Consider the following 72,089-nt stretch of genomic DNA (forward strand, 5'->3'; position numbering starts at 1 on the left):
TGTGTAACTGTCTAATGTGGAAGAGTGAGTAGCTGCTATAGCTTGAATGTCTCCCCACAAAAACATGTATTGGAAACTTAACCCCCAGTGCAACAGTATTGGGAGGCAGGGCCTGATATGAGAGGTGATTAGACCATGAGAGTGAAGTGAATGGATTAGACATTGGAACTCCAAGTTCTTTGGGCTTTGGACTCTGGGACTCACATGAGCAACCTCCCGGGGCTCTCAGGCTTTGGCATTGGACTGAGAGTTACACCATTAGCTTCCTTGGTTCTTGGGCCTTCTGACTTGGACTGAGCTATGCTGCCAGCTTCTCTGGTTCTCCAGCTTGTTGATGGCCTATTGTGGAACTTCTCAACCTCCATAATTATGTGAGCTAATTCTTCTAATAAATCTTTTATCCATCTATCTATCTATCTATCTATCTATCTATCTATCTATCTATCTATCTATCTATCTATCTATCTACCTACCTACCTACCTAATGTCTATCTACCTATCATCTATCTATCTATGCTGTTTGTTGTCTCTCTGACTAATACAGTGGTACACTATTCACCTGAAATAAACAGAATGCATGGGTAAATGATAGTTCCTGGAACTACTTGGTCTCTCTGTTTAAAGCAAAAGTTCCAAAATAATCCATGTAGCTGAGTTATTTAGTCAACAAGCACTGAATCCAGTAAAGGTTCTTTCTGGTGAGCTTTTAAAAGTTTCTAAGTCATCACTGATAGTAATGACTTAGGTAATTGCTAAAAGAAAAGTATGAGTCAATCCATTTCAAGGAAGGTATCTTTATATATAATTTAAGTTACCCTTGGTTTATGGACAGAATATAAATCATTAATTTAGATATAAAACATTTTAATGGTTATTTGTAGGGGACTTTTACTACAATAAGCCAAGCACTTCTTTTTCCTTATTTATTCCTACCTCTCTCTTGCCTGCTTTGGGGACACAAGTAGCATTAATCAGTTTTCAGAAATGTTGTATTCTCTTTTACTATTTAAATTCAGATTATTCCCTAAAAAGAGGAGATGAAAAGGCAACCACTTTTTTTGGATTTAGACTGTAAACTACTTGGCAATACTAGATGTTATAATTTCAAACATATATTTGCAAACTCAGTAAATGTGATAGATAACCTTTTTTAAAACAATAGCTAAGACTTGCTGATTATTTAACTACTCGCCAGGCAATGTGGTAAGTCTTTTATTTGCATAACCTTATTTAATTCTCTCAATACAGCAACATGCTGTAGGTAACATAATTATAACCATTTTATGGAATAGGAAAGCTAGTATCAGGCAGATTAAATGAATTGCCTACCATCACATAGCTAGTAAATGGCAAGATATAAGTATATTTGACTTCAAAGCTGTACACTCAAACTACTCAGCCATTTTCCTGAGTAGTTATATATTTTATATATATACAATATATATTTATATATATAGTATATATTTTATACTGCCTTTTATTGATGCATTAATTTGCTATCTTATTGTTAATTATCATTATAGTATTTCACTTAACAGACAATTACTAAGTGTCAATTATGTGATACTCTGGAGGAAAAAACAACCAAATATTCAAAATCCTTGAAGAAATTTACATAAAATGAGTAAAGGCATAGAGTGAGCACCTTGTAATTTCAAAAGCCAATAGCTAAGTATCACTGCACAAATAGCAGAAGATGCCTCTGATTGCTGATACATTTGTATTGCTGATACATAAATGTTGCTCACAATGTGGGAGAAAGGCAGTACCGTTGTTAAAAGTTGACTCTGGGGTGAGGCTGGCTGGGTACAAACCCTAGTCTTGCCAACTGTAGCTATTGGCTTGGGAAAGTCATGTGCTGCAGTTTCTTCAACTGTAAAGCAGGAATAAAAGTGATACCTAAGTTATGGGGGTTTTGTGAAGATTAAATGTTTCTATAGCTTAGAACAGCTCCTAGCACATAACAAGTGTTAGCCAGTGCTGGTGTTAATGTTGAAACCTTCTCATGTTCTAGCTAGTATTTACGAGGTTTGATTTTTCTTTCCTAAAACCACCATGAGCCATTTGTCTCTTACTAAACTTTATTTACCCTGTTTATTTATTTATTGTTTTTTTTTTTGAGGGGGTGATGCTTTTTGTTTTCTGACACTCTGACCATTTTGATCCTTTCCTAGAGAATCTCACACCCTTTAAATTTGGATAATCTCATTCAATTTAAGAGACTCAATCTTCTTTATGTGCTGCAAGGCTATCGCTCTTTTTACCAGAAAAAAGGGTCTAAATAGAAAATCTATTAGAAGGAATAAAGCTAGAGGGTTGGTTATGAGAGACAGAAACTTTCTGGGCATATCTGCTTAACTGTTTCCTTATATGAGGTCATGCTAAAACACTTTTACTCATCTGTTCCACATCCAGGTAACAGAGGAGATACCCATGGAGTGTCTCACTCCTATTTTTTGACTTGCTACAGAAAATGTTAAAGAACACAAGGTCCAGGAAAGATCTCTGCATAATATAACTTAATAGCGTAATCGAAGTTGACACGGACCATGGTAAATGGATTTAAAATAGCAGCTCGCTGGGCTGAGCCCGTGGCGCACTCGGTAGCGTGCTGCGCTAGCAGCGCGGCGACGCTCCCGCCGCCGCGGGTTCAGATCCTATATAAGGATGAACGGTGCACTCCCTGGCTGAGCGCCGGTCACCGGAAAAAAAAAAAAAAAAAAAAAAATAGCAGCTCGCCCTTCATTTTTAACAACGGTATACAGATTTCTGTAATTAGCTGGACATCAGAATCACCTGGGATGCTTGTTAAATATAGACCAACCCTTGCTCTCCACCTCTGCCACCCTCTAGCTCTCCTTCATCCCCAGTGATCTGATTCATTAAGTCTGAGGTACGCCCTCGGAATCTGTACTTTAAAGCACTGGAAATCACTGGCTAAAATTATTTATGCATGCATTCATGAGACATGGACTTGGTAAGAAGAGTAATAATAAAACTCTCTCTTTTTTTTTCTAAATTGACAATGAAAAGTAGCTTATTTAAAAACAAGATCCAGTTTCACTTAACTAGCCTGCTTTCTTGAGTTCTGATGAAGAGGGACTGGAAAAAAGGGTTGAAAAAACAGCAGTCATCATTAGCTTGATAGATTTGTAGAATCAGAATTTTAAGCTGGAAGCAATACTAAAGATATAGTCATATTTCTTCATTTTGCAGATATAGAAGCAACTCTTTCTGTGTAATGGGAAGTTACAATGAGAATACTGAGATCCACAGATATTGGACTTCCCAAAGTAATACAGGTAGCTGGAAAAAAAATTCTTGATTCCCAGCATATGTCATAGTTTCTTTATTTCTTTAATAACCACCCAAATAGATCAGGTCTGTTTCTCATTTTATGGCATTTATGCGAACTGAACCGAATGTATTTGTTTTTTAAAAAAACAAGACATGGTAACTACATGCAGCATCCTTCTTATCAAATACCTCTTTGAACCACATTTTGAGAATTAAATGGAATCTTACCTTTAAGAGGCACCTTGACATCAAGGCCATAGAATAAAGGCAAGAGAGAAGAACAAGAATAGAAACAGAAACTGCAGAAGAAAAAGAAGAAGATTATGTAAATCTGAATTTCTGTAGTGCCATTCAGGTAGTACAAAACCTCAGCTATTCCACATTGCTCAAGACTGACCACTTCTCGTATACAAGCCAAGTGCATTTTTGTTTTAAAAATCCATACCTCTCATTTATCTACTGCAGAGCAATGCCAGTGTTCAACTAACATTGATTCACACATTTGAGAATCATGAGGGGATTTTTACAGATAATGGTCTAAGCTCCTACTTTTATAGATGAGAAAAATAAGCACAGAGCAGTAAGTCAATAGTTTTATTTCACACAATTTTATGATACAGTGAGGGCTGGAGCTTAGGTATCCAGAGTTTTATTCAATTATATATCATTGTCTCTATCTTTCATGGATAGGAGGGTATTTTAAAAACAAAAAATACGTTTAGAACATATACTTGATCATTCAATGCTATCATTGTTTTGTTGATGTGATAGGTTCTAGGACAAAGGCACAGCAGGGAGAATATTAAGATGTACAGTAAACCTATAATTAATTATTTACAGTGAAACACTTCTGAGAGGGAAATGGGATGCTATTGGTAATTACACTGAAGCAACAAATATAAGCTGGGTCTGTCCTGGGCAGGTGAGGATGTGCGGTCCTCTTATTTGTATGAGATACGCTTCTACATCAGAGAGCGTTTAGATAATGCATGCACAATGTTGTTCCAGCTGTTGCGCCTTTGAGACCACCTCTCCTTATTTGACTGACAGAAGTTAAATGGAGTCCGATTTGTCCCTGTTCACCAAGAACCTTCACTAGACAAGCAGATAATTAGATGGGCAAACATGCTTGAGTAGCATTGGTATATAACCAACTGTATACTAATTATGAAAGGTCACAGGTCAAGTCAGTTTTAAAAAAATATTAATATCCTTTTACAGGTTCAGTAAGTCTTTTGCTTGATTATCACACTCCAGGAACATCCTGTTGGACACAACATCTCTGAATAAGTGTTGTGTACGGCTTCTCATATTGAGCATGTTATTTGCATATTTCTTTTAATGTCGTTGCTTATAAGGCTCTTGCTTCACTTTGGCCAAATTCTATTAACAAGGTATAAATATGGTGCAAAGAGCCATGTCTTTTTTTTTTTTTTCATTCTTACTCTGTTCTTTTTTTTTTTTTTTTTTTTTCCCATTCTTTGAAGATAAACTCATAGCAGGAGAAGCTAGAGAAGGAGAGGAATGGAAAAGTTCCCACTATTGTATGAGATGACTAGCCATCAGAGCTACCTCTCTGGGCATGAGGAGATGCCCATCACTTAGTCTGTACTGAGATTCTTAGTCCCTCCAGTGCAGTGGGCAGACCATGGCTCTTGAACTCAGACACCCTGACTCTGGTCTTGATTTGCTATAGATTGTTTATATAATCTTGGGCAAGTTGTTTCATCTCTTTCAGCCATTGTTTTATTATCTGTATCAAAGGGGATCATTACATCTGCTGTGACTGTCTCATAGAATAATTAAGAGATACAAATGCGATGATGAGAGTGGAAATGCTTTGGACATGGTAAAGTGCTGCGTTCAGTTGAAGTAATTTTGGTAGGTTTCTTGTTATTACCTGATTTGTACTGTGTCATGGAAGTAAGCAACAAAGAAGTGACATTGCATGTGCCCTGAGTGGGTGTTCAAGTACCCCAAGGGAAAGAATGAGAGTATCTCTGCCTTTTTACTAGGCTTGAGAACAAGCAGAACTGAGGTCTGTTGAATAGAAGGTATGTTGTAAACCTCATCTCTCATTCAAATCTCTCATCAGAAATCAACTGGATTGTTTCTGAAGTGGTTTAATTTAATACCATAGGCAGAATATGTGGCTTTGATAACTGCATCCTTATTTTCTGTTAAATACATTACTCCTTTATCACAGATGTTAAGGAAGTTCAGACCTGTAAAGTGTATTGGGCAAAAGAACTGTGAAAAAATTCACATTGAATTCCGATGGTAACCATAATCTTAATGCCCCTCCACCCAAAATTTTTATGGGATTTATTTAGAGAATGGCTAGGGTGGTGACATTAATAGATATTTTAAAAATCCCTACTTTTTTGTCTTTCTAAGCCTTAATTGAATGGAAACTGCATGGTATCATAAAGTTTCTGGGGCAGAATTGCCTTAACCATGACTTGCTCCTTGAGCCAGCCCCAGGACAGCTTAGGAATTAGCAGAGAGAATAGCCAAAAGTTGGTCATTCGAAAACATGGAAAATAGAAGACATTAGGTGTGTCCTTTGATAAGCAGGGAAGCTGGGAGCAATCCCTGCTTTCTGTGGGTCTTCCTGCCAATCACTGAGAATTAGGTTCTGTCCTCAGTTCACTGCACTTTACCTTTGCTTCATTCAATGCAACAGAACCCAATAGCCCACTTCTGAAATGAAGAAAACTCAAATTTAATATTTTGCAGAGGATGATGAGTACTTCAGGGTTGGAAAATTTTTTAATTATACTTACTTTTTAAGTTGACTTACACTCTCTTAGTGTTTCCTAATTTTCATATAAGTGACCTTATTTGTTCCTCGTGGAACCCATGAGAGGAGGTGAGGGCAAGTGTTATCACCCCTACTTTATAGATATGACTTCGACATAGGAGGTGAAGTCACTTACCAAGGTAAAATGAGTACCTGAGAACCCAGGCTGTATAAAAATCTGGGTGCCTGGTGGTCTGGCTACTAGACCCCACCAACTCCCTCTGATAACTTGCTCTGAGTTATCACACATTGAACTGTAGAAGCAATTTGGGATGAATCAAATTCTAACCACTGTCTCAGGAACAGCAGATAGTTTGCTATTTTCTTGTGTGTCCATGGAAGAAACTGCAAAACAGCCATATCCTTTTTTCAAAACAGGAATTTTGGTAGTTACTTCCAGTCAGATTGGAATGGCAGACAAGACCTCTGTCATATTAGTTATGTTCCTCAACAAGGTGCTCCTGGCATCTTGGACAGGATAGTTCATTGTTGTGCTCACTGAGGCTTGCCCAGCATCCATGCCTGAGCCCTGTCCCTTCTCCTACCACAGACATGCACATTTCCAAGTGCCCCCTTTAGGAACCACTATGTTTTATCCCCCCCGGCACCCACATTTTGGCTGATTTGAAAGAAGCAGTTACTCTTTTAGACCAAGTGACAAGAGGTCGTAATTATCATGTGTCAAGTTAAGTTTCTGAATCTATTGTTGAGGTGAAACTGCAGCACAAGGATTTATAGAGCATTTTATGAATAATAATGGAAAAGATTTTAAAAAGGTGTTGGGCTGGCCAGTTACTTCCCTTGGTTAGAACATGTTGCTGATAGCACAAAGGTCCAGCGTTCAATCCCTCTACCGGCCAGCCACCAAAAAAATTTAAAAATAAATAAATAAATAAGGTACTAAAAAGATTTTTAAAAGAAAGAGCAAAGCAGGGTAACAAAACTCAGGAGAAACTCTTGGAAAGGACATAAAGATGAAGAAGGGGAAACTGAAGAAAGGAAACAGAAAAGAATAAGAATCAACACAAAAGGCAAAAATGTCAAGGCTAGATTACTGATAGCAGACCCTTTGCTGGAATCCTTGTGCCTGACTGAAGGTAAAGGCCACGTTTACTGTAACTACACCTGCCTATGCAAGGTACACAATAACTGAGAAGAAAGAAAGAATGCACAGTGAGCAAAATTGATATTACTTTCTGATTAAACAAATACAGAATAAAATAGATACTGAACTTAACACATACCTTTTCTTCTAAGTCCTTTATCTGTCTTTTCTGGATATCTGTTTTATCTTCTAAGTCTCGAATTCTCTGAAGAAAGAAAGAAAAAAAGCATTAGTGGGTGTTAAATTGTACAGATAAATTATTCACCAAACTAAAAAAAAACTTTCTATAAAAAACATTAACATTTGTACTAGCAGCTGGAAATATCACGTATATGTTTTTTCCATACCCAGAAAGTTGTTGTATGTTTCAAAAATTACACATACTTGTGGTGGAAAATCATTGCCATTGATTATATTTTCAAAAAATATTTGCCACCCCTCTCTACTCGGCCTATCCCTGGAGACCCCTTCCCCATGAGAGAGTTATAGATCCCACTCTGCTGACAATGGGCTTAGCCATGAGGCTTGTTTTGGCCAGTGGAATGTGAGTTGGAGTGAGATGTGAGAATACCACATTCTTGTAGAGAAAGCATTATGTCCTAGAACCACTGAGCAAGAAACAAGCTTTGTTGTAAACCATCTGGACTGAGATTTTTGTTTGTTTATTACCACAGTAAAAATGGCTAAAGCTGACTCCTGCAAATGTAGAAAATCCCATTGTTTTTTGTTAACCTTTCTTTTCAACCTTATTTCAACTGTTTCAGGGTGGAATTTCCTCACAAAACAGGACTGGCCAGTTCTCATAAAACAAACTATAGAGTTTACACTTCCATAAAAATTCCCAGGAGGTAGAAAAAAATAGAGCATAACAAAAATAGCACAAGTAATCCTAAAGACAAAAAAAGCTCCAGGACTGTCTTTGAACTTACCTGTCAACTGTGGAACAAAATCCACTAATTTATTTTATTTTATTTTATTTTATTTTATTTTTTTAAAATGCCTAATATATAGTATTTAGTATATAGTAGAGCCTCAATTAACAATCGTGGAGACAAAGATTTTATTTTATTTTATTTTTTTTTGTCGTTTTTTCGTGACCGGCACTCAGCCAGTGAGTGCACCGGTCAGTCCTATATAGGATCCGAACCCGCGGCGGGAGCGTCGCTGCGCTGCCAGCGCAGCACTCTACCAAGTGCGCCACGGGCTCAGCCCCAAAATCCACTAATTTAAATAGCACAGGTTTGAAGTCAACATTACATAGACAATTATTTACAAGTAAAAAAAAAATTTCAGGTATATATCTGTCAATCTAGAGTCTTTTTGTGTTCATGATCTTGGTTATATAGTGAAGGCTCTTATTTAATGCCTCTGTTGGGAATAATTAGAGAAGAGAGAACTGGAGTGTAAGAAGAAAACACTGAAAGCCAAATGAGGTGATAATATAGAAAGACAGGTTTTTATAATGCAATGTGGGAGAAAAAAGGGAAGCTAGAATAAAGGATACTTGAATTTGGAAATCATATCTCCTTCTCTCTAAAACAGTGCTTATCAGCTGGGAGTGATTCCACCCCCGCCCTCCAACCCCGGAGGACATTTGGCAATGTCTGGACATTTAAAAAATATAATTAATATGTTTGTTTAATTCAGTGATTTGTAGAATATTCACAAAGTTGTGAAACCATCATCCCTATTTAATTGTTTGAACATTTTTCATTGATACAACTGGAAGTGTGTGCAACTAGCACCTGATGGGTAGAGGCCAGGGATGCTACTAAACATCCTACAATGCGTAGGACAGGCCCCCCACCATCCCCAAATAAAGAATCAAGAATTTCTGTCCCCAAATATCAGTAGTGCCAAGATTGTGAAACCCTGCTCTAAAGGAAAGGGGCTGAGGCTTGTGCAGGAGGGAATGGTGTATTTTGGTCAGAGTGAAACCATCGAGGTTGACCTTGAAATTTTATGACAATGAATGCTGAAGAAGCGGATGGGACTGGAATGTTACAGGTGTGTGTCTGTGTGTGATGTGTGCATTGGTGTATATTTCCGTAGTGCTGCCCATGGTCTAAAGCTACTCAGTGAAAAAATAAATTTGCTAGATATTTCCACCGTGAGTGTGCAAGTAATTCCTTGGCATGTCTACTGGATGTGGAGGAAAATATCATACTAAGAAAACCATGAATGAGATTACTGCAGTATCTATTCAGCCATCAAGTCTGCTTGTTGGCACCTTCTTACACATTCAGGACTATGCTACATGTAATGAAGAATACAGATAAGGCATTGATTAGTTCCTGATCTCCAAGAACTATCAGATCCAGATGGGGAGACAAAATTTAAAACACAGAGAATAACAAAATTAAGTAGAAAGGATAAACGACGACAAAAGCCATGTCTATAACTTTATCACCAATCTCCAATTCCTAGTTTAGTGTTTGGCATGGAGAAGCTGCCTGCACATATTTGTCACATGAATTCATTATGCTGCATTGCATAATATATGCTTGACTTCTTTTTCCTTCCCATCTTCTTGCCATCCAATCCAACAGGAAGCCCTGTCAGGTCCAAAACAGATCTGTTTTCTGCCTACTTTTTATCTCTATTATTACCAAGTACCAAGTCATTGTCATTCCTCATCAAGACTGGCTCTTCCTGCCTCTAATCTTGTCCACCCTACATCCATCTACAGTAGCCAACATGAACTCTTGTAAGGTAAAAACAATCACAGCAGTGCCCTGAGGTTAAGGGTGTGGGGAAGGGGAGGAAGGAAGAATCAGCTGAGCCACACTCAGGATAAAACCCAAACATTTGCAAGGCCCTACATGATCTGGCCCTTTCTTACCTTGCCAACTTCACCTCTTGTCAACCTTACCATGGCTCTGCGTACTCCTGCCATAATGGCCTTTTCTCTGTTTTTCGAATATTTCAAACTTATTCCCACCACAGGGACTTAGCTCTTGCTGTCCCTAGCTTCTGGGACACTGTGCCAAGATCTTTGTGTGGCTGGTTCCTTAGACATTTTCAGAGGGGCCTTCTCTGACCAGCCAGCCTGAAGGGTTCAACACTAACTCCCAGCCTCACACACACATTCACATCACTGTTATCAGTTTCTTCATAGCACTTATTACTGCTCTCTCAAAATGCCACAGCCATTGTTCATTTGTGTTGTGGCTTTGTCCCTTTCTATCTGTACGACAGATGAGAGTAGTGACAATATGTCTTTTTTCCTCATCAAAGTCTCAGCACCTGGTACACAACAGGTGCTCAATAAGTGTTTTTTTTTTTTGTTTTGTTTTGTTTAAATTGGTTCTTTTTTGTGGCTGGCCAGTATAGGCATCTGAACCCTTGACCTTGGTGTTATAACAACATGCTCTAACCAACTGAGCTAACTGGCCAGCCCTCAAAAAGTAGTTTTGAATGAATGTATATAATAGGGCATGAAATGTAGATTTTTTCCAGCAGTGTGTACTCCATTTTTTTTAACTCAGGGAAAGGAGGTGGATCTTAAACTGGGACTGGAAAAATGAGAATGTTTGGATAAGTGCAGTAGAAACTGAAGGGTGAGCACCATGGAAACAAAGACTTGGAGGTGGGAAATCAGCCCAAGTAGCATCAGGAAGTTCTGCATGAGTGGAGAGTAAAGTATGCTCTGTAGATTATCTTAAATCAGGTTTTGGGGGAGGGGAAGCCAGCTAATGAAGGACCTGGAGAGACCTGAGCAGGACTTGACTCAACTGGAAATTGGGACCATGGAGACTTTTGGGCAAGAATGTACCATGCGGAAAGGTGAGAAGAATCTGTGATGATATGCATGGTGGACTGAAGAGAGGAAAGCTCGAAGTCTTCCCCAGGACTAGGTCTCCATGGCACCAACATATGCTTTTTTATTCCATTTATCAAGATATAATTATTTTTCTTTGTGTTAATCTCCTTTGTCTTCATCTAGAGATGAATTCTCTGGCTAGCACAGTGTATAGCACCTAGGAAATGCATTTAAATGCTTGACTGAATAAATGCACAGATGATGCAGACAGATTACTTTAAAGAACATTTGGCAGCATCTGGAAGCTTTTGCAATGATGAAAGGTCCTGCATATGCCCGGGGTAACAAGTGAGACCAAAACGGATCAGCTTCAAAAACATTTCTGGGGAAATGGCAGTTGGATGTGGTGCTACATTAATTCTTGGAGGTAAATGACGGAGAAGACTCCAGTGTTTTCCGCTTGAGTGATTCGGGATATAATAATTCTACTGACCGAGACAGGCAGAGAGGAGAGAAGTAAGGACAAGAATGCATATTTGAGTTTACTCTGAAACATTCAAACAGAAACGTCTAATAAATGGTTAGTTATATGCTCTAGAAGTTAGTATTACATAATTTTATATGACAAATCTTGACCAATGCCTTCTGGAATAAATCTCTGAAATTAAACTACTCATTAAAAGGCAATAAGAGTTCAGAAACAACTGGATAGGGCACATTCTAATGAACATTTGTGTGGGAGATGGAAAATGTCAATGGATCTCTCTGAGGCTCAGAAATGTAATGTGTCCATTAGCTCAGACTGGATAACTTCAAACGAACTAACAAGCAAAACCAACTCTTTCAGGAGTAAAGTACCTTAGCTAACTGGTTAAAGAGAGACTCAAATGGGATGACAAGGTTTTTATCACACATAAATTTAACAAATATTAGCCCATCTTAGAAATAAACACTTCTGTGGTTTCACAACATAATTCCCAATTTGTCAAAATTAATTAAATTGAAATGCTATTGCAGCTTAAGAATTTTGTGCAGAGGAGACTTTTATCCCCTGACAGAAGGAAAAAATGTGTGAACTAATGCAATGATACCAAAGACTCTATTATTAAAGGTTTAAAAAACTCTTCTCGGGCCGGCCCTGTGGCTCACTTGGGAGAGTGTGTCGCTGGGAGCGCCGAGACCCCCGGGTTCGGATCCTATAAAGGGATGGCCGGTGAGCTCGCTGGCTGAGCGTGGTGCGGACCACACCGTGCCGAAGGTAACGACCCCCTTACCGGTCTTAAAAAAACAACAACAAAAAAACCTCTTTTCATGGGTCAAAACCTAAACCTTTGTGACGGAATCTGCAGGGAATTGATAGAAATGTGCATGTATTTATCATCTCTGGGATGAATGGCTTCAGAGTTCCCTGCTCACCTGGACCATCTGTCAGCCTATAAAGATTCACAGAATTCCTGGCTGCATCTGGAGTGTGCTTTCATGTTCCCCGAGTGGTTCTTACTGGTGTCACCAAGTAACCCCAGTTGCTTTTCCACTCACCTTGATCTCTGATGACCACATGATTCCTACCACCTATGCATCCCATCTGGATTTTGTACCAGTTGCTTGCTACAGCTTCGGGATACTGAATACCATAGCCCGGCACTTTCAATTCTGGAATTCTTATTCAATCTGCTTTTTGACCAGGACCCCAGCCCTCACCTGTCAAAACTATAACATGAATGAAGAGTTGGAATTAAGAATTTTGGTTGGAAATTGCCTCTGTTGGGCCTTGATGGTCTAGATGAATCATGTAAGTCATGGGGGACAGTACAGTGCAGTGGTTAGGCACACTAGCCTTGGAGTCAGGCAGATCCTCCAGGCTGTAATCCGGACTCTGTTGCTTACTATGCGTGTTATCTTGGCAAATCCCTTAAGCATGCTTATCTTCAGTGTTACTGTCTCCAAAATTGCAATAATGGGAATATGTACCACATAGGGCTACTGTGAAGATTAAATGATGTAAGTAGAGCCCTTAGCTTAGTTGCTGACAAATAGCAAATGCCAGCAAGTAACTGACTTCATTGTTGCTGTCTGTTTCGGGAATAAAGAGAAAGGTTCTTATTCTCTTTTACACTGTTCAGATGATTTGATCAGGCTTGGTGATGGGCTAGAATGAGCTATAGGAGGGAAGCACTATTTCTACCCTGGAAAGTGTCCTGCTTCCCTGCACCGGGAGATAATCGGGCTCCAAGATATTTGAAGGGTATTTCATGACAAAGTAGTTCTAAAAATAGTAGCAGTATGCAATGCTCCCCAAATGCCAATTTTCTCAAGACTGAACCATCATGCGACTGTCATTCTGTATCTAAGTGAAGGTGGAAAACAACAGTTATTTATTTTAGACTCTGAAAATAGTTTCTACTTTGTGGGCATCTCCACACCCAAACTCAATACCACGTACTTAGTTCCGAGTCCCATTTGCTTAGTACTACTCCTCCACAGCTGTCGTGACTCAGTCCTCACCTGATGGGCTTGCTGTAAGAGCTCCATTCTCTCCTGAAGGATCTGACAGTCATACTCTCTGCTCTTCCTTAGCATTTGCCGCCGTAACTTTTCTACTGCCGTCCTCAGCTCCTCTTGCTGTTTTTCACTTAATAATTCACCAAACTTGATAACAGTTTCTTGCTGCAGAGCATTGTACAAAGTAGCTTCTAGTTCCTGGATTCTCTGGCAAATAGAATTAGAAAAGTCTAACTTTGGAACTTGGCATTTGTGTGTGGTGTGGGAACGTACACATATGCATGTATATGTTCATGGATATAGTACTTACGTCTTATAGGCTCTTAGCAACAAAAGAAATTTCAAAGCTTCTTCAGCCTGACTACCCTTCTGAAAATCCCACTTTATGAGATTTCATAAGGGTCATCCAGCCAACACGTGAACTTCTCCAGGGAGGGGAAATTTGTTCTCTTTCTGGGGACCCTGTCCATTTTCATACTTTCATTTTTAGAAGCTCTTGTTTTGTTACAATAACTGTACCTCCTCCTATTCTCAAGCATAGTTGAGAATAAGTTTGTTCTCTCTTCCACTTGGCAGCTCTTCAGACATTTAAAGACATCTATTATGGTGACCATACATTTAGATAGAAGAGGTCTAAGTGGGAACAAAATACTTGAAAGTGGTGCTATATTTCATGAGCAAAATGCCACCTCTCTTCTACATGACAAACCTCTGTATCTGAAGATGGCTTTATGATCTCCATATTTTTTCTTAAAGTAAAGATTGGGAAATATGATTCAAAAAATGGCCTAGAATCTTGGAATTGGTCTGTTTTTAATACTCTGAAATTTACAGTTACTGTAGCTATAATATTTCTCTTTGAGTCTTCTCTTTTATAGATGAAAGGTCTATTGCCTCTTAAATGTGTGTGTGTGTGTGTGTGTGTGTGCGTGTGTGTGTGTGTGTGTGTGTGTGTGTGTGTTTACATGCTTCAGATACAGTTGCCAAAATCTATAATCTTGCCCTGTGTAACTTTGACAGAATTGACTGGACATGCCCTGGCGGGAAATATTTTCCTAGCTCTTGTCCTAGAATAAGCAGATCTCATCTTTTTAAAGTTAAATATGGTTTTCTGAATGAGTACTCAGTAGTCTTGGGAGCCACATAAACACACAGCTTGATCTTATTATGCACAGGTAGAAAAGGCAAGGGTGAAAGGGTAGGGAGGGCGAGGAAACTCACCTCCGTGTTCTCTAATTACCGATCAACTCTCACTCTCCCTTCCCCATCAAACAGTGCTCAGAGTCTCTTATTCATCTTAGAGGGGGAAGACTAAATCATCTTTGTGACAGACAGGGGCTAAGTGCTCCACACTTTTCCCGAAAGTGACTCAGCCTGCTTTCAGGAAAGCATTATAAAAACCTCTGCTAGCAACTCCTTGAAATATTCCTCCAGTTTGCCCTTTTTCTTTTGCTTCATTCATGGGGGGCGGGGCATAAGGAGAGAAGAAATTGAGCCCATAGGCCAATATCAGGAATTATGCGATGTGAATTTGGTAGAGAAGAACGGATCCAATGTGCTCCTCAAGAGCATAATCCTTGATAACAAGGCGCAGCCCATTTATCAACACACGGGCTGTGGCTGGATTGCGGTAAAGGCTGCGATGTCTGCAGTCAGATCTACACACCACCTATTTACCAAGTTGGGCAATGTTCTAACACTCTCTAAGCTTTACTTTCCTCATATGTAAGATAGAAATAATAATATTACTTAAACCTACCTCATAGGGTTGTTGTAAGAAATAAATTAATTACAAATACACATAACAGACATGAAATACATTATTATTCTACCATTAGACTCCCAAACAATTAGATTTGATTTAATAAAATTTCTTTAATCTACACTGCCATCCAATCTATCCTTCATCTAAATATTATTTAACAACATACATTTAATTTTTAAAAAATGAACTATAATTACATATCTATTAAATTTTATAAGAATATAACAGCAAAGAGCTAAGGATGTATTTTTTCTAAAATTAAAAGTAAAAATCAACGAATAAATGACCTGCATGTTGTGGTCTATTCAAGTGTATGGCATGGCAAATTAAATCGGATTCTTTACTCCATAGCATATCATTGTAAACACTCTGGGTGTCTCGAATGCTTGTTGTACCTACCATATATGCTTGGTCGAGAGCTTGTTTTCTATAGTCTAGTTCTTCCTCCAGATAGCCTTTTATTTTGCAGAATTGTTCCTATAATAAAGGGCCATAATGATAAATAGAAAGAGTCAGCTTAGTTAACTGGAAAGTGATATATAAATCGTATCGATTAATGTTTTCTCTAATTTTACCACAAGACAGATCACTAGTATCTGTAGAGTCATAGATTTTGTCTGTTAGGGAAACAGTTCAACTTTCACAGTCTCACACAGGGAATGTGAAAATCAATAGAATGAAACATAAAGGAGATAATGGAAAATCCACACGGAATGCTCTGAAAGATCTTTATGCCAATCTGAGAGTATGTGATTAAGTATAGATTTTGACAAGTGTTAAATAATAAGTTTATCCACGTAAATGTATTTGATAGTATTTTTTGTAAGAATTTTATAAAATGTAATATAGCAGGGTTATATAATAAACAAATTTAGTTATGCAAATTCACCTGTATACAATTAGCAAATACAAAGACAAATAATTTAAAGAGTGGGGGTGATTGCACCCACACTGCCACTTAATGAGTGGATGTCTGCCCTTGCCACAAAGCCTGTGTGAGCTGGGAGACAGAAATCTGATGTTCCTTTGCTTGTTCTCAGTTTCTGTGCACCTTTCACCTCATGAGCATCTTGCCATTAGCATTTAAAACTATATCTTTGTATAAAACATAGTCCCAAGCACATGTTTCTTTGGGTGCTTCACTGAAGGAACAAGGACTTCTTCCAATCTTGGAAGAAAACCCAGTTGTGTTGACTTTTGAGAGAGTATGTGTTTGCATGAAGTTTGTTGTTGATTTTCCTGATGACCCAAATTCCAGTGCCTAAAACAGTGCCTGGTACAGGCTGATAACTTAATTAATATTTGTGCATTTAAAGAGCTTTCAAGGGTAATTTTACATACAAACAGTTCCTGTTATATGCTTTGACTTTAGAGTCTAACCTATTGGTAAAACGTGAACCCTGTATGAACTATAAGCAAATGATTTATGAGCCGTAACATGCAAGTTGTTCTTATTACAGGATTCCTTAACCTGATAAGAATCTACTACATGTTTTTTAGTATAATGATAACATTAATGATAGCTTGTTATAAAATTATACACATTACTGTTAGTTAATAATAACCAATTCCTAGACTTGGGGATTTAAAAAAAAATTTAATTGTGGTAAAATACATATAACGTGAAATTTACCACCTTAACCATTTTTAAGTGTATAGTTCAGATGTGCAAAGTATATTCACATTGTTATGCAACCAATGTCAAGGATTTTTTCATCTTGCAAAACTGAAACTCTATCCATTAAACAATAACTCTCTATTTCCTCTTCCTCTCAATGCCTGGCAACCACAGTCTACTTCCCATTTCTCTGAGTTTGACTACGCTAGTACTTCACATGAATGAAATCGTTATAGTATTAGTCTTTTTATCACTAGCTCATTCCACTTAACATAAAGTCCTCAAAGTTCATCCATATTGTAGCTTGTGTCAGAATTTCCTTGCTTTTTAAGGCTGAATAATATTCTATTGTATGTTGCTATAGGTCCAGTGTGTCTTCCAAAAGTTCATGTATTGGAAACTTGAACCACATTATAACAGTGTTAAGAGGATGGGAAATCCAATTGTGGCATTTGAAAGGTGGTGCTTTTAAGAGGTGATTGGATCATAAGGACTGTACTCTCATAAATGGATTAATCCATGTGTGGAGTAATGAGTTATCATGGGTGTGGACTAGTGGCTTTATAAGGAGAGAGAAGAAGGCACTTTTGCCATTCTTGCCATGTGATACCCTGGTCACCACAGAACCCTGTAGAAAGTTCCCACACAGAAGATGGCCCTCACCAAACATGCCCCCTAGACTGTGGACTTCTCAGCCTCAGAAACTGTAAGAAACAAATTTCATTTCTTTATAAATTACTCAGTTTCAGCTATTCTGTTAGAAGCAACAGAAAACAGACTAATACATATGTATACACCACATTTTATCTGTTCATCCACTGATGGACATTTGGGTCAATTCCACCTTTTGGCTATTGTGCAGAATGCTGCTGTGAACATGGGTGTACAAATAGCTCCTCCAGATCCTGCTTTCAATTCTTTTGGATATTTACCCAGAAGTGGTGTTGCTGGATCATTTGGTAATTGTATTTTGAATTTTTTTAGCAGTTGCCACACTGTTTCCCACAGTGGCTACATCATTTTACATTCCTACCAAAAGTGCACAAAAGTTCAAATTTCTGCACATCTTTGCCAACCCTTGTTTTTTTCTATTCTTTTGATAGTAGCCATTCTAATGGATATGAGGTAGCTTGGGGATTTTTAATAATGGGGTTACATTCACTATTTCTGAATTTTTACTTAATAATCATATACAGTAGAAAAATTATTTAGCCTAAGAAAGAAAATGCAATACAATGCCTAACTCAATTTTCTCCAGCATTAGTTTTGGAAATATTATCCCCCAAAATGCTTTTTGGGGGGAATATAACTGAAATTATTGGATACTTCTGAGAATTTTGTTCTATCGTCCGTACACAAAATAATGAGAAGACTACAAACTTTCATCAGAGACAGACAAAACTGGTAGTAGCAACGGTCATTTTCCATTTGCCTGGTAAACTTTTCTTAATTTGCGTGTTACCTCATCTTTGTACTCACCATGTCACTTTCCAATTCCATCATTTTCTGGTGCAGGGCAGCCTCTGCTCCTTCAATCTGCTGGATCCACTAAGGGGTTAACAAGACAAAAGTGTTTGACATGATTGCTTGATATGGTGTATATCCTGTAGCTCCACTGAGGTGCTCAGTCTCCTTCCCTTACATCTCAGGAAGCAAACTGAGAACTGAAGTGAAAACTTAATGCACTTTTATCTCTTAGTCCATGTATTTATTCATGTATTCATTCATTCATTCAACAAATGCATTCATTGATGTCTGCCACGTGTCAGGCACTGTGCTAGGTACTAGGACTGTGATGGTGAAAAAGGCCAACAAGGCTTTTGCCCTCATTGGAAGACACCATGGGAGGCTTCCCTGGAAGTGGCCATTGCACTGGGGTCTGAAGGATGGGTGAGAGATAATTGGGAAAACATGAGGGAGAAATTCAAAGCGGAAGAGACACCACTTCCAATAGCTCCATGGTTGAAGGGAGCATGATAAAACAAAGAAGCCCGGGAGAGAATGGTGAAATGGAAAATTTTCAGTATTTAAAACTGATTACAGCAAAGAGGTAAAGAATTATTTTTGTTAAGTGAACACATTTAAAATCACATATAAATAACTTTTCTTTCCTAATATTCAGAAGACTGTTATATGGTATTCATGCTAGCATTGATAAACACCCTGAATGAATTTAGGCTTTGAATAATATGGTGTGAGCCTATCACATATATAGTTTAATAGAAAAAAATATTGTTATGGGTTCCTATCAAGTTAAATGTCAGCTTATACGTTAGGGAGACAATTGGGCATAATAATCAATTGTGTGGGCTCTGGAGGCAGACCACCTGGGCTCTAGTTTCAGTCCTTCTTTGTCATGACTGTGTGGCCTCAGAAAGTTATCTGAGTTCTGTAAGTGTCAGGTTTCTTATCTGTAAAATGGGGCTCTTAATAATGTGAAGATTAAAGGAACTAATTCATGTGAGCACTATTCATCGTGTATTGCACGTACTAGTGGGACCTCAGTACCAGATATCTCTTTTATTTATCTGTGATAAATTTATTTGTGGAACACCACGTCCAACCATCTCTTGGCTGTAGGGCACATGGTGAAAGAAAAAAGGCACGTTAAGCCTGGAGAGGTGCTAATCACTCAGTTCTTTGTATATATACATGGCTTCACCTTGGAACAAGTTTTAGTCAAAAGTCATGGGTTTTTTGTAAATAGACTCATATTGCAACTGCACACTGTCAAGCTCTACTAAAATTCTTCCTCTTGCTTGCTGCCCATTTGTTATCAAAAAACAAATTCTTTCTTAAGTCATGTTTTTAAAAGTACTGTGAACTGAAGTAGTTAAATCACGTGCTTTAGATATGTATTTGTCTTGGCTCCTGCTTCTTGCTACTTGTGTGACCCAGGACAAGTTACTGAATATCCCAAGCTTCAGTTTCCTCACATGTAAGATGAAAACAGCAGCTCCTATAGAATGGTTGTGAGGAATGACAAGATGATGTACGTACAGTGTTTAGTGTGGTACCTGGCCCAAACAGGTTCTCACTTAAGGTCACTAGTATTATTTTGAATACAAAGCCACAATGGGATTTGCTTGTTGGATTTTTTTCTAGGCTCAAACTCTGGCTGAAGATCATATACCCATTTGGTAGTTAGCTATTTGAATTTGTAGTCTCAGAAAATACAAGGTTGACATTTAGAATTACTTGGAAGCAGAAACTTTTATCTATGAATCCCAAAGGTAGGGGGTGACTTTAATGTGTGAATTGCAAAGGTCTGCACAAAAGGCAGCTGCACAGACCATAAGCACTGCAGGGCAGGCCTGCGTCTCATTCTTCTAGTCCCTTGCTTTCTACCACAGTGCTAAGCACACAGTCATCACCCTGTTTGTTCATCTGAACCTGACACATGTATAGCAAAGGAGATAATCAGAGGCAGGGGATAATTTGTCACAGCTGTAACAGCCCAGCTCCTGTGTGCTCTGCATAGACTATTTCCTGCTTTCAACGGGATACTTGAGGGGAAGTTTGGTGCAATAACTAAGATCATGGACTCTGGAACCAGAGTGCTTGGGTGTAAATCCTGACTCTATTGCCTTCTAGCTGTGTGATCTCAGGCAGTTAGCTACCTTCTCTTTGCTTCAGATTCCTCATATAAAATGCAGATAATAATAGTACCTAGACTTCACAGAACAGTGCATAGCTCAAAAGAAGCACCGTGCAAGTGTTCGTTCTGATTACATGTGCGTTACACTACACCCACACAAGGCAGGGAACAGAAGATTTTCTCCCATCAGTCTGAGTAAATGTGAGGCACACGGGCTACTTTTCCTCTTTCACCTCTTCAGTCCTCACTTTTCATAGAACCAGCCCTAGTTTTCTTTGTCGCTCTAAATCAAGGTAATTTTTTCTTGCAATAAAAAATTGTCGCCCTTCATGACTGCAGCTGAATGGACTTTCCGGCTATCATTGTCCAATAAACGCAGCAGAAGTAATGTTTCAGACTGTTTTTTCATCTTTGTGTTTCCCTTTGTGTCACTGGAACAATGTCTTGTAGACATTCACAAGTTCACTCATTTACTCCTTCAGTGAACATTTATTAACCACGTATTTTGCATGCTGGACTGATGTGAAAAGCTAGAAAAATGAAAGGGGTGGGACAGACACCATATTTGTCCTCATGTGGCTTTGAGTCTAGTGGTAGGTAGATGTGGGAGCATAACCCGAGTAAGTGGCAGTTGCAATACAACTGTTAAAAGCCAGGGGAGGCACTTGTCACTGTGGGAACCTAGAGAAGGACTACTGAACTGGGCTTCAGGGATAGGAAGGCTACCCCGTTTATGGGGAGGTCTAATGATTGAGTGAGATTTAGCCAGGCAAAGGTAGAAAGGGAAGAAGATGGGAATATCTTCTAGGTAAAGACAAGAGTGTAGTATAAAGGACCAAGGGATGAAGATGGGGATGGAGAGGGAGGGAGGGAGGGAGAGAGAAAATGAATGCTGGAGAAGTAATTAGGTAAGGGCCAAATTCCAGGGGGCCCTCTTGACAAATTCTGGTTTCTGGACCTCCTGTTAGGGACAATGAGGCACTATTAATTTGCTGGGAGGTGAGAGGGCAAGTGATCAGGTCTGTAATTGAATTGTGAGGGAAGTAATTTTCTTGAAGAACAAACCCCAGATTGCATGTCATTTCATGTGTAAATACTTCAATATGCATTTCTAACAGTCAAGGCCTTTCTTTTAAAAAAGCATAAATTTTCTTTTTTTAAAAAAGGAACAACAATCACAGTAATACATTGAACTTTTAGAAAACTAGAGGTGCAAAAGGGGAGGGGGATGGGGAGGGAGGGGGCTAATGAGGAACTGGTCAGTGGACACAAAGAACGATTGCATATTGTAATGACAAATAAGCTAACTATACTGATCTAACCACCACATGTTCTACACAATCACTGTAAATCAACACTGTACTGCACATGTATGTACAATAAAAAAAACCAAAAATCCCCACAAGTCCATTTTTACACTTTGCAAAATTAACATTAATTCCTTCTGTCATCCTATGCCTGGTCCCTATTAAAATTTCCCCAGTTGTCAGGAAAAAGTCTTTTTTAAGAAAACACTTGGTTTGCTTAAATCAGGACCCAAAAAAGGATCATTCCAATATTTCTTTAGTATCTTTTTATTTTATAGCAATACCACTTCTTTCTCTCTCCTCCATTTTTTCTTTGTCATTATTATTATTTTTTTAAATAACTGTATCATTTGATTCATAGAATTCCCTCATTTCAGACTGAAGAAAGCTGACTGCTTGCTCACGGTTTCATTTTATTTCCAATAAGCTCTTCGGCATTCAGGAATGAAGAAGGCATCTCAGTGAATGTATAGTTTTCTTTTGTTCAACCACGTGCACATGATTCTCAAATATGTGCTGATTCTTGAGTACCTTGAATACAACCAGTTATTTGGCTTCTCCACTTCATTCTTTCCTTTTCTCTCTGTCTTGCCATTTGCCAGGTTTAGACACAAGAAGCAAGAGCATACTCAGTGTTGCTATGTTTAGTTTAGTTGCTAGCTTTAGTGTTGCTATGTTTAGTCTATGTTGGGCTTTCTGAACGAGACTGCAGTGAGCCACCACCCAGCTCTAGAATCAGCTGGGCACAACTGGTATGCACACACACCTAAGGAAAAGTCTATGACAAAGCAGGGCTCCAGTTTACGCCTCTCACTAAAACCCTTCTTTGCTAGTTTCCCAGCTTGGTAGGGATTGCTTGAAAAATGCAATCCAGAAGGTTTCTCATATTTTAAGAATCATATATTTTTTTAAGGGCCTTCAAAGCAAAAATTATCCTCCTACCCCAAATCAACGTGTAGACTTTTCTTTTGTGTGTGCTCATTCTATTTAGGTTGTAAAAATGAAACATTTATTACATATTCACCCACTCTGCTCTTCTGGTGTTAAGCCAGACACAGAGATGGTGTGAAATGTGAGGATGACTTATTACCTTCTCTGCCAGGGACAGCACAGTGCTGGCTTGAATTATGGCGACTTGTTCTTCATTTCTTAAATTCTGTGAAAAATAGAAAAGAAAGGAAATAAGCTGAAGATACTTACGAAAATACCTTATAGAAAATACTGCCTACCTGTCTGCCACAGATACTACTGCATACCATGCGTGGAAACAAATTCCTATTCTGTTTACTAATAATTCTTAACAAAGAATTAATTCAAAACCTGAAGAAAGTATATTAAATGTGTTTTTTTTTTTCTCCCTAATACTGACTTAATTTTGTGTCACTGTAAGCATACTTCATTAATAGTCATGTTAGGAGAAAAACAGAAACCAAAATGAAATAAAGACCAGTCTCTTCATAGCAGTTTTGATGTAATTTCATTGATTCTGTTCTCTCAGATATTTTTTCATGGGGAAAAAAGGTGACTCCTTCAACCTACCTGCATCAGTCATTTAGTACCACAATGAGTGGTCCTCCCACCGAATTAATATGCCTTGACCCTGTCTGGAAGGTGTTTTGAGAAAGTAAAGAGATTATAGCTTCCTGGTCTATTTTTATGGGGCTGCCAACAACCCTAGTATTTAGCAGTATTTGCAACTGCATGATTGAATTAATTTCACACTGGATGCCTCTGAGCAACAGTCAGAAGGTAATTAGCTTTAATCACTGCAGATGTGATTGGCATTCAAACCTGAATCCTGCCCACGAAAGGCACTTTACCAGGTCCCATTTATGCTACTACTTTCCAGAGATCCTTACAACTCCTTAGTCATGCTGTTTGATAAATTGTAGATTCTCTTCAGGGAGCTACATCCTTAAGTGAACATGGAGTCTCACTTGCTATTACTTTACACATGATGCACTGGCAAGTATTTCTTGCCTCTGTTTGGGCAGATTCATTACTGTACTTAACCAATTCATTACTTACCCCATTATCACCCAAGATATCAAGCTGCTTTATGAGATCAGGTATGTTCACATCCTGCAAAATCAAGGAGATGCATTCAAGTCAAAGACACAAATGTGGCCTGCCATTCTACCAGTGCCTTAATAATAAGTTAAAGAAGACATTTTAGGGCCTGTACTTCCTTGAGTTGTTTTCAATCAGGCACACCTGGCTTTAAGTGTCTACTCTACTTTGTACAGGCTGTGTGAACTTGGGCAAACTATTTGACAGTTCATTTTCAATTCTGCCTCTTGCAAAATGGAGATAATGTATACTTCATAGACTCATCTTGAGGATAAAGACGGTGTATGAAAAAGTCTTGCATGTAGTAAGGACTCAGAATATGCTCATTAACATTTTTTCTTATAATTGCCAAACTTTTTCTTTTCAATTATGCTAGATTTCAGGCATAAAGAAAAGTAATAGGTCATAAAATAAAAAATCAACAGTTTCATTCTAATTAATGGAATTCTGAATACCACATAGAAAACTATAGAGCAGTTTCACTTTTTTAGCTGTTTAGCATTAATTTCAAGCTATGGGAAACAGCTCAATTTTACTCTATTCCTTGAGTCAGCTTGCAGCAGCTGAACTTCAATTGAAAGTGTTCTCTTGGATGTAAGTTATGTCCATTGGATTAGGTTGCTTGTGATTAATCTGAGAAAAAAGCATCTAAGGAAAAGACAAAATAAATTGCTTTTCATTTAATTAAAGTTAAATTAAAAGATTGCTTTGGTTTACAAATTTTAATGCAGCACAGGAAGGCCAGAAGTTGAAACACCATAAAAATGGTTTAAAATGGAAGACAAGGAAGCACAATGTTACTACCTAATTTTTTCGTCTAGTTTTTAACCTCATTAGTACCACTTTCTCTTTGTACTTCTGTTCAAACAGCAGCATACCAGGAAAGAGAGAATCTAGTTCAATCTCACAGGTAAAAAGAAGGCAATGGAAGCAGGAATATTTGGCAGCTAGAGTGGGAGCAGGAAGGGCCATGCAGAAGGTAAAAGAGAGACCAGGAGTAGCAGGAGGCATCCCAGCTCTACGTTGGGCATCGAAATTCACAGTATGATTTCATCACATTGAAGGACAGCATATTTTCCAGGAGACAGACCACCTCAATTCAACCTTAATACTTAAAATATGTTTCAGTAGCACTAAAAATAGAATTATATTTTCTCTAATAAGCAACATGTGATAAACTCAAAGCCCTTCCAAAAGAGAAATGCTCCCTAAATTAAGCACATCAAGAGAGATGGTGGGCTAGATGACTTCGAGGTCTCTTCTAACTCTGAAACTCCATGATTTTGAATTCTGCAGTAGCTACAATGGCACAACAAAGGGACTCAACAAATACTTCCTTATCTGGCAGATTTAAAATATGTTTCTTGAAGTATTAAATTTATTTCATATTTCCCCTAGATAATTAAGGCCAATTATCTTAATAAAATTTTGATTCTGCATCATTCTTTACATTACTCTGCTCTAAATAGTCATGGCTGCCTGTATTCTTTGCTGTTACCATTCATACATCTGTTACACATTAGTTTATGACCTACTGATTTTCGAGTAGATGTGACTATGTTCAGTTCCTGCATAGTTTGTTATCAAAATGATGTCCAGTGACTGAAAGACAAAACAGTCGTGAGCAACCTCCCCTTTTCCATTTCCCAGTTTTTCTAATTTCTACAAACATAAAAAATTAAATATCTGCCTACCTTGACACCTTCTTTCATACAGTAGATCTGTAGAGCACTCACACCATCTGAGAATGGGTGAATTTGTAGATTAAATGGAGGGGATCGTCTCTCTCTCTCCTTAAAAAACAGTAAAAAATATATAGGAATTAAAAAAAAATCAACAACTGATTAAAAACTAAACCAGTTGTCTCTTTATGCTATTTCAGCAGTTTATCAATACGTCATGTGGCAAAAAAAAAAAAAGAAAAAATTCAAACTCAAAGATGTTCATGATTAAATTTAATGGTAAAAAACTGACTAGTCAACTAAATGGTATGGGAGAAGAATTCATAGATGATGTTACCCATTCTTGAAAACTTTTTGATCAGGGAAATGCAGAAAGTGGAGTTACAATTTCAACTGTGTGACTATTTAGAGCTTTCAGATATCAAGATTGGTCTTGAGATGAAGTTTTATGACAACTAACAGCCTTTTGTGTATTCAATCCATTCAAGCTCTATGAGTAAGATATGTGAGCTACAAAAGATGACCTACTATTCTTCTCTGAAGCATACCAACTGCTAACTCTCTATCCAGACCTAATTTGAAATAACTCCAGGAAGAAATTGCTGACAAAATAAGAGAGAAATCAAATGGGAATTTTCCTTATATTTTAACATATCAACATACGTTCAACTAGACCCTAAGCCAGATTCTGCATGATACAATTAAAATCTAATTGATTTCTATGTTTTACCAAACAAAAATGAAACAAAACACAAAAATAAACACTTGAAGTTTGGTCAAATTAATCGAGGTATTTCCAAAAACAAATTACCTTGCTTCTTAGCCTTCTTTTGCATAAATGCATTATGGACTAAAACAGTCTACTTATAAATTCAAATTTAACTATTGAATATTTTTATATAAAGCAAATTTTAAAATATAATTCTTGAAGTAACATTTTTAATGAGTCAAAATTCAGTGAATTTTGGACTGATTATTTAAGAGCAATAAAATATTAATGAGGCTTGAAATCTATTATTTAAATTATTTTAAATTTATTCATTAATCTTGTTTATAAAGGCTGCAGTGTTGAAAAGTCTGGTATCTGAGCAGACAGTTCTGAATTGAATCAAGGCTTTGTCATTACTGGTCACAGGACTTGGGCAAGTTATTTAATCTCAGTTGCCTCAGCTATAAAATCTTGAGGGAGATTATGAGGTCCAAATGAAAGTATGAATCTGAAATGGTTAATTCAGCCCCTGGCCCGTAGATGTGCTCAGTGCATGTTAATCGTTATGATTACTTTCATTATTATCATTAGCATTTCCTTACTTCTAGCTCTAAGTTTCGAAACTCCAGCAGCTCATTCTGGTCTCTTGCATCCTGTAGTTCCTGCTGTAACCGGTGATTTTCTGCCTCCTGTTTCTCTATCTAATAAAGTAAATCCTGAAGTTAGGTGAGCATTGTAAAAAGCATCTACAACTTTGCACAGCAAACATGGATAGCATTCGTTTACTCAGTGAATAAATCATCCAGACCATGAAAAAAATTCCCATGTAGATGTGAATAAAATAAATCTTTGGCTTTCCTTCTAGTTATTATACTTCAATTGAGTTTTCTGAGTCATAGGGAAACATGCCAGAAGACATCCCTGTTCCTTGGGACAAAGTCTAGGGATCCTGTGAGCAGCGGATCTGAGAGTACTCATGAGGCCCTTGCAGTGGGTCAGAGACAGTTACTAGAACCAGATTTAATGATACAAATAAGGGGGATTGACACCACTCACTTCTGGAGTTATAAATTGTCAGGGAAATAATTTTTTTAAAAACAGCTCTTATTACATAGAAAACTTTGCTGAATTCCAATTACCTACAAAACATGCCAAACTCCTTAATACAGAATTCGAACACCTTAATAAGCTGATCACCACCTAGCTTCCCAGTTTTAAATATTATCACTGTCATCTCTACACACTGACATATGTGGTCACACACACACTAGAATCTATAAATCTTGACCTACCCTATGAACTGACTACTCTGGGAGCTCTGTATCTACTCATTTCTCTGCCTGAAAAGGGCTCCCCTCTGTAACGTCTCCGAGAGCCTTCTGAGGTGTACCTGTTCAGAAGTGACACCTCTTCCTTGTTTTCCCATAGGACTTTCTTATAGGACCTCTAGTATAACCTGAAGAAACATGGAATTAAGTTAATTGTGTACTAATGTGCCTCCCCTGTGGAGAAGGTCCATGTCTGAGTAATCTTTGGATTTTAAGAGATCAGAAAATTTTTATGAACTGCAATAGCTTTGATATTAGCTGTGTGGATGGGCATTATGCACAGTATTTAAAATCTTGAATTTAGAAATGCAAACCCAGGTTTTTGTTTTTAATTTTTAAATCAGAGGATGAATCTTAATTTCTCAAATATATACATCTGAAGTAAAATGTTTAGGTTTATTGTCATTTCTGTTCTACTTTTATTATTAGAAGTCTGAGATCAAAAATTCCCCTTTTAGCTTGAAAAAATCAAGACTACAGGAAATGAGGTAGTAGGCATAATGGGAATAATTTTTTTGATGATGAAGAAATGTAATAACACTGATTACTGGGCATCTATGAGACTAATAGGAAACTAAAAGTGTGGAGATAGTGAGAAATTATGTGACATAATTTCTTAATTTCACAATTTCAACTCAGGTTTTTACCCTAGATATTTGTGGTCTAGTGGACTCTTGAAAGATTTTAGAAGTTGACTTAGATTACACAGGGGATTCTACCTTCTAGAATCTCATATTGGATCAGTGGTGGGATATTTGGGGAAATGCTGGTGCTGGTGGTTAGTGAAGCAATTAGGTCACTGGTTTACAGATTGCAATTCATAGACCACAGCCGATACCAATGAAGCTTCTTTACAGGGACCCTTAAGAGCACCAGTTCTCAATTTTGGAATACTCATCCACCTACTATTCATCAGCGCTGCCTCACGTCATGCAGAGAGTGAGAAAGGATATCATAACTTCCTGACTAGCCGGGATAGAGGACAAACATCTTTCTTTCCTTCTCACTCCTACCAGGGTGTTGTAGCTAATTTTTATTATTTGTCAAGGGTAGAAAATATTGGTAGATATAATCCTAAAATAATTTCTACATAACTTTGAATTGACCTACAGAATTATTTCCCTTTCTCAAACAGTCTTTCAAATTCTGTTTTTGTCAAGGATAATATAAGATTATTTTGTAATATTTCATTATATTTGTGGAAGATAAATATTGAAGGAACAGCCATCTTTGAACTTAAAATGTTCTCTGTTATGTTTCATTGACTTAAATCAAAACCCTACGTTCAGATAACCCAAATTAACTATATCTATTTGGCCTAAACTCATGCTTTTGTGTCTTGGTTTGTTTACCAATTTCCTGGACGTACTATTTTGTGCTTTGGATATATCTAAAAAAAAAAAAAAAATCTTTCCTTTTAATAAAAAAATAGAAACAGCCACACTCAGCAGAAAGATTAAAAGTGAGAATATAAGTCTATGCTAGGTTGCAGCATGAGTCTTGGAGATGTATTCCGTCACCTCCTTGTACAAAATAACAAGACCTATTCATGGTGGTTTTTGTAGATGGACAAACACATAGGATGTGTGCATATGTGCGTATATATATATATGTACAGCAAATATACAGTGTGTATATATATATATATGGTCAACAAATTAGTAGGTTACAGGGATCACATCCTTTTAAGTCTGCACAATGCCCAGCGCAGAGCCATGCACACGTGCCACTTAACTGATGGCAATGGCGGTGACAGAGATGCGGTTGATCACGCAGCAGAGGACAGAGCAGTGCCAGAAAAGCCTCCCCTTCCCCTGGCCCCTGTGCCACTCCTGAGAGCACCCCCTGCTGCTCCTGGATCTCTCATCATTTTCTCCTCTGCCCCAATAGAGTGTTGTGCCCCACATACCTTTTCTAAAAGCTCCTGGTTTCTCTTAATGAAAAGTTGTTTATCTTCTACCCAGTGTGAATCCTGTTTGACAAAGAATATCGCGCAGTCAGCATTTCAGAGTGGCACGAAAGAGCCTGAGTTGTCAAACCACTTTGCCAGAGCTGTCTTCTTTCCACCCAGTTTGCTCGCCTGCCAAAGACTGGTAAATGACAACCACTCCTGCCAGCTCCTTATTCAAGGACATCAGGGCCAGAGTTGCCAGAAAAATTTTAACCTCATTTTCATCGTCACTCACTACTTCTACCTTTTTCAGTCTGAATAATCCAGGATCAGCCTTCTGGGGACTCAGAAGTGACCACACAGGCAAAAAGTGAACAGGGTCAGAATGCACACAGGCTAGATACATATGGATGGAAAACATTAAAATGCAGAACCATAAATGTAGCATAGAGGCAAAGAATGCAGCTGGAGGGGTGGGTCTTTGTCTCAGCAGTTTATGACAACTCTAGGCTATTTGTACAGGGCTCCTCTTCCTCTGGCATTCTCTCTCTTGCCCAACCTCATTCGCTGTCGTGTCTGGGTCCACCCTCTGGCCAGAAAATTACCAGCGATTTTATATACAGAGTTGAACATTCTGAGGTTTGAGAAGGGTCGCTGTGGAGAGCCAAGCCGTGTCCTGGATGCAGCCCATGCACAGGGTAAGCTAGGGAAGGTCAGATTGAACTGTCTGCATCTGCAGAAGAACTAGCAGCCAAATGCCTACCTGCCCTTTCTGAGCCAGAGTCGCTTCCAGATCTTCGATTTTGGCTTTATACCTTAGCACCTCTGCCTGGAGCTGTTCCTGAGCCTGGAGAAATCAAAATTCCAGAACTCAACAAGTAAAATGTTCATGAAATACTTTTCTTCCTCTCATGTTTCTTGACTAACACTCAACAAGTGAGAGGAAGAAGAGAAGAGTTTTCTGAAACAAAAGAATAATGATCTCAACTCTCATTTAAAACTCCCTGGAGCTCCCCTTTTCATCAGGTTAATATTTAAACTGTTTAGCATGGCATTCAAGAACTATTATTTTAACAGCCTACTCCTACATTGTAAGAATGCTTAGTAAATACTGACCGTGAAAACCAAAAATGTTACGGTACTGGGGCATACATATGAAGGCATACAGGTACCTCACTTTCTAATGCTTGCTTGCCTGTCTATTCCAAATCACAGTGTTTTTAAAAACATATTTACTTACTTACATATGTGTGTGTGCATATGTGCATGCTATCATTTAAAAATAAACAACTGGCGTGTATTTACCATTATAGTATCATAAAGAATAGTTTTGCTTATGCTTTAGGCAAAACCCATAGAACTGTACAATACAAAGAAGAAACCCTAATATAAAATTAATTATAATATGTCAATATTGATTCATAATTGTAATGAATTTTCCACGCTAATGTAACATGTTAATGATAGGAGGGACTGCATATGTAGGTGAGGGGAGGGTATGGGAACGATCTGTCCTTTCTGCTCAATTTCTCTGCAAAACTAAAACTGCTATAAAAATAAAGAAAAAAAATTAAAATAAATAAATGAAGATGGAAAAAGTAAAAAAATAAAAATAAACAGCTGTGGTACCCATCCTTCCTCACTACACTAGAACATGCCCCAGTGCATTGTAGATCCTCCAAGAAGAAAGTGTGATGAAATCACTGGGTGGTCATGCTTTCTTTTGCCTCATGTAAATTAATATATGAGGCAGTTATGGCACGGTGGTTATGATTCTGAAGTCAGAAGGCTAGGTTCATATCCTAGCTCTGTGACCTTAGGTCACTAAACTACATTTAACTTCTACTACTCTATTATTTCCTCTTCTGTAAAAAGGAGGTAATAATATCTAACTCATAGGATTGTTTTAGGATTACATAGATAATGCTCAGCACAATGCCTGGAACACAGCAAGCACTCAGTAAGGATTAGTACTGTGTGTGTTTCTTTTTCTTTCTTTTTTGAAATAGGCTTATGAGAGGCAGTTATGACATAATGGAAAGGACATTTGACCCAGTAAGGTTTGAGTTGGAATCCCACCTTTGCCATTTACTAGCTGCGTGATATGGGGAAATTCAACTAACCTCTCTGAATCTCAGATTCCTCTTTTATGAAATATCTGCCTTAGGGGGCTGTCACAAAGGTTAAATAAGATATTGTCTGTGAAAATTCTGTCACATGCAATGCTGTGCACTTATTAATGAAGATAAGAAATTGGCTAACTATTGCTTTTGAAAGATAAAAGTTCTTTTTCCAAGCAAGAAACTAAAAAAGTTGATTATCAGAATTCAATATTGTCTGGGTTTGAAACTGTAAGTTTTCAAATAGCAAGAATAAGAACTATATACTCAATTATCTTTAAAGGAACAAAAGCATCGATCTAAATTGGTTCTGATGTCTCTGGATCCAAGGTTTGTTGACATAAAACAGTTCAAAAGCTGCAGAGGAGAGAAGGGTGCTGGGAAAGCTATCCTATTGATATTTTCACATCCATGATGCTTTTATGCTGCTACTAATGCAAGCTAACTAGAGCACTTTCTGCAGACATGCACTAACCTTAGCTTCTCGTTCAGCATCAATGATGCCTCCAGTCTGCTCCTGCAGGAGGGCATATGCTCTTTGGAGGGCCTGGTATTCTTTTGTTAATTGTCGAAATCGTAGTTCAGATTCTTCAGCTGCTAAACTCTTGAGGTTAAAAAAAAAGCCAAAAATAATCATGTTATTATGTTCAGATCCTGTGACCAGTGTGAAATACTAACATTTACCCACTTTTTAAGGAGAAGTTAAAGGTTTGTTTGATTTAACGTTCTGTTTAATTTTATTTTTAATTCTAAAGGGTATGTATGGACACATATACTGTAATACTTTCAAGATGGACATTGCAGAAATACGTAATTATTTACTTAAATAAAAGAAGCACTTGCTTATTTATGTATTTCTGATTATTACCCATTTGGGCTTGCGTTTCAGTCAATTTTGGATTCAAATGAGAAGTCATACCTAGATTTTGAATCTAAATTTGAGGAAATGATACTGAAGGTTTTACTTTCATTTTTGTAAAGAATACATTCATACACAACAACTTCTTTCTCAGGTACATTATAAAAACATAGTTTTACAACTTTAGGTCTTAAACTTCAGGGCACAACACAATCGCCAAGGAATTTTGTGAAAGATGCGGATTGGGGAGTTTTCCCCCCAAGATCCTGAGTCAGGAGTTGTATGGCAGGGTCCAGAATCTTCCACTGTAACTGGTCCTCTTAGCTCATTCCAATGAAGGTGGTTCACAGAGCACACTTTGCTAAACAGCGTCTTAGACTGTCTCCCAACACCTCCTACGCTTATTCTATGGTTCATACCTTCCCTAAACGAACAATTTTATAAGTAACATTTATTTTGTAAGAAGTCTTCAAATTATAGAGAAGTTTCTAAAAGGGTTACATGACAGAGGTAAAGCTATTTTTTAAGAGGTAACAAAGTCAAGTGTCATCTCCAAATTGGTCATTATTATAAGATCACTTTGTGCTGTTCATAAAGGAGGTGAAAAGTGAAATGCTTTTCCTTCCCCTTAAAGGAAAGATTTGGTGACACTATCACACAAGATGAGAGGAGCAGAAAAGCTTACTTCGTCTAAATCATCATCAGGAGTAGCTGGCGTTCGGTCTGTTCTAAACGAGGCCATGGACGATGTCTCTGAGTCCATGGAGTCCTCATCATAGCCAATAAATGGGTCCAAAACAGGCCTCTAAATGGAGGGAAAGTACATATTTACTTACACAACTAAAACTGGAAAGAGTGAAATATTCAAATACAGCCAACTGGAATTCGTGTAAATAAACACGGAAGACATGGATCCTTTAATGCTTCTTTGATGAAATAAAAATATTAGGCATAAACACAATAATTCCAATAAATGTTTCTCCCATATTATTTCATTTCTGACATATTCATAAAAGATTCATTAGTATTTGGCTCTCTTCATAAAAACACTGGAGCCACTTTTATATTACATTTTATATCATGAGGGGCTAATGTGATTTACTCTTTCCAGTATTTAAAATATGATCAAAGGACTTTGAAAACCCAGGCATCTATTTGAAGGGATGATCAAATCTTAAGGCTGGTCATCTAATTCCAATCCAAATCAAATGATATAGTTGGTAAAAACAAAAACAGAAATTAAACACATAGACAAACTAAATAACAAAACCTTGTGGATTATAAGAGACTATACAGATATCGATTGATTGGGAGTATCGTGATCAATAATAATTGCAAAGTGAATAATGAAAATATATTAATCATTAAAAAGTGGGCATCAGACTCTAATATTTAGTGGGAGACATCAAATCACATGTGTTTCTTGCAAGTTCTTAGAATGTGACTCTCCAACTTGTCAGATAATATTTCCTACATCAGACCAAGTGGCTTCTCCACTCAGAGGAAGTCATTACAGAAAGCACTTTCAGGTTAAAATTCACAACGCAATCATTTTTGTACTTCTGAGAAATGCCAAAAGAAGAGATTTTCTTCTAGCAAATAAAGCTCATGGTTTGCTGCAGTTCAGGAACATCTGATTTATCACACTTTTGCAGGAAGAGTCTTTGGCAAGCCTCACCTCTCTGGCTGTTTGTGACAAATGCCTGATAACCTACTTTTCTCATTACCTTTATTGGCTTGGAACTTCTTCTATGCTTTCTCCTACGGATAAGCTTTTCTCGATCCTGGAAAACAGATGACAGACTTTTCACATTACATTTTTGTTTCTTTTTTTCTTTTTTTGCAAAGACAGAGTTGTTTTTACCATAAAGCATTACATATTTTTACATACAATAAGAATTTTTTTTTTCAATTCTGGCAACTTTTGGGTTTGATACTTAAATATTTTCAAAGTAAGAGTATTCTATAACTTTTCCTGATAATTTATGTGAGTCTGAGAGCCTCACAATCAGAAAGGCTTACTGTGTCCCTAATCAGAAATCCTTTGTTTTATACTAGAAAATGAAGTAGCGCTGAAAATAGTTATTCACATTCCCCCAAAGCACAGTTCTTCAGTTTTCCCAGACTCAAAATTACTTTAAATTTGTGCTGAAAAAAAAATATCATTTCACAATAAAGTAAAACCTTATTCTTTTCATTTAGCCATTTGAAAAGCCTAGACAGCTGTCTTTGTACTATTTTTAGATCCTCGTTTTCACCTGCAGTCCTGAAAATAGGAAAGGGTACAGAATATCTGTTACTTGTAGTCATCTAGTGCTTTTGTTCTGTTTTGTTGCGCTTTTTTTTTTTTTTTTTTTGAATTCTCTGGGAAACTCAAAGAATACCTAGGTATGATGTAATCATCGATTTCTTGACTCACTCTTGCTGTGAATGGAGATATTCTGGGAATTTAAGGCTTATCCACTAAATACTCCATGTATTTACTGCACAAATTTAAACTAGATGGAATAAGTATCTCACTGAAAGTCTGATCCACATGCCTAACTAGCCTAAAATTCTATAAGAAACTAACAACTTAATCTCAAGATGCTCAAAACCAGGCAAATTCCTGGATTAGTGAATCTGTGAGATTTATGAGTTACTGGATGTGGAAATGAAGTGACGAAAATGGAGCTTCAGACCACATTTGATAAATAATCTAGTTTAAGCCAGTGGTGTTTAGGCTTTTTGATTTTCCACCTTTATAAGGAGAAATATTTTTATTATGCAACCTATATATTTGAGACTTTTGAAATTTATACATTATATACTTAGATTACCTTCGTAATCTAGTGTACATGTTATAACATATACTCAACATAGAAATTTTTAAAAAGAATGAGCCGTAAGTAATTATCAACAGAAGTTACAATATTCTCTTCTCTCAGTGGCAGTGAATCCTCTTGCTCATCCCACTCTGGAGACTATTGCCTAAAACCCCCCATCTCTACTTCTACTAGCCTTAGCATGGTCCTAAAGAGACCCAAAGAAGCCCAAAGATGTCATCCACAGAATAAAGGTAGGATAAGAAGAAAACCCAAAGGCATCTAGAGGTCTTAGTCCATAGTTGCTGGTAATGCAGACCTCTGCCGATGCAAATGAGAGTAACAGCTGCCCTACATATTCAGCAGGTACTGGAGTAATGGTCAGAAAATCTGGACTGGAATTTTAGCTCCATCGCATCATTATGGTGCTGCTGTTCATTTGACAAATATTTATGAAGCTGTAACTAAATGCTAGACACTGAATTTGGTGCTGGGAAATAAGAGGTATACATACTCTTGTTATTGCAGGCAAAATATTAAATCTCTGAACCTCAGGACCCCGATCCTAGAAGGCAATTACAAGACACACTCACCCTACCTACCTACTTACATAACAATGCATTTGAAAGTTCTTTTAATATGCTTTGCAGTTATTATTTGTGTTATCAAATTAGTTAACAAAGGATTATAACTGAAAAGGCATAATGCAGCTTAATAATATAAAATATTTTTGGAATAGAGTCTCTTGAACATAATTACATATTTAATATATGAACTTGGGTCTCTGGGGTTAATCCAAAACTATTAAGTGCTTCCGGTGCATGTTGATTTGTTGGCTACTTGTCCTTGGGAATATCTTAGAGTTTACAGATTGATAAAGACCTACCCTTGTGAGCTCATCAATAATGTTCTGTTGCTCAATGACCTGAAGTTTTAGGAACTCTGTTTCTTGTTCTTCATTAGCTTGGTCAAGGTCATTCAGAGATTTTAATTTCTTCAGTGGTGGATGGGATGTCATTTTTTCTCTCTGGATTGGTAAAGAAGAATGTATAGTTGGAAACTTTAGAAATCTGAAACACTAATTGTTAACATAAAATGTCTGTAGAAAGTTTATAAGGCTCCAACTAAATTTGGAAATTGCCCAGCTTGAATACACACATACCAACTAAAATCCTCAAGTACATCTTATCTGCCATACCAAGTCAAATCATTGGGGATTGTCTGAAGCTCTCTATAGATGTACTGGAAATCTGTTAAGGAGCACATTAGCATATCACTTGTCCATATATAATACAAGTGATGAAGCGATGGCATATCTTTCCCAACTACTGCATTATGCAAGGTCTTAGAAGATAAGGTGTGCCCACTGTACAGGTCTGTGTAGGGCACATTAATGAAATCATAGAAGGAGGTTACTGTGGCTGAGGAGTTATTCTGCAGCTTTGCTTCTCCATTTCTGAGTGTTTGGAGAGCATGCAGATTCCTGGAAGCACTCCTAGAGTTCTCAAATTTAGAAGCCCCATAAAATTCAGAGCCAGCAACCTTCCCTTGCTTTCTTCCTTAAAGCTTCCTTGCTTACATAAGGGAAAATCTAAATAGCACTGATATTTAAAAATAAGCTGAGAGAGAACAATAAGTCAGGTTATTGAGGAATATAAAGGAGGAAGCTGCAGTTCTGCAGAGTCGGTGATACACACCATTTCTAAATTTTCCTTGGTCATGGCTTTCAGTTTCTCTTCCATGCGCTGTAAAGACACCATCAGCTCATCATTTCTCTTGGCAAGGCACTTGTTCCTTTCCAGGAGAGGTTTACATTGTTTTTCAGTTTCCCGCACGCGTTTTAGCTGGGAAAAAATAAGTTAGAATTTGTCTCTTGTGTTGGTGGGGATGTGGGGGCAGAGGGAGTAAATTTGTGGCAGTGAAAGCCCCTTTAGAGCCACTTTTGTCTGCTTCACTGTGTCTCAGGACTGACCACTGACATTTCAATCCTTTATTTAACAGATTGATTGCTTTGTTTGCAGTACCTCTAATGGCTTTTCCTCATAGTCTTCATAACCCTCTATCAATCTGTTATCTTAAAGGAGGTGCTGCAGAGATACTGCTTTTGGAAATGCTCAGGGGGAATAACTGTTCTCCTTGCTAACTTCTGCTTTCCCACTTCAGTTTCCCCACTGTGCTCAGCCTCAATCCCTGGACCCAGGACGACATCTCATTAGCTCAGAGAGATGAAGCAGCTCATCCCAATCACACAATCACTAAGTAATTCAACCTGGATCTGAAGCCAAGGCTGGTGGGCTCCAAAGCTGGTCTTTCTCACAGAGATCTTGTTGAAAGCTCCTGACTCACACTAAGGTTGTATATTTTCAGACTGAAGAAGAAAACCTACATAAATTTCGCACTATATTGATGTTTGTGTTTAAGAATATCTAATTCTCACCAAGTCTAGGAAAAGTGTGATTGTAGTGGTATCCACCTGTAATTAAGAGTGACCATACTCTCATTTGTCTGGTTAGTCTAAGGCAGGGTTTCTCAACCTCAGAACACTTGACATTTTGGGTCAGATATTTTTTGTTGTGAGATGCTGTCCTGTGCATTGTAGGATGTTTAGCAACAAACCTGGCCTTTGCCCATTAGATGGCAGTAACACCTTGCCAGTAGTGACAACCAAAAATGTCTTCAGATATTGCCAAAATCGCCTCTAGTGGAGAACCACTGGTCTAAGTTTCTGTATGTTGTCTTAGGGTAATTGCTTAAAGTCTCCCCTTTTACTCTCCAAACTCTCTTGTTTGGATGATATGTTTCATGGTCATCTTGTACGTAATGAATTTCCACTTTAAAGATCTCATGATCAGTTCATTCTTTCATACTAATGATTCTGGATGTGAATATGTATTGGGGGAGGAGCTACCAAAGCAAGATATCAGAAATATCTGGGAGGATTTCTTTAAAGTACTCACTCCTGTTCCTCGGAGTCTAACATTTTGGGAAGTGCTGAAGTAGAAGACTTAGCTAACTGTGAATATTTTAAAATGCTCCCCTTGTGATTTTTAAATGGTATTCCCTCAGTTCTATCCCAATCTCAATTTGAAAACTCCCATTTTACATCAAAGGCCAAAATTGAGTTTATTTTTCAAAAATAATCTGACTTAATCCTCAATTTTTGAGCTTTAGTACCTGAAGCATTAATATTAAACGTTGAGTACATATAAAGACAAATAAATTATCCCACTAGGTTTAGTTTTAATCTTTGCCTCTTTTCTGGAAGTCAATGACATGAGTATTTAATATTTAAGTTTACTAAGTATATACTGTCCATAGAAAATGCACATAAGGAAATAAGCCAGGCATAGAAAGAGAAATACCACATGTACTCATTCATAAGGGGGAGTTTTAAAAAAACCAAACAAATAAAAAAAGAAAGATACAACAGAAAGGGGGAAGAGGAGAGGAAATTAGTGAGAAATTGGTGAAGGACCACAAAAAATGATTACATTATGCAATGTTGACTACACTAATTATCCTGATTTGAGCATCACATATTGCACACAGATATTGATATTCAGCACTGTACCCCATAGTTATGTACAATCAATTATGTTTCAATAAATAAAAAATAAAATAAAATAACATTTTAGGCCAAAAAAAAAAAAAAGAAAAAGAAAATGCACATAAGCACAAAGAAAAGGAAATAACTATAATTCTACCACACTATCCATCAATAACCACAGTCCCATAGTACCCAACAAAATGTTCCTTTTAAATGACATACCTTAAATATAGCAGAGAAAAGTTGAAAGTAAAAAGAAATATATATATTATGTTTGTGTGTATATATATTTTATATATGTGTGCACATAAAACGTACATATATGTACATACATGTACACGCATATATATGTATATACATATGTGTACATGCATATATGTATAAGAGAATACTTCAAAAAGTCCATGCAAAAATAGAATTAAAAGATAATATGACTCTTCCCGTGAACTTTTTTGAAGACTCCTCATACATACATACCCACACGCACATATTAATGCAAACAGCAAAAGAAAAAAATTTGATATAGTTCAGCGAATAAAAGCAGAATTTAAATAAAGAAGTATTACTAGAGAATAGAAGACATTTCATAATTATAAAAGGGTCGATACACCAAAAACATATAACAAATATTAATTTGTATGCATCTAGTAGCATAACTACAAATACATATAAAGCAAAATTGACAGAACTAAGAAGAGTTATAGACAAATCTTTTGGAAGAACAATGAGATAAAAATATCAGTAAGGATATAGAAAATTTTAAACAAGACTATTAACAAACTTTAATCAAGCTGCAACTAATAATTACACAGTACCCCTTCTTTTCACGGGAACGTGAACATTTCTAAAATTGACCATATGCTGGGGTCATAAAGCAAGTCTCAATTCCAACAGAATGAAATAATAGAAACAACATGTTCTCCGACTATAGTGAAATTAAGGTAGAAATTGATAACAAAAAGATAACACAAATCTCCAAATGTTTGGAAAGTAAGCCACATACATCTAAGTAGCCCATGAATAAAAGAAGAAATGACATGACATTAGATAAGATTTTGAATGAGTTAGCAATACATTATGACACATTAAAACTTGTGGGATGAGGCTAATGCCAGGTGTAGAGGAATAATTATAACTTAAAAATGCACATGTTTGGAAAAAAGAGAGGCTGACAGTAATTCTTTTATATGAACAACTCCATTAAAAATGATAAAGTATAAGCCACAGAGCAGGATATTTTAAATACAAATATCCCACGAATGATGTAAAAAAATCTCAATAGTAATAAGAAAAATAAAGGCAGCACAACAGAAAATGGACAGAAGGCTAAGAGCAAATCATAAAGGATATACAAAAGGCCAAGAGATATTTGAAAAGTTGCCTAACCACATCAGTAATGAGCAGAATAAAAATTAAAATCAAAGTAAGAATATATCTTATGATCACTAAAGTGACTAAAGTAACAATTATGTTTGCATGTTGCCAAGATGTGGAAAACTGGAACTCTCATATGTTATTGGTGAGAATGTAAATTGTTATAACAACTTTAAAAAAACTAGTAATAACCGCTGAATTTGACTTCGTGAATACTCTGTGATCTACTAGTTCTAATCCTGTGTATATTCCTACGAGAAATGGACACATTTTTTCACCAAAGAAATGTAGCAGCACCCCAGCACCATTCTTAACAGCTTAAAAGTGTAAAGAAACAACATAAATGTCCATTTATAACAGAATGTATAAAGACAAATCTACTTCAAAAAATTCGTGGAAGAACAGAATTGAAAGATAATCTTTCCATGAACTTTTAAAAGTACACTTGTATATTGTGATATATTAATTAAATACTATAGAGTAATGAAAATGAAATGAATCTCACAAACATAATGATGAACAAAAGAAACCAGACACAAGAGTCCAAATACTGTATGATTTCATTTACAAAAAATTTTAAAATGGTGATAGACATCTACGGTGGTAGAAGTCACAATAGTGGATAAGTTCAGAAGGATAGTGATCGGGAGGGGTCACAAGAGGGGGAGGCCCTGAGACGCTGGTAATCTTGCACTTATTTATCTGGGTCGTGATTATATGGGTGTGCTGTCTTGTGAATACTTGTGGAACTGTATCTTTATTATTTGTGTACTTTTCTCTGTTATGTTATACTTCTATAACATAATATATACTTTTATAATGAGTCACAAAAACAACAAAAAGATGCTAAGTATGACTCACCAATTCATTTCGTTCATCTCCAAGTAAGGTATTCCTGTCTTCTAATTTTCTTATAGTGGCATTCAATTCAGCTATTCTCTTTTGATTTCTTCGCAAATCCTACACATGAAAATTAAAATGAGTATTTCTTCTATGACACTTTTTGTAAAGTTTTGGTATGCCATTCATAAGAGTAATAGGCTCAGTTCTCTTTATCTGGCTCATGAGGTGAGAGTAAAAGTTTCCTTATTCAGACAAGAGTAAATATTTACCTTTTTTCTAACTCCCCAAAATCACCCTTGGGATGGAGACCAAGCCTGGTCTCCATTGAAACTGCAAATGAATTCCATGTGGCAGATCCTCCCTGGAGCCAGGACTTATGGCAGGGTGAGTGACAGAAGGTTGGATCAGCTTATCAGAGCTGTGTGCTCTGAGACCGCGGTCATGTTGTGATTACATGAGGTTCAAGGAGCATCTCTTATGTCATAGCTGCACATTGCTTCCCACAGCTTAGACAGCTATCTTGCTATTACACTGAACCACAAAGGGGACAGAGTAAGAGATAGGGATGAGCTTTGTAAATTTCCACATGCTCCTTGAGGAAAAGGTCAGAGTGAGAAAAGGTTGGTGCATTACTTACCTTCATGTATAAATGGTAGTACTTTATAGGATAGCCTTTGTTAACATATTTTGCCCAGTGCAACTGGCTTCCCCACTGGCAGAATTACCATGAATCACCTTACATGTAGCAGTCATGGCTTAATTCTATGCTATAAAGTCCATAGGACTCTTATAAGCTTGCAATTCTATTATCATTTTACATTTTGGTAATACTGTACTGCTGACAGTATATCCCTAGATTCACAATATTTTAGAGGATTCAGCAGAACAGGTAAAATTCAAGGAGTCTATAACTCATTCAAGGTCTTGTGGCTAATATCAATAAATCGATAACTAATATGTATTGAATACTAACTATGTGCCAGGCACTGTGCTCAACATTTTATACATCATCTCTTCTAATCCTTAGACCAGCCTATGGGATACTACTATTGCCTCTATATTACAGATGAGGAAACTCTGAGCTATAAAGTGGTTTGCCTAAAGTCACATAGCAAATAGCAAATCTATGATTTGAATCAATGTGTCTGACACCAGAGCCATTTTGTTGACAATGACGCTACATTGCAGGCAAGTGTCAGTGACAGAACGAAAACTTACATCTGCTAAATTCTAGATCAGTACTCTTTCCAGCATCTACTAGGAGATATATTTATATATCTTCTAACTACTAATTCATAAATTATTCATTACTTAATTCTAAGTAGTACCTTGGAACCCATCTCTATTCCTAAATAATAAATTTTCATCTTTGTAGCAGCTAAATAATTTGAAAGGCACAAGATATAATAGCCAACTACATACAAGTTGATCTCTATTTGCCGTACTTCTGAAAATAACTTCTCATATAAAATGTTGAAAATCCAGGGAAATAAGTGGCAAGTTCAGTCAGACTAGAAGCTTTCACGTGATGATTATAAATAATTTAGTCTTTTATTCAGTTTACATTTTGGCCCCTGAAGATGATAACCGCCTTTACCAATTTTCAACCCAACTGTTCACACAAGGGAAAATTACCAGTCTTGGCAAGAAGCAAAATATTTTCATCTAATTTATGATTCTTATAATACATTTAATTTTGTGTAGGTATGGCTTGGCTAGAACAATGCTATGAAGGATTTAAAGAGGTCTGCAATTTTCATGTGATCTGCTAATGCAGTGCAGACCACTTCGTTGTCTATGAATTTAGAAAACCCTTTTCCCAAGATACTAGATGGTTTTATAGAAGGAGGTAGAATTGATTTTTTGTAGTAAACAGGAAAAGAGCTTAAGTGAAAAGTAAAACTTGGGAGCTAAATAAAAGATGACTCTAGAGTTCTCAACTTCAACTTGAATGAACTTACAGGACTGCTGCAGTGTTCGGACCCATCTCCTGCCCTTCCTGGAATTTCTCGTTTTGGACTGCTCATGTTACACTCAGCCTCCTTGACCAGAAAGAGCTGTTCATCCAAAGCCTCCTTCTGCAGTTGGAGTTTCTGTACATAGCCTGTCTGGGTCTCCAGTTCCTTTTCAAGGGAAAAGATGATCCTGTCCTTGGCTTTGATTTCATCCATCTGAATTAAATGAGACCCAGGACATTTTATTTAACAATGCTGTAAAGAAATACATTTTTATGATGGTATGAATTTAACTTCTTTCTTCTGATTGATATAGAAAAAAAATATTAAGTATGACAAGTGTATTGAATTCATAAATAAGATGAGGTAACACTGTGTGATGAAGGTTAATTAGCTGTCAAGGAGAGTAATTTTCTCTCCCTAGTATATCCTGTATAGATGTTTTCATTCAATATATTGTTTGAAATGGTCTGGGTTGGTTAGATATGAAAAGAAAAGTCTAACTTTAAACTGGGTTATTAATGGGGCCGGCCTGTGGCTCACTCCGGAGAGTGCGGTGCTGATAACACCAAGGCTACGGGTTCGGATCCCAATAGGGATGGCCGGTTAGCTCACTGGGTGAGCGTGGTGCTGACAACACCAAGTCAAGGGTTAAGATCCCCTTACCGGTCATCTTTAAAACACACAAACAAACAAACAAACTGGGTTATTAATGTTAATAAAGCAAACACTAAATATTCCATTATAATTTTTCCCAGGACAATTTTTGATGCTACCTTCTCTGGGGGGAACGAGTTTCTGAGTTCAATACAAATAGCAGTTGCCACTATTGGTAGGTCATTTGTAACTGAAGAAACTGCAGACTTCCCAGCGGCCTAGTTAATTCCCAAGACTAACACATTTGCACTGTGGTGGTGAATTTGGAGGGAGGGGCTTCCACGGCTCATGTTATATGGCTGTGCCATTCCTGTCCATATTTCAGAGCAGCCCTTTCTTAGCAACCACTTACCAATACTGTCAGAATACCATGGTTGGGACGAGAACAGTAATATTAGCTAATATTTCTGGTAATATTAGCCACCATTACTCCTCTGACATCTGTGGGATATATTTATTGATCCCAACACTTATTTATGCTAAGCCTGGGTGTGGCCTCAAAAGTATTTCTCAACTAAAGCCACAGGCATTCAATACCAATAGGTCAGGATCCATTGGACTGGTACCTTTCTGCCATCCCTGGATGAGGGCTAATGAAGTGAAAGTCTGTCAACAATTTTTGAAAAGAGCATAGCTATTGGGTCAAACCTTTCTTTTCATTTCATATAGTCTATGTGAATATTCATATTGGAGATGGGGAAAGACAAGATTATGCTGTTTTCCTGTTTTTAAAAGTGTCTCCTTTTGTATAATAAATCACTTTGTATAAACCTTTCTTTGCTGTGCCCCTTAAACCAGAAAAAAAATTTGAGATAGAAATTGTTACATAGTTACATATTTTCCACATACAAATATCTGTGAGCTATTGCTTCCAAGTCACATGATTAAATTTTAAGTCAATTTCTGGAGGGCACTGGGTTAAATTCTTCATGATCCTGTAATATCATCTGATAACTTGGTGAGAAATTAAATATTGTGTTTTTAACTTGGGAATAAAAGTATTATCTTTAGTTTCTACCTCCTTATAGAAGACTTGAGTCCAGTGTAACTGAATAACACATTTGTCAGATCTGTCATCTACAGTGTCATTTACGGTTTAATATAGCTCCAGATCTGCATGGTCCTAGTTGGTTCTGATATACTCTACCTAACTTAACTTGCTGGGAAATCATTCCATCACTGCCCATAAAATCATCCTTACCATCACCATCATCATAACTAAAATTTATCAATCTTTTACTATATTCAAGGCACTATCATCACAACATTACATACCTTCTCTCATTTTACAACAATCCTATTCAGTAGCTTCTGATACCACCATTTGACAGGTGATGACTGAGGACCCTAAAGGTTAAAAACTTCATCATAGTCATATGGCTAGTAAGTAGTGAAGTCTGATTTTTAATTCAGTCTTCTCACTGTGGAGTCCATTCTGTTAGGCACTATGCTATACTGGCTCCAAGATTATCCATATTCTTCCAGCATTTCCCAAAGTGGTTTTCTGTGACATATCTAATAATTAGTATTGATAAGGTTATATTGCATAGTCGTTATGAGCACGGACTCTGATCTCAGAATACTGAAAATCGACCAAAGCTCTAATTCTTAGGTGGGTGCATCTTAGAAGGGGTACATAAGAGAATTCCCTGGGGAAATTCTCTAGACAGAACAGCTCCCATTTCTCTCTCTTTTTGTTCCAAAAATGGAGATGGGGATGGGAGTAGGGACAGGATAAGAAAACGGAAAAAATGAAGACAAGTGTACCTGTATTACTGAAACAGTTTCCATGTTATTCTGTTTGCACCTAATTTTTTTTTTTGTGGGTGAATCTCACAAACATTATATTGAATAACAACAAAAAAAGTTAGACACAAAAGTACATGCTATATGATTTCATCTAGTAGAGGCAAAACTATTTGATGATGTTAGAACTCAGAATAGTGTTTACCTCTTGTGAGGGAAGGGTATGGATTGGGAAGGGACATGGGAGAACTTTCTGGGGGGCTAGAAATAGTCTCTATCTTGATTTTACATATGTAAGAAGTCATTTCATTATAATGACTTTAGTTTTGTTTTTTTAAATTTTGTTAATATTATTTTTTACATTCTATGATGTTGTTGCAGAGCAGTTGGGAAGGAGGGGGAGAGGGGAAAAGGGAAGGAAATAGGATGGAAGAAGGAGGAAGGGCGGGATTGAGGCCTGTGGCAACCCCCTCATTCCCACAGGGGAGACCAGGGGGCTTCCAGCGGTGGCTTGGTCATTGCAGGGCTGGTGCACCCAAGTTTTGAAACACTCTTCAGGTGGCTTAGATTTTACATTGTTATTAGGAGGGATTTCATGTCTACTCAGCAATGTGCTGGTGAAAGAAAAGGTCATGGAAAAAATTTACAGACCAACAAGTGGATATAGTCATAGAAAACCATTAACAAACAAAAATATTAAATGCAAATCTTCCTTTTCATTTACCTACCTGCCGTCTCTGGAGTTCACAGTCCTGATTCTTTCTTCATTAACCATTGTTGTTTCAAAAACCAAAGGCAGGGCAAAGACCAATATTTCTGCCCTGTGTTTGGTCTTTATTGTCAAACAGTGCAATAGAAGGAATTGCAGATAAAGAATTCAGAAAGTGTAGAAGGCAAAATTTTACAGTCACATTGTATTGCAATATAAAGAAAATTACACGTTTACTTTTTTAAAATGTTCCTTGGTAACCATTTCTAACTTAAAATTGAAATCCTAGGGATATCGCTGAAGAACATAACTGGAATTCTTAGAAAATAACTGCTTAAAATTGGAAGATGAAAGAGGAAAAACGTAGTTTTGCCTAAGAAAACATTGTTTTTACAGAAGCATAGAGTACATTTTAACAGGTGATGATTAATTTGATAAGACACATATAACTAATGTTAAACATCTGAGTGCAGATGAACATAATATTTCTTCTGTTAAAATAATTGAACAAGGTCAACCTAGGACATTATAGCTTTCAGACAATAATTATATTTGTTTTATTATTAAGCATCGTGAGAAGTCTATGTGGCCTTTGGTCATGCATGTTAGAAGGAAAGAACCCACTCTGTAGGGGCTAAGGTAAGTCTTGGAAATTGTTAATAGCAAACAAGCTATTTAGGAATGACACCCAATTTAAAAATTACAATGGCCCCTGTTTATTTTTGGGAAAAGATCTATTTTTAAAATGATTAGGTTTCATGGCTCTGTCTCTTGCCTTTGGGCATCATTCCTAGAAAAAAGTCTGGTGAATCACTCAGGCTGTTCCCAGTGGCTGCCATTTTCAGATGTCTTGAATGTCACAGAAACTTCCCCTACCCCCTGTAAAAACCCAGTAGCATTTCATACATGGAAAGGCCACAAAAACGTGCTCACTGTGGAAGAGTTCATAATGCTGAAATATTTTTATAGACATCCAAGAAAAGAGCAGTCATTGAATAGTTATTTTCCATATGTGTGGGGCTGGAAGAACCAGATTTTATGAGAAAGGTGATTCCAAAATCTTTTATATTTTACATTTCCAATTTTGGCCTGGGCATATCTATCTATTGACCTATCTACCTACCTATCTATTGATCTGTATTCTGAATAGAGCATTAGACAAAAGGCGAGCACCGATAATAATCCACTGACAAGGAAACACCTGAAAAAGCAAATCCCACGGAGCTCTGCAACCTGGAAAGAGAATGGTTCTGCCCTGGTCTCATGGGATTACTAACCAGCCTCCGAATATCCCGCTCCGACTCCCACTTGATTTTGGAGATGGCTTCTTGGTGGGACTGATGCTCACTCCTAAGGTCCCCAGCCTTGATTTTGTCCGCTTGGATCATATTGCTCAGAGCCTCGTCCACCTGCTTCTTGGCCGTTTTCAGGTCCGCAATTTCCTGTAAGAGCTTAAGGCGCTCCGCATCGAACAGTTTCCGAGCCTCCTCCCGGGCCTCGATGGTGAGCGCTGTCCTTACTTTGTCACTGCTGCCGTCCCGGAGAGCACAAAGAGCCGACCTGAGCCTCTGGATCTCCCCATCCCGCACCTTCACTGTCCTTGACATTTCTTGCTCGTGCTGCTTGATGAGATTCTCCCTCACGGCCTGAAGCTCCTTCATCTTCTCCTCGTGGAGCTTGGCTTTGAGTTCTGACACCAGAACCGTGTGCTTGCGCTGCTCCAGCTCACGGATCTTCTTTGCTTCTTGAGTCTTCTCTCTTTCAAGCTTTGATACCTAAAGGCAGACAGGTGAAAGGATGAACAGAAATGAGCCTCACAGGAAAGGTATGCTCCTAGGCAGGATGCGCAGCTCAGGGTGCTGGGATCTCTTAATTCCTCATCTCTTTTCAAATTCCAGGGCACGGTGTGCTTAGAGGAAAGGGAACCACAGGCCTTAAAGCTAGGAATACAGCGTGTAAAGGAGGAAATACCTAAGAATGTTTACATTACTTTGTTCAGACAAATATTTGACGTTCTGCGGCCTTACTATTCGATGTGTGGTCTGCAGACAAGCAGCTCTGGAATCACCCAGAAGCTTGTTAGACATGCATAATCTCGGGCTCCATCCCAGACCTCTCAATCAGAATGTGCATTTTAACAAAATGTGAAACACACATTAAAATGAGGAAGTATTTCTGTTATTTTTTTTTTTTACCCCTTGGTGGAAAGGGTGCAATGCAGATCACCTGGAGGGCCTTTTAGACTATGTAACCCTAGCTAGATCCAAACTGATAAATGTGGGTGTCCCAGAATAGCTCATTATTTGATATTGTGCTCAGGGTAATCAATTAGTGCTAAAATGATGTTATAGAATATCCCCTCCCTCCTTTTTTTGAAGAGAAAATGCTGCTGCTAAGGGAGAAGGTGGAGAATAAAGACAGTTGATAACAGCCTCAACCTTACCCTTCTTAGTATGGCAACTTAGTTCCATTCCCAAACTTTATAGGCACACACAATCACACACCAGATAAACAAACAAACAAAACACACAAAAAAACTACAGTTGATTGGGTCATCTCTCTGATAAAGTACTTCAGTGACTGTTATTTCTGCACTATCCGTGGAAGTCTCTTTGCAACCTTCTCCTCTCTCACTCTTATCCTTCCTGCTCCCCAAGCCAACACTCCAAGTAGTTTAATAAAGACTCCTTCTAACCGTCTTACCTTTAAAGAATTTTGGTTAAAAAAAATCCTCTGTTTTCTTACATTTGCAGTCATAAGAGAGGTCTCCTTGTGGATTAGCAGAGGCACTACCTTAATCTTGCTGTGAGTCAGTCTCTGATTTAGTAGGTCAGAGTGGGGCTTTGGCACTTGCAGCTTGAAAGAGCCTCTCAGTGATCCTGTTCTGTTGTCTTCTCCACCACTACAGCTCTGCTGCCTGCCTCTATCTCTGTCTTCTCTCTGTCTTTGTGTCTCTCTTCTTGACACACACACACACACACACACACACACACACACACACACACACACCTGGAAAAGGGAAGAAAATTGGGAGCCCTGGGATTAATATCTAGTTGAGTGATAATTGAGTCTCCACCATTTGAAAAATTGGAAGGTTTCACAAAATAATACTTAAAAGCCTTTCCAGATGAAAATTTTTAAGATTTAAACTACTTGAAACCACTGTAATTATAATGTAAAGTGTCTGAGATTTTACTTACCTTAGTAGCTTACCTACCTTTAGCTAGAACAGTATTTTCTAAGTCCACATAGAAATGAATATTGAACAGTATTTTCTAAGTCCACATAGAAATGAATATTCTACTTTTAAAGGCACAGCAATCATTCCCATGATGGTTATTCTAGAAGAGCTCAGGATATAAGGGGACTTGGTGAAATAAGCAGCCAGGCAACCTCAAACAACCATCCTCTGATCTCACCTCCAGCTTAGGACCCTTCTCGGATGCCTGTTCGCTCATACGCTCTACAATGGTGCTGTCTGACAGGGTGGCCACCAGTCACATTGAGCACTTGGAATATTTCAAGTTCGAATTGAGATTTGCTCTCAGTGTAAAATACGCACTGCGTTTCAAAGACTTAGTGTGAGGTAAAGAGTGTAAAATATCTTGTTAATCGTTTTTATATTGATAACATGTTGAAATTACAATATTTCGCTTAAATCAAGTTAAATAAACTATGTTATTAAAACCATTTTTATTTTCACTTTTAAAATTGTAGCTGCAAGAAATTTTTAAATCACACATATGGCTTTCATTTATGGCTAGCATTGTATTTCTCTTAGACAGCATTGTTCTAGAGTTCTTAGAGGTTCAATTAGTGAACCTAGCTTTCCCCACACTGCTGGTGATATTCTCTTAGTAAAGCTCAGTTCTGATCTTATTCTCAGAAACGACCCAGGGCTTCTTTATGCTGTGGAATAAAATCTGAACACTTCAGCTTCACCTTTCAGGCTCTTGTGGAGGTTTGATTGGACTTCAGCCTCCCATTTCTCCTGCTCACTTTCCCTCTCCTCACCTGCCCTCTGCTCTAGGCACAAGGGATTATGCTATTTTCTGCACACACCCTGCATCTCTACACCTATGTATCTATAGTTACCTCTTCCTGACCTGCTCTTCCCTCAGTTCCTTTTGGGATCTTCTCATTCCTCATAACCCAGCTAGATGTTACTCTCTCCTGACATGCCACTCTGACTGCCCAGGGCAAAGCTGATTTCTCTGCCTTTGTCTTTTCAGTGCACTTTGCTAATACCTCCTTATCGGTCCTTTCCATGTTTTCCTTTATGCCATTTTTTTTTTTTTTTTTTGCATGATTGTCTGTTCTCACCACCTTCTTTCCTACCCTTATCCCAAATTGGAAACTCCTAGAAGGCCGCCAATGAGCCTTGCTCATCATTGTATACTCAGTGGTTCCCAGCAAAACACATAATAAGAAGCCAGAGGCATGTGTGGAATTAAAGGATGGATGCCAGTATGTTTTGCTGGCTAGTCCTCTAAACAGAGGCAAGAATAACATAGACTGTCATACACTGTAGAGAACACAGTTTGTAGGGTTAGAAGAGCAGCCCCTCATTCATCCCTTCCCTGTGTAAAACTACCACAAAACAAAAAACCCTAACATTTATGAATGTCAATTTCTCTTTTGTTCGATGTTTTTCTCATGCTTCAGTTAAGGACAACCTAGATCTTACTCAGTCTTTCTAGAGTGAATGGAAGTGGGTATTTTCTAGACCAGTGATGGTCTAACTATGGCCCAGGGGCCAAATCATTCTGCTCCCTGTTTTTGTGAATGAGGTTATGTTGGAAGACAGCCATGCTCATTCATTTACACATTGCTTAAGGCTGCTTTCATGCTGCAATAGAGATGAGTAGCCCGCTATGCCAGATATTTGCTATCACGCGATTTACAGAAAAAGCTTGCTGATTCTTGTACTAGATAATGCATATTTTGAGAGGAAGGGCCTTACTTTTTACTGATTTAGAAATTCTGATAATTTACCTTTCATATAAGACCTTGGGAAAGTTACTTTAGCTCAAGTGATAGAAACGTAGTCATCTTCAATTTCAGCAGGATGTATTTACATTAGGCATTTGGAACAGTATCATGACCACAAGGACTGTTGAATGACAAGTAACTAAGACAAATTTGAGCAATTCTTCCTAGAACAACAAAAAAACTAAAAATAAACACACAAAAACCCAAAAAATAAACATAAAAATGGACAAAGTATAAGAAAGTCTGGGTTTGCGTTTCTATTTCACCATTTGCTATCCCTGAGAAAATTGCATTAAATATGCCTGTAACCGGGTTATTTTTAGGGTTCAATTAGATAATGCATGGGAAAGTACCTTGAACTGTAAAATACTATGAAATGTAAGATAATATTATTACTGGATATAATAGAAGATACTTGTGGATCTAAAATCATTTGTCAAATTCTTTGTGGGTGTGTTACATTGTATCTTCCATGATTCTGTCATTTTTCCCAAAATATAAACACTAATCTTTTGTGAGCAGACTGGAGGAGAGATGAACAAAAAGAAAAAAAAGTGAAAATACAAGTGCACAGAAAATATATTCCAGCCTGAGGACAAAAACAAATAATAAACAAACACTGGCCTTTTGTCTATCATTTAAAAGAATCCACAGAAACCAAAACATTTTCAAAGAAATTGAGTAATATTTGACATTTCTTATGTCCACTTATTTTGGCTGTCATGGAAACTGGCATTTTTTGCAAGATTTATAGGTATGACTTTTTTTTTTTTTTTAAATAACAAGCCTATTTATTAAAAGACACTATAATCAAAGTTAAAAGAGAAAGAATGGGAGAAAATATTTACTCCATACATAACTAATATAAGGGGGCCGACCTTGTGGCTCACTCGGGAGAGTGCGGCGCTGGGAGCACCGAGGCCGCAGGTTCGGATCCTATATAGGGATGGCCAGTGCGCTCACTGGCTGAGTGTGGTGCAGACCGCACTGTGCCGAGGGTTGCGATCTCCTTACCGGTCAAAAAAACCCCAAAAAACTAATATAAGATTCATTCTCTAAATATACAAAGTAGTCCTACAAATATAAAAGAAAAAGTCAATTCTATAGCTAAACGGCAAGACACAAACAAGCCACTTACAGATGTAGCTAGTGGCTACTATATTGGGCAGTACAGCCCTAGAGGAAATCTACATGCATGAGAAATTTCATCATAGCACCCAAATGTCTATCTGCAGAAGAATGAACAAAAAAAGTGTAATATATTCATAAGTTGGAATACTATGCCCCTGTCAAAATAAATGAACAAGAGTTACCTGCAGCTATAATTATAAATATAAAAACATTTTTTAGTCCAAAAAAGCAAGTTGCAGAATAGTAATACAGTATGATGCAATTTATGTACATGTTGAAAAATACTATAGAGTACTACATATTATTTATGAGCTTTTTATTTTTCATGGAAACTGGCATTTTTTGCATGATTTATAGGTATGATGACTTTTTTTTTTTTAAGCTTGGAAGAAGTGTTTCACTGTGAAGAAGAGCCAAAGGGTGTGACTGAAATTTGGGAGGAAAGAGCCAATAAAAGTTTTATAGTAAATCATTTTCTGAAAATTATTTGCAGCATCAATTGCACCACTAAAAATAGATTTAAATCTCTTAACATAAATCTTAAGGTGAATATACACAAAGATGAAGAACTATTCCTGAGTAACAATAAAAATGTGAAGATGATAATAACTTGAAATGAAGACAATTATATAGTAGATGAAAGAAATCAACTTTGATTCGTGGAGATGCTTTATAAAAAAAAATTTCAGCTCAAACACGTAATAGCATTTATTGAGGGCTTACTATGAGTTAGGCACCTTTCTAAACTGGCTTTACACATATCAGTACGTTAACCTCCAGGGCAGCTCTGTGATGTAGGTAGTATCTGTTTAACCATAATTTGAAATGAGAAAAGTGAGGGACAGTTTTTACATAAGCACAATGTAAAGAAGGCTGACTAAAGTTCAGTGTGGGCCAGAAGCCAGGTCTGGGTCGGATCTCAGATCTCCTCATTGACTCTGAAACCTTGGACAAGCTGTGTCACCTCTGTCAATCTCAGTGTTCTCATTTGTAAACCAGGGTGGGTGATACCACTCTCATATGGTTATTATGAGGATTGAATTAGACAATGTATCAAAAGCCCTCTGGAAAGGTGGGAACACAAGGGAGATGGAAAATCATTAATACATGGTAGATATTATAATATTAATTTTGATGAATACTTTTGTGTATATTAATATTATACCACCAACAGCATAAATATAAGTATCCATAGTATCGTGATACATTATTAAGACCATAACAACTATTTTCCTAACAGAAAGAGATGCTCAAAGATAAAACTGGGGTTCTTCAGTATGTATTAAGTTCCCCCAAAATGGTGGCATCTAATCTTAACTTGGACGACACCTGGAGTACATGTGGGCATAAGGAATGGGGTGTGGGGTGGTTAGGGCAAGGAGAAGAGCACTGAACAGGGCTTTGAAGAATGGAAAAAATAATTATAAAGAAAATTGAATCCTGCTGGGGAAAGGTTACACTATGACAGAAGAAAGAGAACTCATGACTACCTTACATAGATCTCACATTGAATTTTTCTGTCCTAATCTACTTGGAAAATGTAGTGTAAATTCTACCGAGATAAAGATGGTGATGATTTGAGCTTTAATGTGTTCTTAGAAATATAGTATTAAAAATTGAACAGCTTAGTCAAAGGTAAGGAAAGGGTTAAGGGGTTATCAAGGCAAGACAAGCTAATGTAAACTCTGGCTTGGATTGTCTGCAGTGGATGTTCCTGGAGAATTAAACTCACAGTAAGCTGGCAGGGATTTTCATGGGTTCAAAGTAAGTCAAACAGGATATGTGAAGGGGGGAAGGGCTGCAACTATAGGAAGGTTGCTCATAAGGAAAACCTTACACAACCTGGGGAAGTACAAAGGATTCTATTTTTTTTCTTTTTGTTTTGCTTTCTTGCTTTCAGCCACTTATGCATCCTGAAAACAGAAGTAAAGATGCAGATAGCAAGAGGCTCTGGGAATGGTCGCTTGAGGAGAGAGAGGTTGGCTGATTTTCTGAAAGTGCCCTAGAGGCAACAGAGTGCAGTGGGATAAGAATTCATCACCTCAATCATCATCTTATGAAGACAGGAATCCCCACTTTGGCTGCTCCACTTACTGTCTCTGGGAGAAAATGAGTTAAACACTTTGAACCTCATTTTCCTCCTCAGTGAAATGAGACTAGTAATCGCACCTACCTTTGTTCCAGGCTGGATGTGATGACTGTGAAGTTTGGTGTGAAAGTGCTTTGCAGTCTGCGGACTGTTCCAATGGTGGCAACTCCTATATGGAGCTGATTCTCCTGGACCCTGCATCCTGGGCCTGCTGCGTCTACCCCGGGAACCTTGCTCTGTGCTCCTGTCCCTTCATCCCCTCTGTCACTGTGCCTGCCCACATGGTTCACTGACACTGTAGCCTATCTTGGAGGGAGACAACAAAGCCCTGGAGAATCTGGTGGATGAATGTCTCATCTCACAGCAATCCCTGGTGTGATCATGGACTCAGGGTGTCCACAGAAGAGACAAACAGAGGAAATTATCACAACTCAGTGGCTCGGAGTGCTGGTCCAAGAAAATCCTTTCTCCACCTGAGCCTGGGGTTTCTCATCTGTAAGTACTATAACAGTATTTATGCATATGGTTTGTTTCAAAAGTTCTTAAAAAGAATCATGTAAATTCATTCAATGAGTAGTTTTGAGCACCTCTTACATGCCAGGCAGTTTTCTCATCTGTAAAATGGGGATAACAACAATGCCCACCCGGGAGGGTGGCAAAGCAGATAAAATGACAGAACTGCATCAAAACACTGAACACGCTTGACACAAACTGCTCGAAAGGTAGCATGCATGCATGATGCGTTAGGAAGTAGATACTATTATTGTCCTACTTGACAGATGAGGAAGGGGAAACAGAGAGGGTTTTATAACCTGCTTAGGGTCACTCAGGTGCAAAGTGAAAAAGCTGGGATTCTGGCAGGGGAAATGTGCTTATTACAGCATGTGACAGATAGTAAACATTCAATAAGTCATAGCTATTTATATTATTAGCCCAAAGCAGTTATGACTCTGCTCTATACACAATGCATGTTCTGTAAATGTCAGTGAGATCATTTGTCTTGCTGGAAAAATGAGTAATGCCCCATCACCCCAAAGGTTTCCACTCCTTAGTCCATTCCCTAGTAGTAGAATTGAAATTTTATCATTAGAGCCTCAGAGCCAAACTGAGAGTGTAAATTCATATCTTGGCATTGTTCACATTCTTTCTCTGAAAGCCTGGCCCTTTGAAAACACAATCATATTTATTTATAATAAAACTGCTTTATGACTTGTTTGCCCTCTAAATTCCCTTTGCTCTTTGGAGAAGGCTGTTGATAGACAGTGAGGCTTTGCTTTAGCTCCAGAGCTGGGACTGTAATTAACTGTTGCAGAGAGGAGACAGGCAGGGGCAGCCAGCAGAGGGAAGAGTAAGGCCGTGCTCTTGCTCAAGATGCTGCCCGCCAGTCTCTTGTCAAAGGAAGGAGCAATGATGCATGGCTTGCAGGCTTAGACACCAGCACCAGGCCATGGATAAATAGGCAGCCTCATGCAAGCCAATTTAAAAAGGCTTCAATGTGTGGGAAATTTGGCAGTGCTGGAGTCCTTGGGGATTCTGCTTTTTTGAAATCTCATGAGTTTGTTCTCCATAAAGCAGTGGCAGTTTATGGTTACCAGTCTTCAGACTGACAAGCTTTTTCCTATGAGTGTGGTTCATCATCCTGTCATTACTACAATTAAAGGAGTCTGCCTGCCTTGATATGTTGCATTGCCCCAGGGAAAGTTAAAACCAATGAAATGTTCATAGATCGTCAGACCTGGAAGGAATCTCACAGTGGAGCATTTGTCAACATGAAGGCTGGCAGGCCCCTGCATATGAATCGCCTGGACTGCTTTACAGAATTCTGAGTCCTACTCCTTACCACACCTACCAGAATCCTTGGATTGTGGCTCAGGAATCTCAATGTTTGATAAGTTGTTCCAGGTTATTCTATGCTTTAAAAACACAGATATGGAGAAACAGATTCAGTCTATATGAATTAGAGACACCGAGACACTTAAATTTCTCTCCAAGGAGAGATAAAGAAAAAAATCTTCCAGGTCTTCTGACACTCAAACAAATGCTTTTAAAAAATAACACCGTGTTCCTTTTGGCTTCATAGTAACTACAAGATTTCCTTCACAAACCTTACATTGGGGTCTATTTATCTAAGGTCAAGGCTTAGCTGGAACAAGAGGCAATGGGTCTTGGCAGAGCCAAAGCCCATTTGTAATTATTGTTGAAAGTAGGAGAAAGAGATTTTGGAGAAAATAAATTAAAGTTTAATAGTGATGTCAAGAAGAAAGAGGTAAATAAAATGGAGTAAGGATATTCATTGGTTTGTTATCTATTGTTTATCGATCAAGAATGCTTTCCTACTATACAGAGTTATCTAAATAAGGCAACTTTATGCTGACATGGTTATCGCTGGTTTGCAGGGAGAAAAAATGTCTAGTTAGCAACAAACTCAAATCCAAAGAATGTTAGAAGGAATACTAAGACTAACATAATAATTTTTTGAGAGTTTACTATGTGTCAGACAACTCTCTGGGCACATGACATAAATTTTCCCTCCTAATCCTCCTAAGTACTGTCTAATTTACACCTCATCACAGCCCAGGGAGATAGTACAGTATTTTGATGATGAAGAAACTAAAGTATAAGGAATGAATCACCTTTCATTCATTCCTCTATTCACTCAACAAATACATGTTAACGTTTTAAATTCTGGACATTACTGTATTTAGGCTCTTTGCATACTAACTAAGCTAAATCTGTACTTTCATAGAGATTACACTTGACTGGGGAGAGATAAGCACTAAACAAGTAAATAAGTATATAAACTGCTATGAAATGAGAGGAGGCTGTGGAGAGTAAGAGCGTATGGAGAAGTGTTCTGTTTTAGAGACTGTGGTCAGATGAGGACACCTGGGGGAGGAGCCAGAAGGAGCACGTAGCTGACTGGGGGAAGAACACAGGCAAAGGCCTTAAATGTGATGGGCACATCTCCCTGATGCAGCAAAGGGGCAGAGCGCAGTGATTGACAAGAGTTGCAGGGAAGGAGGCAGAGAGGGGGCTGGAGGTAACATCTTGTGGTGGTAGGGAAAATTCTTCGACTCAGAGAAAGGTGGGAAGCTGTTAGAGCAGCAGAGTGACCTGAGATGATATATTTTAGGAGGATTGCTCTGAATACCGCAGGAAGAATAACTTATTGAGGGCAAGGTGGAATTTGCCCAAGGTCATACAACCATTAAGTGCTGGGAGGTAGTGGTGGTGGGGTTGTTGTCTCAATTTTTATAAGTGTCTTCCTGAATCAGACTTCCTAATGAGGCAGGGGTTCGTCTAGTGAGCATGCTATTCCCACTTTTTGTGTACCCTGTGCTCAGTTCTCTTCTGCAACTCACAGGAGTCTCCATGTGTACAGGGGTTATTGCCCTCTCTGGTAGATGGCAGGAGTCCACTGGGGTGGGCCAGCAGGCAGAGCTGGGCTTGCTGAGGGTGGACATGGCCAGAGCTGCGCTCAAGGCCACAGCTACAGGTAGCCCTCACTCACCTTGGACTTCTCCTGATGCAGTTCTATCTGAATGTCTGTGAGCTTGGTCCTGAGGTCTTCATTGGCAGCTTGAAGGGCAACTATGAGTGCCTCGGGCTTCTCGCCCTTATTTCGCCCTTTCTTGGACATTGTTTCTTTCTAAACGGAGTCTGTTGGTTATTAATGGTTTTCAAACAGGTGCTGCCATGTTAGTGTTTCTTATCCTGGAGTGCGATGTTTCAGCATCTACTGCGTGGTGCTCCTTGGTAAGGTCTCCTCAATTGCTGCCCTGGAAGCCCTGAGAAGAGGCAGAGACAGCAGTTATTCCTTTAGCAAAGTCTTGGGCTAAGTGCCAGTTTGTCCACTCTGGGCCTGAGTTACCTGAAAGAGCCTTCTCCTGAGGCTGTCCTGTCTCTAGTGTCTCCTGTCCACTTTGCACATGAGTTCAGAGTGATTTTTCCAGAAGGCTAGCCTAATCATGTCAACGCCCTGCTGAAAACCCTTCACCTATAAGCATATATTTTCCCATCTTGCAGTGCTCTTTTTGCCTAAGCCTGCTCACTCTTCTATCCTTATCTCTTCCATGTCACTCCTTGATACTCCAGCCATAGGAACACAGTTGTTAAAGGAAGTCACCTATGTAGTGATCTCATAGTGCAGAGAATCCCAACTTCAAGAAAACTCAATATACACAGACAGGACTATGCAATGACTAAATTGTGTGAAGTGGAGATTTAAATGGATTACTGGATTAACTGAGTTACTCACACATTCATTCACCCATTCAGTACTGTTAGGGTTCCTTCCATATGCAGTGCTAGGTACAGCATGTTGAAATAGAAAAATTAGTCAGATTTCCAAGGCAAAACCCCCCCCAAAACTATCTATCCATCATCACCATCATCATCATCATCATCACATCATCTCTCTGACAAGCATTTTAAAAGGAATACACACTAATTGATTGATAAGTACAGACAAGGACCTCTCTTTCTGGCTGGAGTGAATAAGGAAGTCTCCCTGAAGAAGGTACCATTGGCCTGGAATTTGAGGAGTGAGCAGAACGTTAACAGAGAAATGAGTGGAGCATCTCGGGGGAAGAAAACGGCAGGTGCTGAGACACAACAGAGAGAAATCATCATGACAGTTTTGTGGTAAAAAATGGGCCTGGTTAATTACAATCCCAGATTTAGTTGATGGGCACAAATGCTGGAAAGTCTTCCCGGAAATAATAGATGGTGGGAGACCTGGAATTCCAAGATTAGAATGTTGCATCTTTTTCCAGTAAGCATGAGTGAGCTGTTGAAGTTCTTGGCAGGTGGGTGCCAACTGAGCAGTGCTTTGGTGTGGTTATTCTGGTGGCAGAGTGGGGAGAGAATAGAGGCAGGGAGACCAGCTGGGGGGCTACTGAATTTGTCCAGGTGAAGGATGATGAAGGCTTAATCAGAACAGAGGCAAGAGGAGAGAAAAAGGGGAGCCCATGTGTCCTGATTTACAAATCGTGAAATACTTTATAGGAACAAGGGGGTCAGATGCGTATGAAGAGTAAGCCATTAAAGTCAATGGGAAAAACACTAAAAGAAACTAGAGAAAGTCTCCCATGTAACCTTTCAGAAAACTGGGTATTGTCTACATCGAGGTGCTTCTGTCCAGAACTATGAAGAACTCATACTGATCACCCATATGTTCTAGCAGCTGCTGCTCTCTTAAGACCCTTGTATTTAGCTTTGAGGACCATGCTGGGATCCTGGGCTTTGTGCCATCTCCTCATGAGCACTGAGGCTATGCCCTTTGGGGTGTGTCTCTGGGGGCAAGGGGCTAGGGAGTGGCGAAGGGCTAAGGAAGGAGAACCTGCCTATAGCAGTCATGGAACTGTCTTCCACATTCCATCCTGTGCTAGATACTGGAGTTGTCCTTCACGCTTCTCTGGCAAATCTTGCAAAATCATTAAAATGCGGGGTTGGGAGACCTTTGAGAGGCCACCCTTCTTTGTTTTTAGTATTGAAATGAATTCTGTCAGCATTTATTGAACATTCGTGTGACAAACACCACTAGGCATAAAGATAAATAAGACAGTACTTAACCTCAAGTAGGGACTGTGTGAGTAAATGCACACATTTATGTCTAACAGGTCTCTCTTCCTCTAAATGTTGCTATTCTCCTGGGCTTCTCCAGGGGATCTCCACTGGCCTCTCCTTTATAGTAATGATTCTCAGTTTTATATCCATAGCCCCCAAAACTCTCCAAACTCCAGACTCCTATATACATTCAACTGCTTACTTACCAAATCTACTTGGATATCTGATTGACATCTCAAACCTAACAGAACTACTACAGATGTCTTTACTATTAGTTCTCCAAACCTTATTCCCCCAGGTTTTCCCATGTCATTAAATAGCACCATCACATGGCCCACTGTTCCAGAAATAAGCTTAAAAGTCCTACTTTCTTCTACTTATTCCTTGTTTCTCTTATCTAGTTCACCAGGAAGTCCTGCTGCTTTACCTATAAACTATGATTCTCTTTGGCCAACTTCCCTCAAATCTTTAATGTGCTGTTGGACCACAAAGAAAAAAGGAGCTTGGCAAAAGCCTCATAGTTGCTTCATAGTCCCTCATAGTCATGCAGTCTTCTTGAATAAAGAATGAGCTTGAGCAAAAACTACAGTTGTGCCTGATATATTTAGGAAAAGTAGTGAACTGAAGACAGACTGGAGTCAGATCTCAAAGGCTCTTATATGACAGGATAAGGAGTTTGCTATTGATTATGTAGAAATGATTATGAGGAAACATGGCAGCATTTAAATATGTAATAATAATAATAAGAGCTGGTAGTGACAGACTGCTTGCTATGTGCCTGTCATTGGTCTAAGCACTTAACATACCAATTTCATTTAATCCTCACAAAAATTCAGGGAAAAGATTAATCTGCCTTTTGTCACTATGAATTTGCCCGTACTGGACATTTTGTACAAATGGAATCATACAATATTTTTTTGGTGAATGGCTTCTGACACTTTAGCATAATGTTTTCAAGGTTCATCCATGTTGTGGCATGTATCTATACTTCATTTATTTTTATTAATAAGTAATTTCCATTGTATGGATAATTTATCTGTTCATCACCTGACAGATACTTGTCCTGCCTTTGGATAAATGACTTAAGCTCAGGCTTCTAAAGAAGCTGCTAGCCATGAAGAGTGACATTACTCTATTAAGGGATGTGATCAAGAGCATAAAGAAGAGTGCATGAAGGTATCCCTGCACACAGATGGAATGTTTCTGGACCACCCAAAGAGTCATTGTCACCGATGATATTTGACATAGCAGATAATCTGGAGGAGGGGAAAAAGCCTTGTTCAACTAAGGGTCAATCCTCATGAAAGCTTTATAACAAAACACAAACAAACAAACAAACAGAAACTTGAAGGAATTTTAAATGAGCTGTAAGTTTCCAGCTCTTAGCTGCATGGTCAGTCAGTGGTAGCCTCAGGCAACATTGTGAGATATCAAAGATGTGAATTTTAGCCTACCCTTCTGGCCCTACCCCATTTTTAATCAGGCACCTCCTATAGCCACTGGAGCTGAGTTTCTCTGTAATCACATCTCTGATAAAGATGTTAGAGAATTCAGAGATAAGCTTTTAGGAATACTTGCATTTTAAAATGAGAATCAGCTTTTTTTGGCAATATGGCAGACTAGAGGTGCCCAGGGTGCATCCCTGCCACAGAAGAAGACCAGAACAGGAATGAACAGTTAAGTACTGAAGACTGTATCAGTGGGAGAGTGTGGGACGGTGACAGGAACCTGGTAAGAACCCTGTGGAGCATGAAGTCCTAGGAGGGTGGCATAGAGAGGAGGAATGCTTCAGCTGCCATGTCTCTGAAACCAGGATTGCACAGAAGGAATTTTTCCTGTGACAAAAATAATCTGCTTGTCTGTGAGTACCTTCCAGTGGTAATCCTCCTCTTACTTGCTCTCCAGCCCTCCACCATCACCACCACAGTGCCATTGTCTAGTCCGGGACTGTTGCCTGTCTCTTTGCACAAGAGTTCATCTTGCCCACCAGCCACAGCCCTGCTGTATGGCCCCTGCTGTCCACCAGCCATCCACCAGCTCAGAACCACCATGCAGTTCCTGCTACCCACCCACAGGCTGAAGCCCTGCTGCACAGATCCCACAAATTGCCCACCAGCTGCAGCCTTACTGTGTAGTGCCCCCAGGCCACCAGCCAACAACTGGCCACAACTCAATTGCCACCAGCTCCACCTCACCCAGATCCAGGTGTTCCTGTGTTTTGCAGTATAGGAAAAAAGAGGAAAGAGGTGGGTGTGGGCAGCCCCTTGGCCCACTGGCCCAAGCCACAGGGGAAACTATGCTGCCCCCAAGGTCATGCACCTGGGAGTGGGAACTACTTGCACAGCCCACACAACTGTCTTGGCCCAGGGAAGGACACATATGGAGCAACTGGTGAGTGCAGAAAATTCAGAACATCCAAATAGAGTACAGAAGAAAATACCCAGCTACCCCCAACCCATCCCCTAACCAGAAGAATTAAGGACCCAGGAGGAGCCTCTGACTGCAGGAAATTGGGAAGAGAAACTCTGTGAAGAGTCACCCATCCAAGCTGAGGAACCTCAGTATACCCCAGTGTATCTATCAGGATCACAGGACAAGACTACCCATGATCACCTATCTTAGCCAAGGAGTGACATGGTACCCAGGTTCTTCTCCCAGTAACTTGAGATTTCATCCATGTCCTTGATGCCCCAACACACTGTCACTCATGTCAGCAAGGAGCCACTGAAAGCCCCAAGCCTAGGCCACAGAGGCACTCACAGACAACTCTGATGTTGAATATGACTGAAGTGATCACATGGAGACCACACTATAGAGTCAACCCAGAACCGAAACAAAAACACCCCACCCAATGGTCATTATAAACACATCTACAGAAGGGAGTCTCTTTCCTCAAAAGTCACTCCAGAGTAATAGAAGAAGCAATTGCTTAACCAGATGACCAGACATCAGTGTAAAGATACTAGAAACACACAAAAAAAGAAAAAAAAAGAAAAACAAGAAAATGAAACGACCAAAGGAATGCAATAATTCTCAAGTACCAGACCTCAAGAAGCAGGAAACCTTTGAAATGGCTGAAAAGGAATTTTAAGCAACAATCTTAAAGAAACACAATGAGATACAGGAAGACTCAGATGACACAACAAAATGAGAAAAATAATCCAGTATATGAAAGGAAACTGACAAAGAGATAGATACCTTAAAAACAATGCAGCAGAACTCCTGGCATGGCAGGATACAGTCAATGAAAAAAAAACTACAACTGAGAGCATAAGCTGCAGACTACAGCAAGCAGAAGAAAGAATTTCTGATCTCAAAGATAGTCCTTTCAAAATAACCCAGGCAGACAAAAACCAAGAAACAAAAAATGAAAAGAAACGAAAGAAAGAAGAGAAAAAATAATTTGAAAAAATGAAGAAAATCTATGAGAGCTATCAGACAGCCTTAAGCATACAAACATCTGAATCATGGGTGTTCCAGAAGGGGAGGAGATAGGATGCTAGGTATTGAAATCCTAGTCAGTGAAATAATAGGGGAAAATCCCCTGGTATTGGGTGAGATACGGACTTTCAGATCCAAAAGGCTCAAAGATACCCAAACAGATTTAATCCAAAAAGATCCTCTCTGAGACACATTGTAGTAAAACTGTCAAAAGTCAAAGACAAAGAGAAAATTCTAAAAACAGCAAGAAAAAAGCATCAAGTTATCTATGAGGGAGTCTTCATCAGACTAACAGCAGAATTTTCAGGAGAAACTCTACAAGCCAGAACAGAATAAGATCATATATTCAAAGAGCTAAAGGAAAAAAACTGCCAGCACAAAATACTATACCCAGCAAGGCTGTTTTTCAGAAATGAAGGAGAAATCATATATTTCCCAGAAAAACCAAAACTGCTCTCATTCACTACCACATGACCAGCCCATAAGAAATCCTTAAGAGAGTCCTGTGCCTAGAATCCAAAAAATAATAATCACCATCATGAATACATAAGAAAGAACAGAACCCACTGGTAGACCAGATATGCAAATGAGAAAGAGAAAGAAAATTATATTCTACTACCTCAAAACACCAAAGACAAACTACAAAAGGGAAAGAAAGGAACCAAACATATTTAAAAGAACTGTACAAAAATCAACAAAATGCCAAGCGTAACGCAATCCCTTTCAATAATAACCAAAAATGTAAATTGATTAGTTTCCTCATTCAAAAGACACAGACTGGCTGAATGAAATAAAAAACTAGAACCAAAATATACTGCCTACAAGAAACTCACCTCACTTGTTAAGACTTACACAGAGTAATAGTGAAGGGATGGAAAAAGATATACCACACAAATGAAAACCAAAAATGAGCAGAAGTAGCTACTCTTATATTGTATAAAATATACCTTAAATCAAAACCATAAAAAGAGACAAAGAAGGTCCAGAAAGCACACATAACAATCATAAATATATACACACCCAGCATTGGAGCACCCAGATATATAAAGCAAACACTATTAGATCTAAAGAGAGAGACCAACCCCAATACAATAACACCCCTCTCTCAACATTGGACAGATCACCTAGGCAACAAATCAACAGACACACACAGGATTTAAACCAATTGGACCTGGCAGATACCTACAAAACATTTCATCCACAAGTACAGAATATATATTCTTTGCATCAGGACATGGAACATTCTTCAGGATAGACCACATGTTAGGTCACAAATCAAGTCTCAGCAAATTTTAGAAAACTGAAATTTCAAGTATCTTCTCAGACCACAACAGATTAAAACTAGAAATCAATAACAAGCAAAACTTTGAAAACTATGCAAGTAGGTGTAAGTTAAACAACATGCTCCTGACTGGCCTATGGGTCCAAGAAGAAAATAAAGAGTAAACCAAGAAATTTATTGAAACTAACGATAGTAAAGAAACATCATATCAAAATCTGTAGTATATTGCAAAAGCAGTACTAAGAGGGAAGTTTATTGAAATAAATACATACATTGAAAGCATAGAAATGATTCAAATAACCTAATGTTACACCTCAAAGAACAAGGATAAAAAAGAAAAATCTGATCTCAAAATTAGTAGATGGAAAGAAATAATTAAGATCAAAGCAGAACTGAATTAGAGGCAAAAAAACCAAAGATACAAAAGATCAACAAAACAAGATTTTTTTTAGAAGATAAACAAAATAGATGAACTATTAACCAGACTAACTAAAAAAAGAAGAGAAAAGATTCAAATAACAAAAATCAGAAATGAAAGAGGAGGCATTAAAACTGATACCACAGAAATACAAAGAATCATTAGAGACTATTAAGAACAACTATATGCTGACAAATTTGAAAACCTAGAGAAAATGGATAAATTTTTGAACACATACAAACTACAAAAACTGAACCAAGAAGAAATAGAAAGCCAGAACAGAACCATAAAAAGCAGTGGGACTGAAGCAGTAATCAGCAGTCTCCCATCAAAGAAAAGCCCAGACCGGAAGGCTTCACTGCTGAATTCTACCAAACCTTGGAAGAGGAATTAAAACCAATTCTTTTCAAACTATTCCAAAAATATTGAAACAGAAGCTGTTCTCCCAAACTCATTCTATGAAGCCAGCATCACCCTGATACCAAAATCAGACAAAAATACACCAAAAAAATAAAAAAAGAAAACTACAGGCCAATATCCTTGATGAACACAGACACAAAAATCCTCAACAAAATATTAGCAAACAGAATACAGCAGCACATCAAAAAGATTTTAAATCACTATTAAGTAGGATTCATTCCTGTAATCCAAAGATGGTTCAACATACACAAACCAGTAAATGTAATACACAAACCAATAAATGTGGTACAACACATCAACAAAATCAAGGACAAAAACCATATGACTATCTTAATAGACACAGAAGAATCTTTTGACAAAATTCAATAATGCTACATGATAAAGACTCTCAACAAATTAGGTGTAGAAGGAAATTATCTCAACACAATAAAAGCCATATACAACAAACCCACCACCAATATCATCCTGAATGATGACACAACAAGATGGAGAGACATTCCATGCTCATGGATTGGAAAAATTAATGTTGTAAAAATGTGCATACTATGCAAAGCAATCTACAGACTCAATAAAAATACCATAAAAGTATAAAATATATATTTTATATATATAAAATAAAATACCATAAAAGACCCATAAAAATACCAATGACATTCTTCACAGAAATAGAAAAAACAAACAATCCTAACATATAGAACAGCAAAAGACCCCAAATAGCCAACACAATCATGGGGTGGGGTGGGGGGAAGCCAGGGGCATTGCTACCTGACTTCAAATTACACTAAAAGTTATAATAAACAAACCAGCATGGTACTGGCATAAAAACAGATACTCAGACTATTGGGACAGAATAGAGAATCCAGAAATCAGTCCATGTACTTACAGCCAACTGATCTTCAGCAAAGGCATCAAGAATATACATTGAGGAAAGGAAAGCCTCTTGAATAAATGGTGCCAGGAAAATTGTACATGCATATGTACAAGAATGTAACTAGATCTGTACCTTTTGCCATATATTAAAATCCACTCAGAATGGATTAAAGACTTAAATATATGACCTGAATCTATAAAACTCCTAGGAGAAAACATAGGGGAAGCACTTCAGGACTGGGCAAAGACTTTATGAATAAGACTTTAAAAGCACAGGCAGCAAAAGAAAAGATAAACAAACAGGATTATATCAAACTGCAAAGCTTCTGCACAGCAAAGGAAACAATCAGCAGAGTGAAGGACAACCTACGAATGGGAGAAAATACCTGCAACCTATACATCTGACAAGGGATTGGTATTCAGAATACACAAGGAACTCAAACAGCAATAAAAAAAACAAATAATCCAATTTAAAAATGGGCAAAGGAGCTGAATAGACACTTCTCAAAGGAATATATACAAATGGCCAAGATGCACAAGAAAAAATGCTCAGCATCACTAAGCATCAGTGAAATACAAATCAAAATCACATTGAGATTTCACATCACTCCAGTTACACTGGCTATTATGAAAAAGACAGAGAATAACAAATGCTGGTAAGGATGTGAAGAAAGGAGAACACTTCTTTACTGTCAGTGGGACTGTAAATTAATGCAGCCATTATGGAAAACAGTATGGCGGTTTCTCAAACAACTGCAGATAAAACTACCATAGGATCTAGCAATCCCACTACTGGGAAATCATCATGTCAAAGGGATACCTGCACTACTGTGTTTATTGCAGCTCTATTTGCAACAGCCAAGACATGGAACCAACCTGAATAACCATTGACAGATGGCTGGATAAGGAAAATGTGGTATAGATACACAATGGAATAATATTCAGCCATGAAAAGAGTGAAATTCTCCCATTTGCAGCAACATGGATGAACTTAGAGAAAATTATGTTAAGTGAAATAAACCAGGCACAGAAAAAGAAATACCTCATGTTCTCACTCATAAGTGGAAGCTAAAAAAAAAAATAATAATAAAATAAATAAAGAAGAAAGAAAAGAAGGAAAGAACCAACAATCACAACAATAAGCTGAACTTTCAAAAAGAGAGAACAGAACTGTGGTTACTAGAGGTGGGAAAGGGGGAGAGGAAGGGGAGGTAGCAAGAAAGTGGTTAAGGGTCACAAAGAATGATTACATTTTGTAATAATGAATAGACTAATTATCAGGATTTAATTATCACATATAGTACACAATATTGACATTCAAGTCTTTATCCCACAAATATATATAATCAATTATGTTTCAACAAAAAATAAAAATAAAATAAAATGGGAATTATTGTTTGAGAGCAAATCTTTATTCACAAATGGATTATTTTTGGAGGAATTACAGCATTTGACTCATCTAACATACATTATTGGGGAGGAAATGTAGTGTTTTAGAGTAAATTCCCAAATCTTTTTTTCTGGTGCATCAAAACTCACTGGACAGCTTTAGGGACATGGAGCTCCACCTCTGGAGATTTTGATGTAGTAGTTGCCAGATGATTCTGATACACATGCATCTTCGAGAATTGCTGGTTAAGAGTATGGGTTATGGAGTCAGACCAACTTGAACTTAAATCCTACCTCTGTATTTAGAAGCTGCATGATCTTGAACAAATCAGTTAGTTTTCCAGGCTTCAATATTTCTCATCTTTAAAATGGGAGTGAGCAGGACAGGGACATATAGTATCTATGGCATTGCATTTTTGACAATTAAATGAAAGAACATAAGCGATGCTCTTACGCAGCTCACCACACATGAGAGTTAACCATTTACTGAGTGCTTTCTATTTCTATTAAGCAAAGTGGAGGAAATGAAATAGCCTATAAGCACTGTCTTCAAGATGCTTAAATTGAGTAAGAATGACAGGAGATGTACAAAAATAAGGATAATTCAAGTTCTACGCATATGGAAGTCCTTCTTTTTCTTGGTCCTGTACAGACTTATTTAGGCAGTGGCACAAAATCCTTGAGAGAAAGAAACCACCAAGTGAGGGGAGTGACATGAACATGAGCAAATGGGACCTTCTCCCTCCTCACCCAGGGTTCTCCTTGCACACTGCTTTTGGAGAGCACAGCAGGATGCCACATTTGCCATCATCTTGAGGTCATCTGCTCCTGGGAAGCCCTTTTACATCTTTTAGTGTTTAGGGAACCTCAGTATCTATTCTTTACAGCCAAACTTCCAGGCTTAAAACTTTCCATTTAGCATTCCTCCTCTTTTTTTAATTGACAAAAATTGTATGTATGTACCGTTTACAACATGATGTTTTGAAATACGTATACATTGTGCAATGCCTAAATCAAGCATATTAACCTATGCATTACCTTACATACTTATTTTTGCATGTGTGGTAAGAACAATTAAAATTACTCTCAGCAATTTTCAAGTATACAATACACTGTTATTAGCTATACTCACCATGTTATGCAACAGATCTGAAGTTATTCTTCCTGTCTACTTGAAATTTTGTATCCTTTGACCAAAACCTCCCCAATCCCCACTCTTCCCCCAACCAGTCCCTAGTAACTACCATTTTACTCTCTGCTTCTATGAGTTTGACTTTTTTAGATGTAGGTGAAATCATGCAATATTTGTTTTTTTTGTGCCTGACATTTCACTTAACATAATGTCCTCCAAGTTCATGCATGTTGTTGTAAATGACAGGATTTCCTTCTTTCTAAAAACTGAATGGTATTCCGTTGTGTACATATACCGCATTTTCTCTATCCACTTATCCAATGATGCACACTTAGGTTGATACCATATATTGGCTATTGTTAATAACAGTATCATTCTTTTTTTAATGACACACTGTTTTAGTCTGTTTTATGTTGCTATAACAGAAATATCTGAGACTGGGTAATTTATAAAGAAGAGAGGTTTATTTGGATTACGATTCTGGGACAGCTGCATCTGGTACAGGCCTCAGGCTGCTTCTACTCATGGCGGAAAGTGGCAGGGAGCTGGCAGGTACAAGCAGATCACATGGCGAGAGGAAGCAAGAGAGAGAGAGAGAGGAGGTGCCATGGTCTTTTTAAGCAACAAGCTCTCGCGGGAACTAATAGAGCGAGAACTCACTCATTAATCTCCCCTCCCCCAGGGAGAGCATTAATCCACTCATAAGGGACCCACCCCCATGACTCAATCAGTTTCCAACACTGCCACATTGGAAATCAAATTTCCACATGAGTTTTAGAAGAGACAACACATCCAAACTCCATCATTCTGCCCCTGGCCCCCAAAACTCATGTTCCTCTCGTATACAAAGTAAAATCATTCCATCCCAAGAGTCTCAAAAGTGTTAGCTTGCTCCAGCACTAACTTAAAAGTCCAAAGTCCAAAGTCACATCTGAGACCAAAAGCAAAAGTCCTTCCAGCTGTGAACCTGAAAAACAAAACCAAATTTATCTACTGCAATACAATGGTGGAAGAGGCACTGGGTACACATTCCCATTCCAAAAGGGAGGAAAAGGCCAAAAGAAAGGAAAAAGAGGTCCCAAACAAGTCCAAAACCCAGCAGGGCAGACATTGTGTCTCAAACCTCCAAAATAATCTTTGACTTCAAGTCCCGCATCCTGGGCACAATTGGGCATCTGGGCCCCCAAAGCCTCAGGCAGCCTCACTCCCACATCTCTGCCAGGCACAGCCCATTGGGCTGCACTGGTGCCTGTGGCTTTTCCAGGCTGGCGTTGCACGTTACCAGTGGCCCTGCAGTTCCAGGGTCCTGGAGGCAGCCCCACTGCCTTGGCTCTACTAGACATTTCCCTGGTGGGGGCTCTCTGTGCGGGCTCCGACCCCACTTTTCTGCTCGGCATTGCTCTAGTAGATGACCTCTGTGGTGGCTCCACCCCTGCGTCAGGTCTCTGCCTGGGTTTCCAGGCTTTTCCATACATCCTCTGGAATCTGGGTGGAGGCTGCCATGACTCCACTGCTCTCACGTCCTGCTGGCCTGCAGACTTAACATGATGTGGACGCCACCGAGTTTTCGGGCCTCTACTCTCCAGGGCTGCTGCACGAACCACACTTGGGGCTGCTCTAGCCAGAGCAGCTGGGATGCAGGGAGCAGGTTCCCAAGGGCAGCTGTGCCCCAGGTCTATCCTCTGGGACAACTCAGTCCTTCTAAGCCTCAGGGCCTGTGATGGGTGGGGCACCCTTCCAGACTTCTCAAATGCCTTCAGGGCTTTCCTCTCATTTTCTCCGCTATTAGCATCTGGCTACCTTACAGCCAAGATAATGTCTTTAGCAACCAGTTTATCTTCTTCACCCTTGCATTGTTCTCTGGCTCTCTGCTTCTTTACCGCATGGCTAGGCTGCAAAGTTTCCAAATCTTTACGCTCTGCTTCCATTTTAAATTCTGGCTTTATGTTATGCCTTTGCCGCCATAACTCAGAGTAGGCTGTTAGAAGTAGTCATGCAGCATTCTTAATGCTTTGCTGCTTAGAAATTTCTTTGGCCAAATGCTCTGGTTCACAACTCTTAAGTCCCACCTTCCACAAAGTCCAAGGGCATGGACACAATGCAGCCAGGTTCCTTGCTATGGTGTAGCAAGGGTGATCTTTTGTCCAATTCCCAATAAGTTCCTCGTTCCTATCTGAGACCTCATCATCCGCATGGCCTTTACTGTCCGCATTTCTATCAGCATTCTGCTCACCACCACATAAGTCTCTAAGACATTCCAAACTCCTCCAACCTTTGCCCATTACCCAGTTCCAAAGCTGCATTCACATTTTCAAGTATCTGTATAGCAACATCCCACTCCTTGGTACCAATTTTCTGTTTTAGTCCGTTTTGTGTTGCTATAACAGAAATGCCTAAGACTAGGTAATTTATAAAGGAAAGAGGTTTATCTGGCTTATGATTCTGGGACAGCTGCCTCTGGCATGGGCCTCGGGCTGCTTCTACTCATTGCGGAAAGTGGCAGGCAGCCGGCGGGTACACGCAGATCACATGGCGAGAGGAAGCAAGAGAGAGGAAGCAAGAGAGAGAGAGGAGATGCCAGGGTCTTTTTTAAGCAACGAGCTCTCATGGGAACTAACAGAACGAGGACTCACTCATTAATCCCCCCTCCCCCAGGGAGAGCATTAATCCATTCATGAGGGATCTGCCCTCATGACTCAATCAGTTTCCAACATTGCCACATTGGAAATCAAATTTCCACATGAGTTTTGGAAGAGACAACAAATCCAAACTCCATCACACACACTTCATGATTAAAATCAGGAAATTAGAAACATATATTATATCAATTTGAAGTATTTAAACACTATGAATTTATGCTATTAATCTTAAGTTATAGTCTTGATTGCATAGTCTGTCCAGAAAAGTAAAAATATCCTAGAAATCCTAATATTTTGATGTTCATCTACATTATCTACTGTCTCTCACATCCTAAAATACCACACAGATGTGGCCACATATTTGGTCAAGAAAATATGGCCACTATTTACTGAGCACTCTTCTTGGGTTTTTGTAGATGTTAAAAAGTGTAAGTATCATTTCACTGGCTTTCAGCTTATAAGAGGAGACAAACATCTACAGAGAGAAAACACATTCTAGAATGAAGTGAATACTAAATGCTGTGGAAGTAGCTCAGAGTGGACTGAGAAGCAAAATTTCATTAAAAAGGTGACATGTGAGCTGACCCTGAATGATACTGCATGCCTTAATAAGCTCTTACTCTGTGCCAGGAACTGTGCTAAGTGCTAACTCATTGAATTTTATCC

General features: G+C 38.3%; 1 protein-coding gene across 3 annotated transcripts; it reads right to left on the reverse strand.

Annotated features, from left to right (window-relative positions):
* Positions 1 to 3,545: 3,545 nt before the first annotated feature.
* Positions 3,546 to 57,904, reverse strand: JAKMIP2 (janus kinase and microtubule interacting protein 2). 3 transcript variants are annotated; one of them, XM_063085421.1, is made up of 20 exons: positions 57,776 to 57,904; positions 47,330 to 47,827; positions 42,947 to 43,156; positions 41,004 to 41,102; positions 36,919 to 37,065; positions 36,108 to 36,248; positions 34,145 to 34,201; positions 33,103 to 33,222; positions 32,034 to 32,162; positions 30,202 to 30,285; positions 29,457 to 29,519; positions 26,822 to 26,920; positions 25,523 to 25,621; positions 23,787 to 23,840; positions 22,849 to 22,914; positions 18,333 to 18,401; positions 15,635 to 15,712; positions 13,474 to 13,677; positions 7,345 to 7,410; positions 3,546 to 3,596 (listed from the first exon to the last, which is right to left on the reverse strand). In XM_063085421.1, the coding sequence occupies exons 1-20, from the start codon at positions 57,902 to 57,904 to the stop codon at positions 3,546 to 3,548; spliced, it is 2,463 nt and encodes an 820-aa protein (XP_062941491.1). The 3 variants fall into 3 exon arrangements, with proteins under 3 accessions (XP_062941491.1, XP_062941490.1, XP_062941492.1); XM_063085420.1 differs by having other exon boundaries at positions 13,474 to 13,658; positions 15,604 to 15,712; XM_063085422.1 differs by lacking the exon at positions 29,457 to 29,519.
* Positions 57,905 to 72,089: the final 14,185 nt, after the last annotated feature.

Source organism: Cynocephalus volans, chromosome 2 (assembly GCF_027409185.1).
Source record: "Cynocephalus volans isolate mCynVol1 chromosome 2, mCynVol1.pri, whole genome shotgun sequence".
Classification (NCBI taxonomy): Eukaryota; Metazoa; Chordata; class Mammalia; order Dermoptera; family Cynocephalidae; genus Cynocephalus; species Cynocephalus volans.

Coding starts and splice junctions, on each gene's coding strand:
- JAKMIP2 (XM_063085420.1), bottom strand. CDS start 57,904: ATGTCCAAGAAAGGGCGAAATAAGGGCGAGAAGCCCGAGGCACTCATA. Junction 41,103..42,946: donor CCGAACACTGCAGCAGTCCT/GTAAGTTCATTC, acceptor TTTCATGTGTAG/GATTTGCGAAGAAATCAAAA. Junction 7,411..13,473: donor TCTTACAGCAAGCCCATCAG/GTGAGGACTGAG, acceptor TTCTTTCTTCAG/AGAATTCGAGACTTAGAAGA.